Below are 65,651 nucleotides of genomic sequence, written 5' to 3' on the forward strand. Positions count from 1 at the left end.
AAATTATGGTCACAAGGACAGCAGATGTAGGACTAATTAAGGGGGTAGCTCCAGTACAAGTGATTCCTCGATTCGATAATAGACCATACCAAAAGCAATATACTATGTAACCAGAAGCAATAAAAGGGATACTACCTACATTTGAGCATTTACTTAAGGGAGAGGTGATAATTCCTGGAGATGAGTACAATGAAACTCTCCAATATTTCCTGTTAGAAAGGAGGCACCTAGCGCCGACTGGAGGATGGTCATGGACTTACAGTTAGTTTAATAGAAATATCATTCCCAGAGTTCAATGTGTACAGATCCACATACAATGCTGAACCAATTGAAACCAGAGAACTCCTATTTTACAGTGATAGATTTAGCTTAATGTTTTCTTTAGTATCCAAGTTCATCCGGATAGTCAGGGGTGGTTTGGCTTTACTTTTCAGGGAAGGAAATGGACTTAGGCTAGGATACCTCAAGGCTACTCAGAAAGTCTTACAATCTTAGACCAGGCTATAACTAAGACTTTGGGAAAGTTTGAACCTAGGGAAGGAAGCAAATGTTAGTTTGTAGATGATATTCTATTGGCTAATCCACTCAGGAGGGATGTAAGGAGGGATACAATCCAATTGTTAACCTTCCTGGCAGAACTGGGACACAAAGTGAGCAAAAAGAAACTTCAACTTTGGTAGAGCGAGGTCATTTACCTAGGACACACTATAACACAGGAGGGCGAATGTTAAATTCATCCAGGAAAACTGCTATATTTAAATGCTAAAACCGTTAAAACAAAAAACAAATGATGAGCTTTTTTGTTAATGATAAAGTGCTGTATAGTTTAATAACTCCATTATCTACTGCATACGGGTAAATTAAGTGATCTTATCTATGAGAAGGCAATGGTAGCCCATGGTAAAGTAATTTGGAACTCTAAGGAGGCATACATACATCAGGGGATGTTATCCAAATGGTAGAGAGTAACGAGGGATATGACATTGGTAGTGATTTAAAGATGAAGTTTTTTGGTGGGCTATTAGATATAACTGGGTTAATCATAAACATAAAGATTTTTATTCTTTGTTGCTAGACAGAAGACTTAGGTGACTTAAAAAATAGACTTGTCATGTCCAACAATTAGTCTTCAGGTCAAGCCCGGGAGAGCCTGGGTAGAACAGAGTTTGAACTAAACATGAGTGTTTTTACAAGATAAGAGATTGAATGATTGGATTACTAATTGATTCTGAACTGGATGAAAGTTGAATTTAGATGCCATAAAAGACAAAGGAAGTGGGAGGAGCAATAAGGAAGCAAAAGATAATCTAAAAATGATAGGCATGGCAATGGGATGATAAATTATATAGGGAATGGTTTAGAAAGGTGGTAATATTGACACATGGGCAAATCATGTGTCAAAGAGGGGGAGTGATAGGATTAAATAATATTGATAGGATTAAATAAAAATACTTAAAAAGAAAAAAACAACAATAGAAATTGAGAGCTCAACATGTATGTGTGAAGATAGTTTATTAACCACACCCGTATGTCGAGAGGTTTTGTGCCCCATAGGTGAACTAAAGGGAGAAGGTGACCCACTCTATCTAACCAGGAGACTGAATCAGGCCTGGCGGGAAGGGGCCACACCAAGTACTGCCTTTGCCAGCAGAATAGCTGAGAGATCCATCTGGGTGCATGTCACACACTGTAAAAGGTAAACCCAGCTACACCTGACGAACAAACACAGAGTTAGGAGAAAGATCCGATCACCACAAGGGGTTCGGGGTTGGCTCCTTAACGAAGATCTCCACCCTGTCTGATCATCCTGTGTGAGTTCGATAGAAGGTGAAGCAATGGGTTGGCCTCTGGCATCTGACATGTTCTCAGGGCAAGGGTGGGGATTCACAGGTCTCCTGACGGTAGGTAGCTGTCTGATTGTGGGGGCCGTATTCCTAACACACTCAAACCCTTCTGATCAGCCGAAAGTAGTAGTAAACCTAAAAACAAGTTGATAAAATAATACCTGAGCACAGTATACGAAGGCATAGGAGACAGCTAGACGTAGGGGAAAGGGAAGATTAGGGACTTTAGGGGAGGACATCACTGTATGTGTGTCGCCATGTACATCCTGGGACTATGTAGTTGCTTATGTCGAGAGCGTGGGGGATGTGTAGGTCTCTGTGCACAGTTTAGGGATAGGTGAAGTATTGTGAAAATAGGGGAATTACCAGAAATGGCAGTAGCGACCCATAGAAGGGTAGGTACTGTCTAGGAAAGTCTGAAGTACGCAAAAACAGGTTTATCCCCATGCAAGCCACCTGGGAATGTGGTGAAAGAGTCTTGGTAACTTGAACTATCAGTATCCCCGATAACAAAGTCATTCCGACCTAGGTTGCCTACGTTTGAAGTCTCAGGGGATTCTAATTATTTTTCTAGGACTAGTAAGATAGGATACAGAGTAGGGCATCTTAGCTCTGCTCCTACACAGAGAATATCACAACTGAGAGAGAACATGACTAATCTCTCCTTTGTTGCAGCCAGAGGATTGTAGGAACTAAACCAGGCCCGTGCTGACATCTGATGGTTGTGTGGTGATAACTGATTGTGAACTCAACTACATATGTAAACAAACAAACGTGTCAGAGACTGGTGAGTTGTCACGTAGAAAGTAGGGACCTCCTCCGGGATCCTTTGATGAAAGGATCCTTTGATGGGATAGGAGTACCTCGAGAGGTTCCAGAACAATTCAAAGCTAGGAATCAGATCGCAGCTGAGTCTGAATCAAGTATTTTTGGTGATCAACAATTAATAAAAACATAGGTTGGATAAATTATATTTACTATAGCCAGCAAAGATTTATAAACCACACTTGTGATGCAATAAAGGGATTAGATGAGCAAACAGTGGCAACTATCTTAATGACAAGGCAGAATATAATAGCTTTAGATATGCTTTTGGCTGAGAGGGGCGGAGTTTGTGTTCTGTTTGGATCTATGTGCTGTACTTTCATCTCCAACAATATAGCACCGGACGGGTCAGTGACAAAAGAGCTACAGGGAGTAACTACACTGACTAACAAACTGGCTGAGAACTCTGGTATTGATAGCTCCATAAACGGTTGGTTTGATAACATATTTGATAAATGGAAAACTATTGTTGTGACTATTCTGGGTGAAGTTATAGCTTCTATGGGTATACTTGTTCTTTGTGGATGTTGTCTTATTTCCTGTGTCTGAGGTTTGGTGAGAAAGGAGATGGAGAAGGTGATTTCCCACAGATGGTGAGATAGGGCCCAATCCTGGACTCAACCAAGGAATTGAGGATATGATCTACCAGGCTTGGTGGAATGACACTAGAGGGTGTCTAAAGGGGGCCAAAGTATACTTCTCTGTTTGGGTTTTATGTTTTAATAGTCTTATGTTTTGTGTTTTATTAATCCTGTGTTTTATGGTTTGAAGTTCTTTGATGACTGGTAATAATTTACAAGTGGGGTGTAGATGAACTGAGTGGGTTTGAAATGTTTTTGTATCATTATAGCCTATTAATAAAAGTGTAATTTTTTGTTTGTATTGTATTATAATGAATGACAATCTGTGTTTTCTTATTTTTTTGAATCACACCTTATGAGGTGTGAAAAGGGGACTATTAGGGGATTTATTATTCTCTTAGATTGATGGGATGACTAACTTAGAAGGAGTGCATTCTTGACTGGGCTAATGTAGGTTGTGACACCTGGGGAGGCTGTGATTGATGTGAAGGTCTGTTTTAGTGTGTAAGGTAGGATAAGGATTGTGTCTTCAAATGCTAGACTATAATGGTTCTTTGTGAGCTGTAAGTCTTCCTTTGACATGGGAGTGATGTCTAGGGGAGCTGGCTCTTCTCACTATGATGGGTTGTTGTGATAATCTTGTGCCTGGCTGTAGTGTGCAACAAATGGCGCCGAGGAGATGAGACCAACCCCATGAACCTAGGATTGGCTGAGAAACTTTAAACCACGCTCAAGTCTTTACTCTAATTGGCCAGCAGAGAAGTGGGAAACTTTCTGTCAGGGTATTTGGGTATTGTTTGAAAACAATGTGTTAGTTCTCTGAGAATGCACTGCGTGGTATTACAGTGGACCCGTATATACGAAACATCATATTTACCATTGAAGGTTTTTGCATTAATTAAAATAACTAGTATACCTTAGAAGTCGTCTTGACCTCTTTTGTTCCTAATGCCAGATTTGAATTGACGCAACTTTGACATAAGATAACCCCATCTGTTTTGCCTCATAAATTAGTTGCGCACATGTCAGTTTGGTTGCTAAACAACCAACCCCTCTATTAACTAGATCACACATTAAACACCTCCAAACACTCCACACTCGGTCCATGAGGTAGCAACCTTGGGTGTATTCACTAGGAACCAAACAGAACCAAACGGAACCAAACTGGGAGGGACCTACCTGAATTTGTTGAATAGAAACTCTTATTTTTGTTGTAAAAAGTTTTACGTTTGAGGAAACGGTTTCCGTTGGAAAACGTTTTGGACTAATGATTACACCCCTTGATTAGAAGCATGTGAATCTAATTAAGGTGTGCTGGGGAAAGAAAGTCCCACCCTGATTTCCAGACTGGTGGAGACTGATGGGTGAAGTGAATTCTGTGAGGATTACGAGAACTGGTTTAATGTACTTCTGAGGAACAGAAGAAAGATGTGTTAGGGTCTCACCCGATTCGAGAAGGTTGCTGTGTCATGCGTTGCTCTTCAGAGCAGGGTACGTCTTAAGGGGTAGTATCTGGCGTGTTGTGGGGAAATCGTTGTAGAAGAAAGTTCAACGTATCCTGGGAGTGATTGATGCTCGGTGGATGAATCGTGTTGTGAATGGAGAAAAAGTGAAGAATCTGTCTGTACTTTAGTTATTTTAAATGGACTCCTTACTTATACAGGTGAAATGTGTTTATATGAATTTCCGTGTTAGAGGGTTTATCCAAAGACCGATGCAGTGTGATAACTAACGCGTTTGGAAATGTGGAAAGTGTTTGCAGAATGAAAAAGCTGAGATATCCGTGTTGTGGAGGTGATCATTTCATGTGTTGTAGAAGTGAGGAGAATGTGGAGTGTTGCAATTGCGGGTGGTAACCATTAAGCAACGGCTTTGGAGTGCCCGACGAGGGTGAAGGTGGAATAGGTGGCTAGAGTCAGGACCAGTCAGAGCATCTCATATGCAGCAGCAGTGCGAAGGGGTTGAGGGATTGAGTGGTCCTGAAGAGTTCATAGTGGTGGATAGGATTTCTCTGCAGGCGGCAGGGATTGCCTCTCACCAGAAGGATCCAGAAATGTTACATGTCAAGAAGGTGGACTTTCTGGCATTAATAGCTATCATGGTTAAGGGTATTGCCAAAGTGGAGAGGACGTCCAGGGAAATAGACATCATTGTGTATGCGGCAGAAAGGACTGAAGGACTTCTCGGCAGAGGAGTGACATGGAGTATTGTCACGTGCTGTACCACCCTTTCAGGCCCCAGAGCATGAGAAGGGATATTTGAAGGAAGGAAGAAGTGGGAGTTACTAGTTTTAGTTGTGTGGATTAAGTTAGTTTTTCCCATCACATGTGGATTATTATTTATTAATTTTTTCAACCCTGTCCAGTTGGTGGCGGTAATGTACCTTTTGGTTGCCAACTGCCATTTAAAACCACAGAAGAAGAAGAAGAAGAAGAAGAAGAAGAAGAAGAAGAAGCTAACTGCAGAAGAAGTACAACAGCTGGGGGTTGCATCAAGAGTGCACAGTGTAGCAGCAGTGCAGGAGAGAAAAAAAGGGGGCACCATGGAGTGTTACCAATGTGGAAAACAGGGTCATCACCCATCTGAATGCTGGGCCAAAGAGTTGACATGTCGACATTGAGAAATATTTAAGATGACTGAAGTTTATATTTAATTTAGAGTGATACATTTTTAGCATATTTGGAGTTTCTGTTATACATGAGATTTCCAGTGTTCTGTTTGTAACACTCTGGTTGATTGGCACTAGACTAGAGGCTGTATGTTATGGATTAAACTCATAACTGCTGATATGGTTGACGCCAGACTGGAGGTACAAGGACAGAGGATACACTGATTATTATTGTATTGTGTGAAACAATGTTATTCTGTAGCAGCTGACAAAGTCACTGGCTTCTGTTTTGACTTCCTACAAGCCTCTCGGGCTGGTGTTTACGGAACAGTTGTACGCTGAATAGGATATAAGGGCGTTCTCAGAGAAGGCCAGTTAGACATTATCTCTGCTTCTGGGATGGAGGTTTCTCCCTGTTGCAACTTGTAATAAACTAAATAGATTTTTGAATGACTATCTGCAACTGCTCTTCTCTTTTGTTCACCTGGAAATTCCTATTACATCACCCCTCCCTCCTTTCAGCGAGCCTGGATCTCTGTGAGAGAGGAAGGCCGTCCTGTCTGTATCCCCAGGCTGAGCACTCACACACAGAGGGACGATGAGGCTAGGCTGGGTCCGAGGGCTGGCCCCTTTGCTGGCCATGGCTGCTGGAATACTCTACATCACATCCATTAAGCAGGAGGTTCATTCTCATGGGGAGAGACTGCAGAGGGCCCATCAGAATGACTCAGTCAGGGGCCAGGACATGCTCAAGAGGCTGGAGAAGATGGAGGCTCACATCGAGATGCTGGGTGAGTCTCAATCTCCTTCATTTAACTGTGACTTACCTGGAAGAGAAATGCCAGTAGCTCTGTCCACACACTGTACCTGGACTACAGTGTGCCACTGTTCTAGATGGTAGGGCAGATATAGAGGGGAGGTTTTGAGAACACATTAGAATCTAGCCTGAGCCTACATGTAGAGTTGATCCCAGGAAGTTATTTCAAACTAAACAGTGATGATTGTAAAAGGGAATTTGTTCTCAATTAAATAAACTAATAAAATATTAAATTAAATAAAATATGCCCATAATCATTTTAGATTGTTATTTAATCCTGTACACTGTTGCTTATTGCACAACATTTGATTCACCAACTTCTGTGTGCCAAAGTTTGCCACATTGTTTACTATTACAAAAAACTATTCTCCAAGGTAGATCAAACATTATTCATCAACTTTTTTTTTTTGAAACACACATGCAAACAGTTACTGAAGCTATGTAAATAAGGTCATGCTCCGTTTGTATGAAAAGGGGTGACTCATGTTGATTCTGGCAGCCTTAACACACCTATTACAGTGAAGTCAATCAACAACGGATCAGTCTGAAAGAGGGGCAGGCTGTGAAGGCTCCCCGAGGTCAAGAAGGAGAGGGAAGGTGGTGAAGAAGTTGTACCCCCAACTCAGCTCTGTTTACAAGCTGGGGTGACGAGAGCTCTCAGAGGGAGGAGCAGAAAGAGGCAGAGGGCTGTTTCAGACGTATGGATACAACGCCTTCCTGAGTGACAGACTACCCCTGAACAGGGAAATCCCCCGATACTGCGATCCTAAGTAAATCATTTTCCCTCATCTCTCCTCCACCTCTACACAATAAATGATGTATAACTCAAGACTTCTGAATTCTAGCCACAGTCTGTTGCATCCGGAGGTCAATTCCATCTCCAGCACTTTTAATGCAGTTTGATGAATAACATTGAAATTGACAATAACTTTAAGAGTGAAACCGCAGCTTTGGTGAAGTGAATTAATGATATGAGCAAGACCAAATGTTTTTGTTGTGCCTGTTAGGTGTGCTAATCACCAGTATCCCCATGACCTGCCCACCATCAGCGTGGTGTTGATCTACTTGGACGAGGCCCTGTCCATCATCAAGAGAGCCGTCCGCAGCATCATAGACAAGACCCCCCAACGCCTGCTCAAAGACATCATACTGGTGGATGACCACAGCGCCAATGGTTCGCCTAATTGGTCTTTTCTCTACGCATAGAAACATTTGAAAGTATATTTGTTAACATTTAGATTGAACCTTGATTGAAAGGTGTGGCTTTCAACTTTTGTTGTGTTTCACTGATTTGCAAGTTTCTGCTTTCACAGAGGATCTAAAGGGAGAAGTTGGACGTCTACATCAGCTTCATCCAAGAAGAGCGTCCGGGCCTGGTGAAGAGAGTGAGACACTCAGAGCAGCTCGGTCTCACACAGGCCCGCCTCTCAGGGTGGAGGGAAGCTGAAGGGAGATGTGGTGGCCATCTTGGATGCCCACATAGAGGTCCATGTGGAATGGTAGTCTAAATGTTTTTTGTTATAAAATATGCTTTTGAATCCCTCCTCCCAACATGGTATTTTCAGTCTGTGTTTGTGTGAACAGGGCGGAGCCTCTGTTAGCTCGGATAAAGGAGGACCGCACGTTGGTGTTGACACCAGTGTTTGACAAAGTCAATTTCGATGACTTGACAGTCACACGTTATGGACCTGCTGCAGACACCTTTGACTGGGCCCTGTGGTGTAAGTGTACGAGCCCTTCAGACCTGAGTGGTACGCCTTGAAAGACGAGTCACAGCCAGGAAAGTGAGTTTCATGATTTCATCATAGGATGATAGTCCAGTTTCACAAGTCTGTTTGAATAGGCGATAAGGAAAGCACAGCATTGGGTCGTAAATCTCACCTAATATTTACACCTGGATTATTATTTTGCGTTATCTATTCATTAAAATGAATGTCACTTCTCCCAGTGTAGAAATGACCATGATTTGTACTGTATGTTTGTCAGAGCCCCTCCATTATGGGCATACTAGTGGTTGATCGCCTGTTCTTTGGGGAAATTGGTGTCTCGACGGTGGTATGAAGATCTATGGCAATCTCTTAAAGGTATGCAAAGATCTTTATCAAATCGGTATGAAAATGTTGAACTGGGCATCCGAGGGTAAGCCCCTCTGCTACAGTTTCTAAATGAATGTTTGAAATCAAAGCGGACTTGTTTTTGCAGAATTACTTTCTGTTCTTGGGTCATTCAGTTTGCACAAACCAATCTACATCCAGACACTTCAGTCCATATCTATAAACTCTTCCTTCTCTCTTGGTGTGTGGTTTTTCTAGGTGTGGCTGTGTGGTGGAAGTGTTGAGGTCATACCTTGTTCTAAAATAGCCCACATCGAGAGGGGCCCATAAACCCTATCTCCCCGACCTGAGCATTACAATGAAGAGGAATGCTCTGAGAGTGGCTGAGGTCTGGATGGATGAATACAAACAGAATGTCAACATCGCCTGGAACCTCCCACTGAAGGTACACTCTTAGAAAAAAAGGGTTCCAAAAGGGTTCTTCGGCTTACCCCATAGGAGAACCCTTTTTGGTTGCAGGTAGAACTATTTTGGGTTCCATGTAGAACCCTCTGTGAAAAGGGTTCTACATGTAACCAAAATGGGTTCTTCAGGGTTCTATGAGGACAGCCAAAGAACCCTTTTATGTTCCAGATAGCACCTTTTTTTTCTAAGAGTGTACTGTACAGAACAAACAATTCAAAAAGTAGGCTTTGTTCAGGTGCTCCCTATAGAATAACAATCATCACTGTTATTGCAGCTTGAAAGAAGACTAGACAGTCAGAATTAGCACTGTGTGAAAAATGTATATGATTCAATGCCACAATAAGGATATTGAAGTATGATTTATGTAAATATCTGGAGGTAAAAACAAAAGTGGAAAATAGGTGGATTGTTCACATGGCCTGTGTTTATGATTTAGAAATCTTCCTCTTTCTCACCACAGGACCATGGCATAGACATTGGGGATGTTTCAGGAGAGAGGAAGAAGTTGAGAAAGAGGCTGAACTGCAAGCCCTTCCAGTGGTATCTGGACAACGTGTATCCCATGTTAGACCCCCTGGGTGACTTGCTTGGTTATGGAGCTGTGAGTGATGCTGAAACATTTATCATTGTTCTGCACACACACACACACAGTCTGCTGTTCTATTATGTACTATTCATTCATTCATTCAACTACGCGACCAAGACACTACCACTTTATATCTATAAATACATTCATACTTGACATAACACATTCATTATCTATACTGTATGTATATACACTGTACCAGGATAATAATCACACTTTATAACCGTTTAATCTCTGTCTATAAAATCAACAGCTGGTCAATGATCTGAAGACGGATCTCTGTATAGATCAAGGCCCATTTCCAGGGAACACACCTATTTTATATGGATGCCATTATTATGGTCCACAGGTTTGTAGAATCATTGCTTAGTATTTTTTTTATTTAACTACATGTATAATATGGTCCATCCCATGGCAGACCTGGGATTCAACCCATACCACAATGCAAAATATTGTCAATACCACAGACTCAGAAAAGCGAAAATATCTATCCTCTCTGTCCAGAACTGTTATTATCGAGCCAGCGGGGAGATCTACGTTGGAGGCATCAGGTCCCATAAGTACGACAGTAATCGTTGTCTGGTGGACACTGGCACTCGAACCCCAGGACTGTATGAGTGCAAGGTGGCCAAGCAAAGGGATTCCACATGCTCTGGGACTTCCAACAGGTGAGGATTACAACACTCTGTAAAATAGGAAAATGTATACTAATAAGCATATTGAAACAGGAATTTCAAGGTAACATGCCCAAAACCATGGCTAAAAGAACTGTAATTTACTTTTTTAGTGGTTTTTATTGTGGTATGTTGTACAGTAGACTGTTTTTACATTTTACAGGGAAAAGCCATCCAGAACAGACAGACAAAGAAATGTCTGGAGATTGCCCCAGGGACCGACACCTACTACCAGCTCATCATTCAGGAGTGCAGTGGGCAGCACTGGAAAATACAGAATCTGATAAAAGACTTCTAAAACACTGAGATAGTTAGGCCTAGCAGAGACAATACAGCAGGACTATATGAGTTATCATGCTTTGAAAAGCCAATCGGTGGTCAGCAGTGAGATGACTGTGTGATCTTAGTGAGCTGTTGATTGGGGACAGAATGTGGCATGCTATTGAGCTGTGTTTTCCCTTGGTCCTGAATGTAAATGCAAAGAAATAATAAATATCATTCTTGTATTTACTGCTCATTTGTGGTTTGTTATTGATTCACTGTAGATTTTCACCAAAGAGGGTCATATAATATTTGTCTGCATTGACATCATATAGAGATGAGTTGACATCAGTGTGGTTTTGAAGAAGTCCCGTCCTCGAGTTCTCAGGGATTTCTATATGAGTTCTCAGGGGAGATGAACTTATCCCACGTCCTCTGCCACATGGCCAGCCCCCTCTCCTTCAGCTGGGATGGCAGTGAGCTATATCTATGGTAGAGGACATATAACTACAACTTTCTCAAACACATACTTTTCACGACTACAAATTAAGCAGTTGGTAATCTCCGAACTCAATCACCCATATGCTAGCTAGCTATGTTAATTATGTCATTAGAGATTAAACAGTTAGTATCCAGAGCAAACAGAGGTAATACCATAGAGATACATGAAATACTATTTCATTTTAATTCTCCAAACAACTCTTGACCTCACCTTATGGAGTTGATGGCCAGCTCCTTGAGAGTGCCCAGGTTAGGCCTCGCCACCGATGCCCACAAACACCTCATAGAAGTCATAGGAGAGCCCAGTGGTCCCAAACAGGGACGGGTCATCAGAGCTGACCACTATTGGGTGGCCCTCAGACATCAGCACAGCTGCAGGGTGGTTCCTTAGGTCAGACACCAGCTTCAGCACCTGGTCATAGACACACAGGGGATTCAGGGACATCAGCACTGGTTTAACTCAGTGGACTAAAGACAACTGAACCAGAGATATTTAGAGTTTCAGTTCAGATTAACTTTATTGTCCCCAAACTGAAATACCCTACAGTACTGCTTTTATTTAACCAATGGGAATATTATGATGAGTACTGACAGACAATGTGGCATTTACCTGGTTTGAGATGGGGGCATACTTCCCACGGCCACATTTCCCTTCCTGGAGAGCTCCTTTGCCAGTGGGTGGTGTGCCAAGGTGTACCCATGCCCAATACGTGTGGTGTTGAACATTAGGGCATCTAGAATGTTTTCATCCACTTCAGTGCCCATCTGGTCTGCGCAAGTGATGAAGTGCGACACACACACGTTATACTGTAAGTGCATCACAATAATGTGTATATACCGTAGATTTGTTTTTGTTAATTACACAATTGTTTTAATCAATCATCCTATACTTGCCAGTCTCTCCTGCATGAAAGAAGTATTGCAGCATGACTCCAAGCTCTGCAGGTAGAGATAAGGCCTCCCCTGAAGAACCAGAGAGGTCTTCCCTGTCCTCCCTGCCAACCTAAAACCACAAAAAGAACAGTTGATTTGTACAATGTCTGTCAAATAGATGCAATGTAATAAATAATTACGTAAACATTGTAATAAATCATGAAATGGTTTATTTGTGTATTGATTTTCAGTAATGAGAGGTCATATGATTGGTTCTACCCCTTAAAGAGAATTCTCACCAGGTCGAATCCTGCAACTAACTCTGGGGAAATCCTTCTGCATCTGAATGGCCTCTTTTACAGCTGCTTTGACATCAGACACACTCAGAACCTAAAGGTGCACACAAGGGCAGAGCCAATCATCAGAAATCATAATTCTATTGTTTTCATTGCAACAGGCAAGCTCAATCAAGCACAGCTAGAGTGTCCGAAATGATTATAAATAGTATTTGAACCCATGTCTGTACTGTACCTATGGACGGAAATGATTAGTCGAGCTCCCAGAAAGCCAGGGTGTTCAGCCACAAACTGTTGAGTGACTTCCTGATAAGTCCTCAGGGACCAGGCTTTATCATGGATGCTTCCATCCAGCTCATATGTCTGCAGGATGTGCAGAATAAAAACAGTTTAAAACATCACCAAAAACCCTTGAAAAAGAAATGTCCTAGGGTATCTCATATAGCGCCTAGGTAACATGTAATTCCAGCCCACTACATTGCCCGTTATACTTCCGATTAAGGCCCACAGTACTAACCCTTGATAGTCCAGTTCTTAGTTCCAGATACATGATGTTGTCATCAAACAGCTGTTCTAAGCTCCTTGTAGAGAAAGTCTTTAAACACAGGAGCGTAGGTGACCAGCCCAGCTATGGCCACAAATGCCATCTCAAACCTCTCCCACACTGCGTCCCTGGCTCGGGTAGGTAGTGTCTGGATATCAGTGAACAGTGCTGGGTTCTGCATCAAGCTGGAAACATCAAAAAGGCAATAAACTACCCTTCCTATGAATAAGAAAGTTGTTTTTTGCTACTTACATGTGTTCATTCATAGGCGCCATTTGTATGCTTGGCTCCTGATGATATAGGGACTACCTGTTGTCAAAGTCTGTAGGATCCACCATGTTGGCTCTCAAGTGTCTTCAACAGTTGCCAGTAGAGGCAGTCCCAGGTAGGGAGGGCGGAGACTAGAGAAGACGAACCGGACAGACCTGCCCCATGTGAAGCGAGATGTAACAATGGGGCTGTATGTGATGTTCTTCACTAGCCAATCAACACTCACCAGAGATGAGCTGTGGATGTGGAGGGCTGCCCCTGTGACCCAGATAGAGAATATACTAACCGTGAGTTAAATTCGGCGATGGTAAACATATTTGTAAGGTGAGCCAAGGTGCTCCTCAGCTACTAAGGCAGTGGGACGTATTACTGTCTTACCTTTGGGCATCCTTTGCAGCAGGTTAAAGATGGGGCTCTTATGGATGAGGGGCCGTGCCTTGAAGAAGTGAATGGCAGGAGGGAACTGGGCGCAGCCATCTCTTGTTCTTTTAGCTTGTGAAGGTGTGCGTCGAGCCACTGCTCTGCCTCTGTCAGCTGCACACGGCCCCCTGTCTGCCTGGAGGTCTCCTGGCGCATCATCGTCTCCCTCTGACGGGGGTCAGGGGTCCCGCCACATACAGTCACACAGCACAGTACAACTACCAACTGGAGGGTGATGGTATAGCTCCCTCTAGAGGGGAAAACCATCTTGTCCTGCAGTGTCATTGGAGATTGAAGTGGCTGTGGGAAATCCTTCTTGAAGAGGCCACTCATTGAACTAAATGCTAGACTTAATTCAACAATGAACACAGAGTTTTTCAGAGATAGTAATTTAGAACACATTTTAATTTAGAACATAAGGTACTACCGTAAACCTATACGCTGATGCTGCTAGTTCCTTTCTAAGCCCTGAACAGGAACGTTCAGATAATCATACAATTTGAATCATACAATTGAATGCAACCAACATTTACATTAATAAAATAAAAGCATACTTACAAATGAGAAGCAACAGAAGTGAGGTATTCTTCCCTTCCCTTATTCACACTTTCCTTCTCAAGTGTGTAAACCTTTCTCAATAAACTACCCCTGTACTATGCTATTTAGTCTGAGTTGACGGGCTCACAATTACCATTGTGTTATGCCCACTTACTTAATTGGCTGTTGCTAGTCAGCAGAATGCAGCCCAAAAATGTAGCATGTCATGAGATTCTCTGGAGGACCATGGATGATTCAATTGAATAAATAACAAGAGACTAGTAGTGCAACTCCTTTGTCTGAAAAAAAATGCATTGTATTAGAATCTGATAGAGAAAAAATGTGTAGGTCAAAAGAGCTGGCAACTGATACTATCGATTTATACTTTAGAACATATTGTCACGATATAACCTCTTCAGATGGAAATCTTGACTCAAAATGAACAACATAAAGCAAAAAATAAACACATAACCATACGTATAATTTAATATGCATTTCAATCTCCTTATACATACAGAGCACCTTATGGAATGACAACATCCCCTTCCTTCTGTTTCATGATACAACAGCAAAGACATAACATCAATACATTAATTGGATTCAATAAGGACATAGTTGGTCTTCAATGTTTTTCCCGCATCACTTCATTTTAATTGTGATAGATGGGAGCAAATAGCTATGGGTGAGTCAATGCTCCATGCAATTTATATTTTCATGAGAGGAAGATGTTATTAGATTAAATAAGGAACTGTACAAGATGCATCAGTTACAATGAGAGCCCCACAGTAGAGGTGTCATTAATACCCATAAAACCTAGCAGTCAAACAGTGAAATGGTTCCAATCATTTTTGACCATCAATTTTTCCCTGTAGGGAATTTTAGAAATGACTTTCAATAAGGGCTGTGTTTTGTGTAGGCTTACCCTGGGGTGATGTTTTGATAACCATGTAAATCTCTCTCGGACAAGGTGACTTTTATCAGCTATATTCAGCTCCATGTACTCTCAGATCTGAAAATGCTAGAGATTCTTACCATAGTTGCCTCAGATTCGACAGTGTTCGTCCAGATCATCATGGCATTTGTAGAAGTTTCTATTATATTAGCTATATTTTATTTTGGGGGGTAAATACATTGATGAAAGTTAGACCTTGTCCTAGAGATATTTTTACTACGGTTATCAAACGTCCAACACCAGGAGAGCTCACACGTAAAACACAGCCCTTATTTTAAGTGTTTCTTAAAATCACCTATGGGCGGTAGAATGGTGGAAAAACTGATTGGAACCATTTCCCTGTTTGACCGCTCAGGTTTTATGGGTATTATGACTGTTTCCTCATGGGTACTCTATTTTCAGCTGTGCAGTCAGTGATCCAATCAGTCTGAAATGATTACTGTCCAACCAATCACAATAAAGATGACCGGTGTTGTAAACCACAGTCCCAGAGGCAGATCCATTATCACTGTGCAAAAGTACCTCCTCCTACTCACATCTGCAGCCAAGTTCCAACTTTATACTGTCCCAAGATGCACAGAAATACAACAATACGACAAACGGTTTCTTTTCGATTTTTAACAGCATTTTTTGAATTCTTCTCACAGAAGCTGGAATGGTAACTTTCACACAACAAAAATAAATAACTCACTGTAGGCAGTGGATGGCTGACACTCAGTGGGAAACTTGCAGTTCTGGTTTACCTGACCAAAAAGAGCCACTCGAACCTCAGGCATCCATCTGGTAGAAAACAGACACTGGAGTTTGCGTGTCAAGCTGAACCTCATGAAAAACCACAGAGTAAGGCGCCACTATAGTTCCTGTGAGAATGTCCTGATAAACATACTTTTTGAGCCATGAGGTCCAGTCTGCTCTCTAGGGTGTTGGACACCTTGATCTTCCCATTAGCGTTGTAGATCTCAATACCTCCAGGGCAGAAGGAGACACACAAACATCTTTGAATTAACTCACCCAGAACCCTTGACTGACACCTTAGTCAATATGTTTTTTCAATGACGTGTGTTAATCAATCAATACTAATTCAAAGTAAGCCTATCTGAAATGAATGGGTTCACATTGAGACAAGGGATTGTCCTCTTACATCTCTGGGGACAGGAAGTTGTCTGGTCGATGCGAACCTCAATATTATTCTTCACTGCTGCTTTATAGATGGAATGGTCTTCTGAATAGCCGCCTGAATAGAATTCAACATAAACATCATATGAATCATGCATCAACCCAGCATACAAAGAAATACCTTGAACAACATTTAACTGTTAGGATAGAGGGAGTGAAAGTTAATTCACAGCCTGAACCACCTGCAAGTCCTGACTACGACAGCGGATGGTCACTTTGGCCTCAAGAAGCTGATAGAAACCCTGATATTCAACAACCAGAGCAACAGACACATGAAAAACATTTGCTTTAAATAAAAAAACACCTTACAACGCCTTTGACCTAAATAACTTGTAGGCCCCTATGTATATACGTGTAACTGATGAGACGCTACTGAATGTAAGTATAATTTATGAATGTAGTCCACTATAGTAATAGTCTCCTGTTTCTCTCAGCGTTGTAGTTCTCCTTGAGCTGTTCTTGTCTATTAATGTTCTGTATAAAACACTAAACCCGTGTCAGTGACAAGTATTTTATTATTTCCATTTTAATAGCGATTATAGTGAATAACCCCAACTTTATTGTACACAATGGTAGAAAGAAAAAGGCCCACCTGCAGAACCCAGCCCATCCATCAGTGCTGGGTGCCTGGCTGGGTCCTTGGCTATGTTGGCCAACCGTTGACGCGCCTCGCTCAACATTTCCTGAGTGCACACATTGAGAGGGTTAGCCTATTATTTACATAGAATGCGTTGCTGTGAAGTAGAACATCATGCCTTACTGGGAAATCATGTCGTCATGAGCCTTCAACACCTTAAGACAAGCCTGGTTCATCAGGTTAGACATTTGACTGTAAGGAGGAGAGGCAAGTTAACAGAGCCTGTGGCACAGGACCACATTACAAGTCCAAGCAGGTGTAAGCTATAGCTAATGTAACATATACTGTACTTCTTTATTGGAGGAGCTGTTGGATGTGACTTCAAATTTCAAATATAAAAGATTTAAAAAGGAAGTTGCGCGTCAGACAAAGTCCTCTTTAGAGAAAAGAAAAAGAGATTGAGCAAGTCTCTGAGGCAGCTGAGAGACTAGCAGCAACACTTCCTGAGCTGCAAAGGAAAAGAGTGACTTACATTTTCTTCTGCTGCTCGATCTGCTCTCTTTCTTCTCATAGTCCTCCATGATCAACCTCTGGGTCTGCACCAGACAGCCCTTCTCAATGTTGAACTCCTCTTCCCGCCTGCAGGGAGACACTTGTCACTCAGAGTAAAATAATAATATAATAATAATAATAATAATAATAATAATAATAAGCCATTGCTTGAGACGCTTTTATCCAAAGCGACTTGATCATGTGTGCATACATTTTTACGTATGGGTGGTCCCGAGATCGAACCCACTACCCTGGCGTTAGCGCCATACTCTGCAATTGAGCTACAGAGGACCAGTATACAGTAGAGGCCCTGTCTTTTTATGATGGTAGGAGTAATTTCCTCACTACTGAGGATACATTTTTAAGAAAATTGAACCAGTAGAGAGATTGTTAAGGGACAACTAAAATGCTTGCTTTCATTTAGTCAATTCTCACTTGAGTGTCTTCAGAGAATTGATTATGCTATCTAATTTCAGTTGAATGTGCTGCATCTTTGCAAATCTTTTGAGGTTGTGTGTGCTGAAAACACACACTAGATTTCAATATGTACTGAACTATGACAGTCACTTGTGAATGAGCACTGTACCTTGGCATCAATTTCCTCTGCCTTCTCATTGGCCTCCTGCTCAATGAAGGCCATCATGTGTTTGATCTATACAGGGGGATAGAACAGTGTAGCAGAATTTGAAAGGAGTTGACAGTAAAAAGACTCACCACACATTAGGCATGCTTTCCAAGTCATGTTTTATACTGAAAGAAAGTCAAGAAGCAGACTTAGGAAGCTTCATTTGCCTGTACATTGTTAACTTGTGTCTTTTGGTTCCACCATGTGGTGTAGAATGTCTGCCTGGTGTTTAGCTTACATTTCTGTTTCATAATTGTCCCTGTAATGTTCATCTAACAAAACAAAACCATAAACCACAGAGGGAACTGTAATTTATGAAGCCTCTATCAATTATACTTCATATACAGTGCATGAAGAGGATTGGTGAGACAAGACACCCAGACATGAGGATCACTCAAGTTCCTCAGCTGACCATGGGTTTCCCATCATGTGACCATATATTGCATCTCTCCCTCACAAATACAACACTGAGTAAATGTGTTTGCAATTAGATCAACTAAATTCAATTTATCAACAATTAAACGTCTAATCATACTAGACATTGTAATTGTATTTTTAGTAGTAGTATTTTAGGTTTTCAATGGCAACGTTGGCATGATACAATCACAATTCTGCTCCTTACAAATATACTGTTGCAATCATTTATAATTGGACATTTAAATTGAAGGTTAAAGGCTGTAATTGCAATGTACCTGCTTCTGAACGTCAGCATCGCTGAGCGCCATAGTTGCAGCAGTCTAGGATATTCTGTTTCCTTGAAGAAAGATAAACACCGTGATTTCAATACAATAAATGCAACCTGCTTTACAATATTGTAAATCCTTTAGTGCGATGTATCAATCAATTAATGAAATACCAGTGACTCTGGCTAGGAATGTATGAATTAACCGTTGTAGTCGTGACTAAAGATGTCTACGCTAAGATCAGCTGATTTTCCACGTCACATGATGTTTACTTCCGGTCTCACCCACCAATAAGATGTGTGATGAGCAGACCCCACTGGTACTGTATATCATGCCTGCTACGTTAGGTTAGGGGTATATATTAACAGAAACGAGTGAGTGCAGTGGATACATTTGTAAAATATATAATAAAGAGTGGTGGAAAAAAACCTTGAAATTGTCATGCCAGGTAGGGGGGGGGGGGGGGGGGGGGGGGGAAGTAAAGATGCCTTAATAGAAATAGCTCAAGTAAATGTGAAAGTCAACCAGCAAAATACTACTTGAGTAAACGTCTAAAAGTATTTGGTTTTAAATATGCTTAAGTATTAAAGTAAGTATTCAGCCCCTTTGTTATGATAAGTCTAAATAAGTTCAGGAGTAAACATTTGCCCAACAAGTCCACATATAATTGTATGTGTGGGATATGAAGAGAGATAGTCATTCACAGTGAATTTCAAACACAGATTCCACAAAAGACCAGGGAAGTTTTCCAATGCTCGCACGAAGCACCTATTGTGGAGCAGGTCAAAATTTTTAAAAGCTGACATTGAATATCCCTTTGAGCAAGGTGATGCTACAAAGATAGGCGTCCTTCCTAACTCCAGTTGCGGAGAGGAAGGGCCGCTGAGATTCACCACGGGGCAATTGGCAAAATCAAAAAACCTGCACCTCCAATCGTGGTAGGAGTCTGCCAATTACGCACGGCTGAAACGGGCGTAATTTCATCTCCACCCTTGACGCGGACAAACCATGGCCCAGGAAGGAAATGGACTCCTGGAAAAAACAGCCATTTCTCAGCCTTCACAATACAAGTCATGCTCCAGCAGCCTACCCAACACTGACGAAGCCACATGCTCGGCCTGCAGCAGAGTATACTAGAATTAATATACACCACTACACTCTGCCCATGCAACCTCGGAAAATCTCGTAAAATGATTGGGGTGAAGGAGATTCATTAACCCGTATGGCATGAGAGATATCATAGTGACCCGAGGTAGCACGTTTCATTCATCTTCCTCCCTAATGCGCACCAGGTTGTAAGCGCTCCTGAGATCCAATTTTGTGAAGAAGGCAGCCCATGTAATGACTCAGCCATACTCAGCAATCAGGAGGGAGAGGATAACTGTATTTAACAGTGATCTGATTGAGACTACGGTAATCAATACACGTGGCGCAAACCTCCCATCCTTCTTCTTCACAAAAAGAACCTGAGGACGAGGAGAAGGGAGGGTAGATGTATCCCTGTCCCAGAGATTCGGTGCAATGTGAAGGCCCCCCATAGCCGCTGCCTCCTCTTGAGACAGAGGATACACATGACTACGCGAAGTGCAGCACCTGCTCAGAGGTCTACTTCACAACTTCTGTCTATGAGGTGGTAATTGTGTCGGCCTCTTTTCAGCTGAAGACGAGTGCCAAATCATTATACTCAGGAGGAATGTGCAGTGCGGGCATTTGGTTGACTTTCCACCGTGGTCGCCTACGGAAACACCTATACACCGCCCGACACACTGATCAGACCACTCCCTGAGAGTCCTCTGTTGCGCCAATGAAATGTTGGGGTATGATATTAACCAAGGAAGCCCCCAGCACCACGGGAAACGCAGGAGAGTGATCAGATACAACTGCATGATTTCCCATGACCCTCATGCCTTCATCTTTAGTGGCGCCGTGACCTCCCCTAATCAATCCTGACAGGAGGCTGTTAGGATGGATAGGAAAGCACATCTACGGTAGGAGGGGAATTCCTAATATCACAGAAATTACGATCAATAAAATCCCAGCTGCGCCTGAATCGAATCAGCGCCTTATGCTGGGAATGAGATGAAAGCTGGGGAAATTCAACTTGAATACACAAGTGGACAACAGAGAGCTCTGGGTGAGTTGGGCGCCTACTCACCTTGAAAATGACTCATCAGTGCGTGACCGTTGCCTCCGATCTCAGGAGAACCTCCCGCACCGTAACCGCATGCCCTCTACGGCCACAGCTGGGCAGGGGAGGCCCCTCTCCGGCCCCCCCCTCCTCTAGCACCAGCACCCCGAGCTCCATAGTGCTCGGAGGTGCTGGGGGGATAGAAGAGGCCTAACTCGAGCCCGGGTAGCCAGCAGGGGTATCCAGGACGATCGACATGTCCACCAAACGATCGAAGCTCAGGTTGGGTGTCCCTGCGTACAATTCGCAGCGAACGCCTCTCCGTGAGGCTGCACACCGATAGTGGTGATGAGGGCCTCTCATTCCACTCCCGCACGGCTGCCAGAGTCCGGAAACTAGGGCTAACTCTGCGCGCTTTTCCCTGTCGGAGGTGGAACAGACGCTTCCCCGCCGCTTTCCTGGGGATGATCGAAAACCGCCCTGAAGCAGCAGGAGAACTCCACATAACTGATGGTGGCGGGCGTTTATTTCCTCTTCCTTATCTCGGCATTGGCCTACCCAATGCCTTGCCGGATAGACAGGAGATGAGGGCGGAAACGCTCCGAGAGGGCGTATGAATGCTGCCAGGTAGAGTTCTACTTGGAAGTAGGAAAGCCTGACACCCGGCTGCGGTGCTATCACATGCCCTCGAGCGACGAATCCACTGGACTCGAGATGATGGGTTGGCCGATGGTGGTGGTATTGTAAGAGGAGGTGTGGGCAAACCTCCTCCTTTCCCATCGGCTCAAAGTGTCATCACATCTGCATGGCGGCAAGCGAGTCTGATATGGCGTCCCTGCTGCTGACGCGCTCCTCTAGAGACTCAAGCAAAACACCTGGTCCTGCTGACTCCATGGTGGGTGTGTTATTCTGTCAAATGGGTGATGTGTACGCGCAAGTGAATAGACGCAGACACAGAGAATCAGGATGACTACATTATTGAATGCAAACGCACAAACAAAAGTTCCAAAACACTGGAGGGGAAAAACACCCCGTGCGTAATGAGGCGAATAGTATGCCGACCATCAACTAGACAATATACACAATAACAAACAAACGAAAACAAGGAACTTATATGCTACACAATCAACACTAATAAAGCAACAGGTGTATAAACTAGACAACACAAGACAAACACCGAAAAACAGCAGTAGCTAGTATCGGTAAGAACGCCGGGCTGCCCAACAAGGAGGAGGAGCAGCCTGGCAGAATCCGTGACAAACTGACTATGTCGTCAATGGTGCAGACCATGGTGCTGCAGACCATGTATGGGCCCCTGCTGTAGATGATGCTAGAGGGTTAGAGGGTTAGAGGAATTCCATAAAAAATAGCACAGAGTTTCATTCTGTTTCTGGACTCAGTCTGCATTCTTTCCTTCTACAGCACAGTGAATGACTGTCTGCCATCTGGAAGTGTGTGTCAGAAAACTTTGGCCAACTGCCTGTGTACAACACTGACCCTCTGCCTCCTCTGTACTGTTTATTATTATGTCAGTCAGAGGTTTTTCACAGACTTACAGCTAGTTATGTCTGCCCAGTGCAAGGCAATAGGCATAATGGATAGCAGAGCTAATTTTCCCAAGCTGGCACAATGATGAATAGTGGGCATTCAATCACTTTGCATGCTGTAATTATACAGCAGCCTCTTACAAATAGAATATATTTATTTTCCTCCATAAAACATGCATGTGGCCACATTGTAGCCAACTGTTACGTCATAGTTCACAATGGACAGGATGGAGAAAGAGAGAGGAAGAGTGAGATAGAGAGGGAGAGAGATAGAGAAAAAGAGATAGGGAGGGGGTGCTCCTGTGTGGCCGTGGCAGCAGCTGGTAGTCATTGCTAACTACAGCGTGTGTGTACCCTCTCTATCGCTGTGTCCTGTGAGCCCTGACTTCCTGTCGAGTGCACGTTTTATCATTTACATCGGCGCCTCGACTTTCAACACTTTACAGAGAGGAGCCAGGTGAACTTTCGCCGCCTAATTAATGGAATGCACCGCATCACAGGATATCTGTTGTAGGTAGGCAACCCTGTTCTTGAAAGCTAGCATTCTGTAGGTTTTATTCCAACCCTAATCGAGCGCACCTGGACTCCATTAATTAGCTGGTTGATACGATGAATCAAATTAGTTACAACTGGGGTTGGAGCAAAAATCTACAGGAAGGTAATCTCCAGGAACAGGGTTGGAGAGCCCTGTTTTAGGGAATTGTGTGTGTGGGTGCATAGTACTGTAGCAGTATTAGTAGTACATAACAGTACACACAAGCAGTAGTAATATATGTAGGCTGAGGTGACAGGGCCTGTAAAAGCTTGCTTTGTTAAACCAATATGGAAGGGGTCTATATCAGCCACCATGGAGCTCTTGATGTTATGAAGGGACAACTGCCAACATAAACAGGTGTTTTGGGGTGGTGGTTGTCATTATTAGTTACTAATTGTAAATCAACAGGGACAGGATTATGTCCGAAGTCTTGTGTCCAGCTAATTTGTCATTGGCATCGGAAAATACTAGCCTTATGTGCGACTTTTCTAGTGTGTGTGTTGTGTCGCACGTCCCTGTGTGTATGTTTGTGTGTGCACGCGCATGTGTGTTTGTTGTCATGTGTCTGTTTCTAGAATCCAATAGGATAAGATCATCAGATGGTTCACGAGGGCTGAGAATGTGTGGTTTCCTCTGGTCTGATATTCAGACTGACCTTTGTATCTTCTGGGGCCTGATATCAAGACCATGAGTCTCTGACATCACTACCAAGGGGGTATCTGATACTTCATGGGGAAGAGAGCAGACCTGGGTTCAAATACTATTCGAAATCATTTCAAATACTTTATCTGGGCTTGATTGAACTTGCCTACCAATGGAAAAAATAGGATAGTCGCAAAGTGAAACCCCATCCATCTGGCACTGCAGACAGACTACACTAAACACTAAATGTATCTGAAAGAATCAAATAGTAATTGAACCCAGGTTGGGAAAGGAGTGGCACTCCACATTATAGGACGTGTTTTAATTAAACTCTGTGGGGGTTAAAAGCATTGTCAGGGGGTGGATCATTGGGAATCCTATAACGCAAAGAGGGTAATAAGTGAATGAGGCTTATTGGACAGAGTAAGCAATTGATATGCTTTTAGAACAGGCAATAATACCTTCCACATAAAACAAGTTTGTGGATATCTGCCTATAGGCCTACTCTATGCACTGCAGGAGAGCGTGATCACCATGTCACTGGTTCCTCTTGTGCCAAATGTTAGTAACATAATGATGTTAGAGAGGGCAGCTTTCTGGGCATGGTGCACTGGTCACATGACAGCTAACTTGCATTTGTCACATGCTGAAGGCTATGTGACTTCTATTCCATGGCTCACTCTTCCAAGCTAAACACTGGGAATTGAGGGAAACGGGAAGAAAATGAGTGGTATACGTGAATTTGGGCTGTTGAGAATTTGTTTTGCCTGTAATGACAGTGACATGAGTTCCAGCTGTGGGGGCTGGTGCCAGCAGTGATGATTAGCATAAAATGACTAAACTATTACATAGTGTTTGTGTGCACTGCAACACTAGGTCCAATTTCTAGATATTCTAGGTATTTCTAAAACGATTCCCTGTCCCAAACAGCTTCTTGCACTAAGCTTTAGCCGACGGATATTTAATCCACGGTTTCTGCTGATGTGCCTCTCAGAGACAGTCATCTCAAATCAAATCAAATCAAATCAAATTTTATTGGCCACATGCGCCGAATACAACAGGTGCAGACATTACAGTGAAATGCTTACTTACAGCCCTTCAACTAACAGTGCATTTGGTTTTTAACAAAAAATAAAAATAAACAACAACAAAAAAGTGTTGAGAAAAAGAGAGAAGTAAAATAAAATAACAGTAGGGAGGCTATATATACAGGTGGGCACCGTGAGAGTAATGTGGGGTACCAAGAAGTTGAGGTAGTTGAAGTAATATGTAATGTGGGCAGAGTTAAAGTGACTATGCATAAATAATTGTAATGAGAAAGAAAAGAAAAAGGATGTGGGGTGGGGGGGCAGTGCTAATAGGTAGGTAGCATGATTAGCTGTTAGGAGTCTTATATGGCTTGGGTAGAAGCTGTTGAGAAGTCTGTACCTAGACTTGGCAATTCGGTACCACTTGTCGTAAGGGTGTAGCAGAGAGAACAGTCTATGACTAGGGTGGCTGGAGTCTTTGGACAATTTAGGGTTTCCTCTGACACCCGGTATAGAGGTCCTGGATGGCAGGAAGCTTGGCCCCAGTGATGTATGGTCCTTCAGACAGACTAACCTCTGTAGTGCCTCTGTGGAGGCCAAGCAGTTGCCATACCAGGCGGTGATGCAACCAGTCAGGATGCTCTCGATGGTGCAGCTGTATACATTTGAGGATCTGAGGACCCATGCCAAATCTTTTCAGTCTCCTGAGGGGAATAGGCTTTGTCGTGCTTTACGACTGTCTGGTGTGTTTGACATGATAGTGTGGTGATGAGGACACCAAGGAATCCTGAAGACTCAACCTGTTCCACTACAGACCCTGCCGATGAGAATGGGGACGTGCCTGCCCTCTTTCTTTTTTTTTTCCTGTAGTCCACAATCATCTCCTTTGTCTTGGTCACGTTGAGGGAGAGGTTAAGGTTGGACCACACGGCCAGGTTTGACCTCCTCCCTATAGGCTTATGTTGTCGGTGATCAGGCCTACCACTGTTGTGCTCGCTGCAAACTTAATGATGGTGTTGGAGCGTGGCCTGGCCATGCAGTCATGGGTGAACAGGGAGTACAGGAGGGGATTGGAGTACGCACTCCCTGAGGGGGCCCCGGATTGAGTGATCAGTGTGGCAGATGAGTTGTACAATTACCACTTGGGAGGCGTTTAGGAAGTAGGATCAGTTGCAGAGGGAGGTGTTTAGTCCAGGATCCTTAGCTTAGTGATGAGCTTTTGAGGGACTATGGTGTTGAATGCTGAGCGAGTAATGAATAGCATTCTCACGTAGGTGTTCCTCTTGTCCAGGTGGGAAAGGACAAACACTCAGAAAATACACAACGCGTTCTATGACTGTGCAGAGGAACACAAGTAGAATGGTGCAAGTGGGATGAGCTGTTTGATCCTTCAATGTTGATCAAACCAGGAAATATTTATTGTGACACATGGATAAAGGTGACAGATATAAATGTCCTCTGTCACTGTGGTTCTATGCTTTTTCATTATGAAATAAACGGCTGACTCTGACTCTCAGAGTTTTGACTCTGTGCCTGGCATAGGACAATGTGATAAAAGGCACGTGATGATAATGATTAATCAGGGTACTCTCAATGATGGAAGATGTATTTATCTCAACATACAAGAATGAACAAATAAATAGAGTGGAATTTGAATGGAAAGGATGGATGAAAGACAAGGGGACAATGAGAGGATAAAGAGTGCTGAGACACAGTGCCTTGTGTAGGGGAAGGGTTGGACAAATTGTCACTGGAAATGGGGGGGTGGGGTTGATAAGTATTTTCTGCATGCAGGCCTGAGACATGGTGCAAGGGGTGAGGGGTGCAAAAGCATTTATGTGGGATTTTGGAGATGTGTGTTTGGGGTGAATATTTCTCTACTCTAACTTTGTTAAGTGCAATGGTTGTGTCCTCTGTTTTAGTAAGTGTGTGTGAGACGTTTAAATTTGACAACTTCCACACGTCGGTTTCTAACATCACTCTCCTCTATATACCCCCTCTCGATACGCATCGGATCAGTGTGAAACCTCTGAAAATGGCTTCCGCTCCGGCTGACATGGAGATAAATAAGAGGATAGTAGATATGTGAGAGCCAGGTATGATAGAAAAAAATGAACAACAAGAGATTTTTAAAGAACGATAGTTACGTACTGAAGGAATCTTCTAATATATTGGTTAACATTTTCCAGGGACAACAGCTGTGAGATATCTAGTCCAGATCGGTTTGTGCTCTTGCCAACTCCATTGCTGCCATTTTAAGCCAAATAATTCCATAAGTAGTTGGTAAGAGAGCAGAAAACAGACTGGCACTCCAGGCTAGCTACGTGATTCTGTGGTCATAAAAACACACAATCAATCTAACAACATGAAGTAGTTATAAGGGATTTATATTCAACTCAATATAGTTGATTTATTTATTGTTGATTTTAGGAATTTACTTTATTTGTTGAACCATATTATCCTATAGTGTTTTCATGTTAATAGTTGGTTGTCTGTTGTTTCTCTCCAGTGGCCAGTCTTCAGTCTGGAGGGTAAGGTCCCAGCAGTGTCCAGAGGGGAGGACAGTGGAGGTCAGTTCCCTGTCTGGAGAGCAGATGCCTGATTGGCTGGGCCCCGCCACGCCGGTGCAGCTGGGAGCCAGGGAGACAGTGGTGGGTCTGGCCCCTGGCAGACAGAGAGCAGTCTGGCAGAGTCCTGGTCCACAGTGGGAGACATGATGGACCCCGAGGACACGAAGAGCGTTGACAGCTGTGACGGAGTGGTCCACCTAGCTGAGGAGCGCAGCGAGAACCACTCCTCTATCTCGACATGGTCCACCTAGAGCGGGAGGAAGAGGAGGAGATGCTGGTGGAAGAGGGAGGAGGACGGGAGCCTGGGGGGAAGAGGAGGAGCTACAAGCTAGTGCGATGAGTGTGCTGGGGAGAGAAGGAGAGCTGGCTGAGGAGCTGGGCACCCAGGAATTAATACCCATCTGAGGTGTCAGCTGACCACCAAGAGACTATGGATTTAATTATGTCTGTGGCTGAGGAGCTATTTGTCCAGGAGGGAGCCTGCTGAAGTATCCACGCCACCACCGCCTCTATGCCCATGCCAGTTTGGAAGCTAGAGCCTCCCCTCTGCTCTCTACTCCTGTCCCCTCAATACCTACACTAGCTGAGTTACATTCAGAGCTCCAATACTCTATGCAGGAGCAGCTCCACCTCCCCGGTCCTAGGACCAGGAGCATCCACAGCCACCAGACGAGCCAACTAACAGCCAGCCAGAGTCGTCGGTCTCGCTCCCCGCTGCCCATGAGATACAGGAAATCCCACCAGTGACGGGAGGTTCCCGCCAGAGAAGACAGAGGCTGAGCCTGTTACATCGCTCCCTGCCACTGAGCTTACCTGTGCTGCTGTGTGTGGGGCGCTGCTATGGTGGCTATTGTGGGAGTGTTGGCTGTATGGGGTTGTGGCCTACTGCAGAAAGTAGCAAACCCTATCCTGTCCCAGCAGCCTACATAACCAAGGTCTTTTCAAATCTACTAAACTATTCCACCAAGTACATACTGGATTTTACACAATGTGTTTCTTTGCATCTATGTAGTATTATGAAGGTTGGTTGCATTTTCTATCTATTTCCTGTGCTACCTCAGTTCACGTAAGAGCTCAGGAGATTTGGAAGAGCAAGAATTTTTGTTTCTCTGTATATTCACAGGGGAAATTACACTTTTAAAGTATTTTAAAAATCAGATCTTTGTTTGTTGTTAATTTTTTGTCCCTGTCAATGCACTATAAAACAACACACACACACACACACACACACACACACACACACACACATTAGATTATGACTATAGTTGAGCCACTTCAAGGGGTATTGTATAATGGCTTGTTCTGTGTCACGGGGCAAACTCACAAAGTGACGTTTGTTTTTGATCAAATGTATTAGTGATATTAATCTGTATAGTGACTCAGCTGCAAATCAGCAAAGGGCCAAAGCTTATGTAGCAGGTGTGGATTTCTGGGGTTACAGTAACCACCCTGCACTGCCCCCTGTTGCTCAGTTTGCTGTAATACAGAACAGACAGCTGCCATTGTCCACATACCTTAGAGAAGGAATTCCTGTTCAAAATGGCAAATCAATATAGGTCTACTGCAAGCCCTAGAGGAATTGAATGCACTTAGATTGTGCTCGTGTGCTCCAATATTTTCCTCCATTGGCCAGTGTGGGGGAAATAGATTTGATAAGCAAATGCCCCTTTGCCATTTTTATTCCTTGTGAAACACACAATGGTTACTCAGCAAACATTCCCAACCTTAATTCTCGGCTCTGTTATAAAAATTATAAATGTTAACACTTTCTATGAAGTACATATGTATACCGCTTTTTCTTGAATTGAAGGGTTGACTAAATTAGATGTATTATTATAATTTCCCCACACAAGGTATGATGTCAGTCTTTACCACTTCCTAGTGGCCGTGGGAACAACGTTTTTCCTATTGTGGATATAATTATAAGTGACTCATATTCACATTTCCTAACTGTCCATGGATCCACTAGCTAAAACTTCAAATGGAAAAAGTATAAATTAAGTTATTAATTTCATTTGAAATTATATCTAAAACAATCTCATAGATGTACATAATTATTTTTTCTATAGAGTACCTGTGATTAAATTGTCTCTCTATGCTTATTGAACCACAAGCCAAAGTTGATCTAAACTGTTAAACATTGACTGTTCTCAATTTAACATTTGTTCACTTCATTCCGTTAATTGAAACCAGTGGAATGCACAGTTACTTTGATATACACAAGCTCACAGAACGTGACCACCGGAGTCCTGTAGCGCACAGCGTGTGAAAAATAGTCTGTCCTCAGTTGCAACACTCACTACTGAGTTCCAAACTGCCTCTGGAAGCAACGTCAGCACAAAAACTGTTTGTCGGGAGCTTCATAAAATCGAGTTTCCATGGTCGAGCTGCTGCACAAGCCTAAGGCTGGAGGGGTGTAAAGCTCGCCGCCATTGACTCTGGAGCTGTGGAAACGCCGTTCTCTGGAGTTGAATCAAGCTTCACCATCTGGCAGTCCGGACGGACGGAATCTGGGTTTGCGGATGCCAGGAGAACGCTACCTGCCCCAATGCATAGGTGCCAACTGTAAAGTTTGGTGGAGGGAATAATGGTCTGGGGCTGTTTTTCATGGTTTGGCTAGGGCCCCTTAGTTTCAGTGAAGGGAAGGCCCTTTCCTGTTTCAGCATGACAATGCCCCCGTGCACATGTCGAGATTGGTGTGGAAGAACTTGACTGGCCTGCACAGGGCCCGACCTCAACTCCATCGAACACCTTTGGGATGAATTGGAACGCCGACTGCGATCCAGGCCTATCGTCCAACATCAGTGCCCGCCTCACTAATGCTCTTGTGGCTGAATGGAAGCAAATCCCCGCAGCAAGTTTTCAACATCTAGTGGAAAACCTTCCCAGAAGAGTGGAGGCTGTTATAGCAGCAAAGGGGGACCAACTCCATATTAATGCCCATGATTTTGGGAATGAGATATTCAACAAGCAGGTGTCCACATACTTTTGGTCATGTAGTGTATATGCCCTGACCACGTGGCCTCACAAACTTTATTCCACTGATCTAATCTGTGTCAGTGGCTTTGGTACTTCTTGATTTTCATTGAGTGCCAGTAAATAAAAAGAAGTTGAATAGGTGTCGACTGTGTTGCGGTTACACTGCCCTTCCATCATTGGTGTTGATATAAATAGACCTTTTGAATAGGGCCTGCAGAGAAGGGGAAGGAGAATGCTTCTTTGTTTGAAGAGATAAAGTGCACTTATGGCTGTTTTATGATTAAATGTAAACACCTTGGCACCGATACACTCGTATGCACCCACGCATGCACAGACCACTCTCAGGCAACTATTTCAACATCATTCTTCCTGCTGTGGGTTAATTGTTAGAACTATAGCTGTGATGTTGTAATCAAAACATGTACTTGATCACAATTGTATTTATTGAACTGCATTGTTGGTTAAGGGCTTGAACACTAAGCATTTCACGGTAAGGTCTACACCTGTTGTATTCGGCGCATGTGACAAATACAATTGGATTTGATTTGAATCTACAAATACATTTAGGAAAACGTGGGAGTCAAGGGAGTCTGTATTATTGGTTGCATGGTTGTTGTTGTTGATTTATAGTTTACATTTGACAGAAGTTTGACCATGTAAATGTTTACAATGGAAGGAAAGCTAGAGGGGGAGAACGTTTAGGTACTGTGGTTTCTAGCCTTCGAGCAATCCTAGTCACAGAGAGGAAACATCACACAAGCACACACACGCGTGACACACACCCACACATCCACATCTATACGCACACATGCACCCACCACACACACAGTATGCAGTAAGTTAAAAACGTATTTTCAATACAAAAACTGGCTAGTTATATAAATTCATGGTCTAATTCAGTGAGTGTAGACAGCGGTTTTACAGTATATACCATTGGATAGGGATAGATATAATCTGTGCATCTTTATTGCATTGTGTCCATAATCTTTTAATCTACCCATTTAGGCAAGATCACCGCTGTATTCACACTCAGCGAACCTGAAAGGGGAACTTCAGGAGTCAGTCAGTTGATATTTAAAACGTATGTTGGCAGCATGTAATAAATGAACTTCTCAAAAATCCCTTGTTTATTTGGAGAGGGAGGAGTTGGGATTTGCGGACAAGACAAATACTTAAACTTGAACTATTAATCATCAACGATAGCTTTTATGACTCAGGTCAGAAGTCTGAGCCATAATGCACAGACCAGTTCCACAGTTCCAGTCAAGCAACACATATATCTATGTATTAAAATTAGTGATAGCTGTACAACATACGGTTGTAACATTGACCATATGGTATGGCCCACATTGAGTTACTGAAATATGTATTAATTACATTAATCATCTCAAAAGGTTCAATATATGTAATCAACTCACAGCAAGTTATAGTTACAGTACTTATGTATTGTATTTTTTTGTAAATCATCACCTAGTTTGTTTAATGCTTTGAAGTTTTGAGGGTGAAAATTAAATCAACAATTGCTGTTAAAAATATAGTGACTGTGGTGAGTAAATTAGCAATCCCCTAGTGGTTCAGAGGGTGCAATCATGTTACACAAGGTTTTTCATAGGTGCAGACGATTCCATCATAAGAATTAGGGAAGTATGGTTTTTAATCATCTACTTTTAAATCTCCTACTGAAATCAACACTCACCATGTACACCTTACTGTGTTTGTCTTGGGCATACAGTATTATCCATTACATTGCTACAGACCCCCTCAGCCCTCAGCTGTGCCCTGGACACCATATGTGAATTGATGCCCCCATCTATCCTCAGAGTTCGTACTGCTTGGTGACCTAAACTGGGATATACTTAACACCCCGTCCATCCTACAATCCAAACTAAATGCCCTCAATCTCACACAAATTATCAAGGAACCTACCAGGTACAACCCTAAATCCGTAAACATGGGCACCCTCATAGATATCATCCTGACTAACTTACCCTCTAAATACACCTCCGCTATCTTCAACCAGGATCTCAGCGATCATTGCCTTATTGCCTGCGTCCGTAACGGGTCTGTGGTCAAACGACCACCCCTCATCACTGTCAAACGCTCTCTAAAACTCTTTAGTGAGCAGGCCTTCCTAATTGACCTGGCCCAGGTATCCTGGATGGATATCGATCTCATTCTGTCAGTAGAGGATGCCTGGTTGTTCTTTAAAAGTGCTTTCCTCTCAATCTTAAATAAGCATGCCCCATTCAAAAACTTGACTGCCCTTGACCAGCACAAAAAACATCCTGGGGGCGTACTGTATTAGCATCGAATAGCCCCCGCGATATGCAACTTTTCAGGGAAGTTAGGAACCAATATACACAAGCAGTTAGGAAAGCAAGGCTAGCTTTTTCAAACAGAAATTTGCATCCTGTAACACTAACTCCAAAAAATTTGGGACACTGTAAAGTCCATGGAGAATAAGAGCACCTTCTCCCAGCTGCCCACTGCACTGAGGCTAGGAAAGACTATCACCACCGATAAATCTACAATAATCGAGAATTTCAACAAGCATTTTGCTACGGCTGGCCATGCTTTCCACCTGGCTACCACTACCCCGGCCACCAGCTCTGCACCCTCCGCTGTAACTTGCCCATGCCCCCCGCTTCTCTTCACACAAATTCAGACAGCTGATGTTCTGAAAGAGCTGCAAAATCTGGACCCCTACAAATCATCTGGGCTAGACAATCTGGACCCTTTCTTTCCTAAAATTAGCAGCCGAAATTGTCGCAACCCCTATTACTAGCCTGTTCAACCTCTCTTTCGTAACGTCTGAGATCCCCAGAGATTGGAAAGCTGCAGCGGTCATCCCCCCTCTTCAAAGGGGGTGACACTCTAGATCCAAACTGTTACAGACCTATATCCATCCTGCCCTGCCTTTCGAAAGTTTTTTGAAAGTCAAGTTAACAAACAGATCACTGACCATTTCGAATCCCACCGTACCTTCTCTGCTATGCAATCCGGTTTCCGAGCTGGTCATGGGTGCACCTCAGCCACGCTCAAGGTCCAAACGATATTATAACCGCGATTGATAATAGACAGTACTGTGCAGCCGTCTTCATCGACCTGGCCAAGGCTTTCGACTCTGTCAACCACCGCATTCTTATTGGCAGACTAAATAGCCTTGGTTTCTCAAATGACTGCCTCGCCTGGTTCACCAACTACTTCTCAGATAGAGTTCAATGTGTCAAATCGGAGGGCCTGTTGTCTGGACCTATGGCAGTCTCTATGGGGGTGCCACAGGGTTCAATTCGACTCTTTTCTCTGTGTATATCAATGATGTCGCTCTTGCTGCTGGTGACTCTCAGATCCACTTCTACGCAGACGACACCATTTTGTATACATCTGGCCCTTATTGGACACTGTGTTAACAAACCTCCAAACGAGCTTCAATGCCATACAACACTCCTTCCGTAGCCTCCAACTGCTCTTAAACACTAGTAAAACTAAATGCATGCTCTTCAATCGAACGCTGCTGGCACCCGCCCACCCGACTAGAATCACTACTCTCGGCGGGTCTGACCTAGAGTATGTGGACAACTACAAATACCTAGGTGTCTGGTTAGACTGTAAACTATCCTTCCAGACTCACAGTAAGCATCTCCAATCCAAAGTTAAATCTAGAATTGGCTTCCTATTTCGCAAGAAAGCCTCCTTCACTCATGCTGCCAAACATGCCCTCGTTAAACTGACTATCCTACCGATCCTTGACTTCGGCGATATCATTTACAAAATATTCTCCAACACTCTACTCAGCAAATTGGGTGTAGTCTATCACAGTGCCATCCGTTTTGTCACCAAAGCCCCATATACAGTGGGGGAAAAAAGTATTTAGTCAGCCACCAATTGTGCAAGTTCTCCCACTTAAAAAGATGAGAGAGGCCTGTAATTTTCATCATAGGTACACGTCCAACTATGACAGACAAAATGAGAAAACAAAAGTTTCTCAATACTTTTGTTATATACCCTTTGTTGGCAATGACACAGGTCAAACGTTTTCTGTAAGTCTTCACAAGGTTTTCACACACTGTTGCTGGTATTTTGGCCCATTCCTCCATGCAGATCTCCTCTAGAGCAGTGATGTTTTGGGGCTGTCGCTGGGCAACACGGACTTTCAACTCCCCTCCAAAGATTTTCTATGGGGTTGAGATCTGGAGACTGGCTAGGCCACTCCAGGACCTTGAAATGCTTCTTACGAAGCCAATCCTTTGTTGCCCGGGTGGTGTGTTTGGGATCATTGTCATGCTGAAAGACCCAGCCACGTTTCATCTTCAATGCCCTTGCTGATGGAAGGAGGTTTTCACTCAAAATATCACGATACATGGCCCCATTCATTCTTCCTTTACACGGATCAGTCATCCTGGTCCCTTTGCAGAAAAAACAGCCCCAAAGCATGATGTTTCCACCCCCATGCTTCACAGTAGGTATGGTGTTCTTTGGATGCAACTCAGCATTCTTTGTCCTCCAAACACGACAAGTTTAGTTTTTACCAAAAAGTTTTATTTTGGTTTCATCTGACCATATGACATTCTCCCCAATCCTCTTCTGGATCATCCAAATGCACTCTAGCAAACTTCAGACAGGCCTGGACATGTACTGGCTTAAGCAGGGGGACACGTCTGGCACTGCAGGATTTGAGTCCCTGGCGGCGTAGTGTGTTACTGATGGTAGGCTTTGTTACTTTGGTCCCAGCTCTCTGCAGGTCATTCACTAGGTCCCCCCCGTGTGGTTCTGGGATTTTTGCTCACCGTTCTTGTGATCATTTTGACCCCACGGGGTGAGAACTTGCGTGGAGCCCCAGATCGAGGGAGATTATCAGTGGTCTTGTATGTCTTCCATTTCCTAATAATTGCTCCCACAGTTGATTTCTTCAAACCAAGCTGCTTACCTATTGCAGATTCAGTCTTCCCAGCCTGGTGCAGGTCTACAATTTTGTTTCTGGTGTCCTTTGACAGCTCTTTGGTCTTGGCCATAGTGGAGTTTGGAGTGTGACTGTTTGAGGTTGTGGACAGGTGTCTTTTATACTGATAACAAGTTCAAACAGGTGCCATTAATACAGGTAACGAGTGGAGGACAGAGGAGCCTCTTAAAGAAGAAGTTACAGGTCTGTGAGAGCCAGAAATCTTGCTTGTTTGTAGGTGACCAAATACTTATTTTCCACCATAATTTGAAAATAAATTCATTAAAAAATCCTACAATGTGATTTTCAGGATTTTTTTTCTCAATTTGTCTGTCATGTCATAGTTGACGTGTACCTATGATGAAAATTACAGGCCTCTGTCATCTTTTTAAGTGGGAGAACTTGCACAATTGGTGGCTGACTAAATACTTTTTCCCCCACTGTACTACCCACCACTGTGACCTGTACGCTCTTGTTGGCTGGTCCTCACTACATATTCGTCGCCAAACCCACTGGCTCCAGGTCATCTATAAATCACTGCTAGGCAAATCCCCGCCTTATCTTAGCTCATTGGTCACCATAGCAACACCCACCCATAGTATGCGCTCCAGCAGGTATATCTCACTGGTCATCCCCAAAGCCAACACCTCCTTTGGCACGCCATTCCTTCCAGTTCTCTGCTGCCAATGACTGGAACGAACTGCAAAAATCTCTGAAGCTGGAGACTCTTATCTCCCTCACTAACTTTAAGCATCAGTTGTCAGAGCACCTTACCGATCACTGCACCTGTACACAGCCCATCTGAAATTAGCCCACCCAACTACCTCATCCCCATATTGTTATTTATTTTGCTAATTTGCACCCCAGTATCTCTATTTGCACATCATCTCTTGCACATCTATCATTCCAGTGTTAATACTAAATTGTAATTTTTTTGCACTATGGCCTATTTATTGCCTTACCTCCATAACTTGCTACATTTGCACACACTGTATATATATTTTCTGTTGTATTTTTGACTTTATGTTTTGTTTTACCCCATATGTAACTCTGTGTTGTTGTTTTTATCGCACTGCTTTGCTTTATCTTGGCCAGGTCGCAGTTGTAAATGAGAACTTGTTCTCAACTGGCTTACCTGGTTAAATAAAGGTGAAATAAAAATAAATAAAATAAACAAGTCAGGATAAATCAGTAACATTGTATCAATTCTAAGACCAACACATTGCTAATCTACTGAAATACAGAGAAACTATTTACCAGACACGATGCAACACTTTTCATTACTTTTGATAGGTCAGGAGCCATCCCCAGTGTGTCCATAATAACTTACTATGGAAAAAGGCTAAATGGGCTAAAGGCTATATGGAGTTTATACTCAGGCTTTAGAATGGAAAACAAATTAGTTTTTTTAATCATTTGATGTCAATGACGGCAGTATGGTTACAGATACAGTGCCTATAGAAAATATACACACCCCTTGGATTTTCTTCACATTTTATTATGTTACAAAGTGGGATTAAAATTGATTTAGTTGTAATTTTTTGTCAACAATCTACACAAAATACTCTGTAATGTCAAAGTGGAAGAAAAATGTGAATATTCTTTACAGGTGAATGAAAAATAAAACACCAATATACCTTTATTAGATAAGTATTCACCCCCCTGAGTCAATACATGTTAGAAACACCTCTGGCAGCGATTACAGCTTTGAATCTTTCTGGGTAAGTCTCATAAGAGCTTTGCACACCTTTACTGTGCAATATTCTGCCATTATTCTTTAAAAAATTTCCCCAAACATAAGGCTTTGCATTTAGGCCAAAAGTGTATTCCTTTGCTGTGTTTTTTTTGCAGTATTACTTTAGTGCCTTGTTGCATACAGGATGCATATTCTGTATATTTCTATTATTATTTTCACTTTGTCGTTTAGGTAAGTATTGTGGAGTCACTACAATGTTGTTTCTCACAGCCATTGAACTCTGTAGCTGTTTTAAAATCATCAATGGCCTCATGGTGACATCCCTAAGCAGTTTCCTTCCTGTCCTGCAGCTCAGTTCAGAAGGACGACTGCATCTTTGAAGTGTCTGGGTGGTGTAATACATCATCCACAGCTTAATTATTAACTTGACCATGCTTAAAGATATATTCAATGTCTGATTTGTTATTGTTACCCATCTACTAATCACTGCCCTTCTTTATGAGGCTTTTCGAAAGGCTCCCTGGTCTTTGTAGTTGAATCTGTGCTTGAAATTCAATTATTGACTAAGGGACAGATGTAGTATGTATGGGGGACAGAGGAACGGGTAGTCATTCAAAAATCATATCAACACCTATTATTTCACATATAGTGAGCCCATGTAACTTATTCTGTGATTTGTTAAACCAAATGTTACGTCTGAATTCATTTAGGTTTGCCGAAACAAAGGGGGTGAAAACTTAGGCAACGACTATATTTTAGTTATTAAATTTGTATTAATTTGAAAAGAATTGTACATTTTCTTTTCACTTTGACATTATGGAGTATTTTGCAATTAAATCTATTTCAATCCCACTTTGTAACGCAACAAAAAAGTTAAAAAAAAGTTAAAGGGGGGTGTAGACTTTCTATAGGCTCTGTAAGTGTTAGCCATATCAGACAATAGACTTAAAACACTGAAGATATAATGCAAATTATATAGAAAGAAAATCCTACATGGAAATTTCCCCCAGCAGTTCAAAGCTCAGATTTCAATTTACAGCAAAGTCTATATTTATTGAAAAGCATTTATGATAAGATAATATGTATGTTGATAAATATCAAGCCAGAAATGCACATTAGAATGCTATTGAAAGATATTCCAGGATAAATGAAGTCATAAGAGAGGTTATTGTTGTTCATGTGATCTGATCTAGTGATTGTGGGAGGTGTATCTGATCTGCTCTTCCAAAAAGAGAAGTATTGTCAACCACGAGTTGACGTTGACACATTTAAATCAACCAATCTCTTTATCTGACACCAAAAGGTGAATATTGGGGGCTTACACCACTATATATTTACCTGCACAAGTATATCCATCTCACACAGACAGTGATCAGACACTACTCGCCTTGTCTGACGTTTACGCTCAAACATACAAAATGGTGAGTCGTGATGAATTGAAGATCAATTTTGTTTTATTTGAAATACATTTCATGTTGTTTTAGAATAAGCCATTTATTCCTATTCATTCTGTAGCTTAACTTTTCTCTGATTTTATGACATTGTAGTTGATTGCATGTTATTGATGTTTTCCTAGAGCTCCCTGGATAATGACATCAACCAGCACTTCCAGGATGCAATTGATGTGATTCAATGGCACTCTGACAATCCGTATTGTGATACAGGTATACTTACACTCCAACACTCATGCCAGAAAACTAGATTTAAATCTGAACGCTAACAATCACCATCATTATATTAGGCACAGACATTATTGTTAATACTTTTTTTGTATTGAGCATGTCAGGAAAATTATTCTATACATTTTAGTCTCCTTGGTTCTGGCAGTGAAGACTGGATTGAATGAATATCTTTTTCTCCCTCCACTTAGAGTACAAGTACTTTGAGCCTCCAATGCGACCGAGCATAATGTGCTCCTACCCCATCACACACCCGTCTGATGTGCCAGGCCCATATGACTGGAATGAGCAAACGGTGAGTGTTACAGAACAAGTGGTTCTATTTTACCAGTATAGTACTATTGACTGACTTCTTCAAGTTTGCACTACTGTGATGTGTGGTTACAGTACATGTATGTGTCATGTGGATGTGACTCACCTGGCCAGTCTCTCTCTCCTCGTCTTGCCAGTCATGGCCTCATGTTGTTCCTGACGACTCACTGGGTCCATCTGGAACCGTGGAGTACCCCCAGTTCTACTCCATCGCACCGCCACCGAGGAACGGCAAAGGTGAGCAGAGTTTGGCCATCAGTGATGAGCGATGACAATGTCTGTAAGAGGTGTGAGAGAGTACAACTACACATGCTAGAATTGAACATGTTTCTAATACGTTAGTATTCTATTACTTCAGATTTTTGATTGCCAAGTATCAAATTGACATCATTACAACTGAATTTCTGTCTGTTTAGAATTTTATTATATCTAAAGTCAACCTTTTAATATCATCAGGTCGCAAGAAGATGCGTCTTTATGAGTACCTGCATGAGTCTCTGGGCGATCCCAACATGGCTGACTCCATCCAGTGGACAGACCGTGGCAGCAGCACCTTCCACTTCATCTCCAAGAACAAAGAGAAGTTGGCCGAGTGCTGGGGCAAGCGCAAGGGCAACCGCAAGACAATGACCTATCAGAAGATGGCAAGGGGCGCTGCGCAACTACAGCCGAACGGGCGAGATCGTAAAGGTGCGCGCAAACTCACCTACCAGTTCAACCCGTTGATCATCCAGAGGCTTGGGGGCATCAGTCACGTCATTCCCCCGCCCGGGCACCCGGGGCTGGTCACCCTGGGCGGGAGGTGCTCCTCCACCAGCAGCATGCCCCAGCTGAACAGGTCTACTATGGCTGTGCTTCTGCACCTGACTGGCACAGCTGGTATGGACATTACTCCCTCCAGGGAGACTGTGATCTTGCCACAAGCTTCACTTCATCCACAGTCACCAAGATGTGAACTCCGGTAATGTCACTGTGGAAGATAACAGAGGTTAATAGCTGCTTTAGCTAGCTGTCAATTCATACTGCTACTCCTACATACTTTTGTGGGGGCCTACAACTTTGCAGACATTGTGTTATGTGTGTCAGGAAACGTAACAGTCATGGTAAAGAAAATGTAAAAATGTTTTTCCCTTCGTTAGTCAGCACCTTATGTAGTTTAAAATAAAATGTAATGACCAATGATCAGGTATTGTGATCATTGAATATGTAAATAATGAAAATATATTAACTTTTTTTATCTATGAGAACTGTCAACCAGTTATAAGCATTTGGTGTGAGTACTGTACATATAAAGGGAAAAAACTACAATGTTGGTTTCAAATATGAACATTTATTACTGCATGTCATTTTGTAAATAATGAATTGAAATCCTTTGTATCTCAGCGCACATTGATGTATTAAAAAAAATATTTGTTTTATAATTTGTGTTCGTACTGTGTATACTGTTTTATTTTAGGCAATTCATTATTCAACACTGCATCAACACTGACTTCATAACTGACTTCATCGAACTGACTTCAACACTGACTTCATAACTGACTTCATAACTGTGCCATTCTTGCTTACCTAACAATGGTGAAAGTGTCATGAGGTCCAACAAATGTCCCATCCTTGTTGTGTCCTAGGAAAAAAACTGGCAAAAAAATGAGAAAACCATTAACTTTGTTGAATGAGCCAAATATGTCTGCTTGTGCAACGGCAATAACAACACTGTCTACCCCTCACTCACAATTCCCCATCAATCCATACTCTTTAAGACATGAACACAAGGTGTATCGCTTTCCCAAAAAGCCAACCATGGTGATAAGTGGTGTTTTCCTGTCAAGAGAGCCCATGGCTGCTCTTATCTTGCACAGCGGAGAGGATGTGGTCAGTCCTGGGAGACAGTGCTGCTCTGGTGGTGGGCTTTGTGGGGTGGTGGTCATTGTTCCTGTGGTGAAGGTTTACTACGGTAGCCTAGTTGTGGTGGGTAGTGCAAGCCAGGCGATAAGCAAGGCAGCCCCAACTGGCTGTCATGTTGCAGAGGCATAATAAAAGGCTGGGTGTCACACAGTGCCTCCATGCATTTCATCTAACACACAACTCTGTGAAAAACCTGGGATCAGGACCTGTGACTGCAGCAATCTACGTGCATCCGACAATGATGGTAAATATGAGACCGTTATAAGCTTAAGGATAGACTGCACAGTGATGTATTTTGTCATCACACACACAAAAAACACGGGCGCATTGCTTTACAGAACGCTCCCAACAAACGGAACTGTATGTGTGAGTCTGCTGTACAATTTGAATCGGTTATCTTTGTCAGAATTCTTTCGAAGATAACCAGACAGATCTGGAGGTGATTTTGGACTTTCTGGAGGAACACTACAGACAGGGCACTGGAGGAGATGGTGAAGAAAAAGGTTATTCTCTATTAGTGTTACAGAATCATACAAATAAATTGACTATTGTATATTTTTAATGCCACCTCTTGTTTTACACTATTGCAGTGGGAGGTGTCTGTGCTTTGCCTACCCCAGTGACCATGGAAGGAAACTTTGGTGAAACTTGTTGTGATCACTGGTGCCATGAGGAAACGGTACGCATACAATGATATAAGCCTCCCCATGATGCGTAAGTCAGCCTGTCATAGACAGCACTTTGATCTGTGAAAGATACACAGTATAGGGCTATAGTTCATTGGGTGATGTTTTGCTTGTCTCAATCATACAACTCAGTAGTTAAACCAACTTGGTTTTAAAATGTGTTTTTCAGGCTATGCAATCACACGGTGGCTACCCAACAACACTACTGGACCAAAACACCACTACACCGCCTGAGAAAGGGACAGACCACACATTGTCACATACTATGCCAGCAAGGCCAGCGCCCACACACCACACTGGACCTGCTGAGAGGCAAGTTCCCTTTTTGTGGTTAGTAGATACTGCCACTGGAGCTCATGCTGCCCTGAGGGACCAATACCTAAAGAGACCTGCCTTTAACTGTAAAGGACAATGGTCCCATACACCGCTTATCTCTGTACGTTTTACATACATATCAAATTAGCTAAATGTTTACAACTCTACCACTGAGCTGCGCCAACACCATCACAGCTGGGCATCTCACAAAGGGATTTTTATTATCAATTATAAGGGGATATTGTTAACCGCTCCGCTCTATCTTATCATTGTTACTGTGGTTACAGGTAGAAAGGTGCGTCTGTTTCACTTCTTGTTTGAGATGCTGGAGAACCTTGGCATGGCCCACTCCGCGTTTCCTGGGTGCCAGCGGCAGCAGATGGAGTGTTCCGCTTCTCTTCCCGGAACAAGGAACAGGTAGCAGCACTCTCGGGGGGCAGAGGAAAGGCAACAGGAGGCCAATGACCTAACAGAAGATGTCCAGGGCGCTGAGGAACTACGCCCGGTCTGGAGAGATCTTCAAGGTGAAGAAGAAACTGACCTATCAGTTCAGCAGAGCCACCTTGAGTGCCTTGCGGAAGTGCCATCAGGGAAGACTGTAAAGGACACATTTTCACATGAAAAACTGTAATCCATTGTAAATATCAATCATCAATTCAATCATCATCAATTCAATCATCAATCATTTGAAGACTGACTTGATTTAGGCTATAGATTTTTATCAGTAGCTAGGCCTGTTGTGTGAGATTTTACACAGACAGAGGTATATGACTAGCATGTAATCTAGGCTTTTGCTATAGGATACTACACTGAGTGTACAAAACATTAAGGACACCTGCTCTATCCATGACACATTGACCAGGTGAATCCAGGTGAAAGCTATGATTCGTTATAGATGTCACTTGTTAAATGCAACTCAATATTCGGAAGGTGATCCTAATGTTTGGTATACTCAGTGTATATGTAATAAACATTTTAATACTACATGTGTCACACATATATGAGCATATAAGTATTATACATACATACTTATACATATATTATGCACATATACACTGAGTATACCAAACATTAGGAACACCTAAGGTGTTGAAAGTGTTCCACAGTAGTGTTAAATTGGCTGGATGTACTTTGGGTGGTGGACCATTCTTGAGACACATGGGAAACTGTTGATCATGAAAAACCCAGCAGTGTTGCAGTTCTTAACACAAACCACTGCGCCTGGCACCTACTACCATACCCCGTTCAAAGTCACTTAAATCTTTTGTCTTGCCCATTCACCCTCTGAATGGTACACATACACAATCCTTGTCTCCAATTGTCTCAAGGCTTAAAAATGATTATATAACCTGTCTCCTCCCCTTCATCTACACTGATTAAAATGGATTTAACAAGTAACATCAATAAGGGATCATAGCTTTCACCTGGATTCACCTGGTCAGTCTATGTCATGGAAAGAGCAGGTGTTCTTAATGCTTTGTATACTCAGTGTATATTTAGGCAATAAGGCCAGAGGGGTGTGGTATATGGCCAATATACCATGGCTAAGGGCTGTTCTTAAGCACGACGCAACCCGGAGTGCCTGGATACAGCCCCTAGCCGTGATATATTGGCCATATACCACAAACTGCAAGGTGCCTTATTGGGGTTATAAACTGGTTACCAACGTAATTAGAAGAGTAAAAATTAATGTTTTGTCATACCCGTGGGCTTTCAGACAATCAGCATTCAGGGCTCGAACCACCCCACTTTATAATATATATTTTATAATATTTATGTTTCATAATGTTTACTTATGTTTCTTTCTTGTTAAATGTTAATAAAGTCTAAGAAATCTCATGAAAAATTATGTAATTGAAACGCATACCCAGACCACCTAACCATGTCAGGTGACTAGTTTGGCATTGATACATTTTCAATTCATGAAATGACATAATCCATTCAGTTTTTCAACTAAATGTAACAATGTTTCTCGAGTGAAGTCTTCACGTTTGCATGATGAGAACTACATTCACGGCGGGAAAAATCTGAGGCAGCTATGGAGCACGTGCATAATTAATCATCTCACCTGCCCAGCTGTTGACACCACTGAGGGGTAATAAGAACGGTTGACACGATCGAGAGACGCCATGTTTCCACCTGATAAACGTTTCTTTGAAAAAGTATGTAGTAGGCCTATTCATTGCTTATACATTAAAAGGAGTTCAGACAACGCTGCAGAGTGCCAAGGTGATTTCGGGCTACTGCATTTTCTTTCATAGGCCTATATTTTGTTCAAGGGCATTTTCCGTTTGAAGTTGTTTGTGAAGAGTAGGCCTGGGGTCAGTGTATTCATTCCGCCAGTTGCAAAACGAAACAAGTTTCTATTGGACAAATTCAGGTATTTCCCGCCCCCGTTTCGTTCTGTTTGCTTCCGTTTAAGAAACGTTTTGCAACAGAATCGGCGGAATTAATACGCCCCCTACAGGAAGATTATAAAGTTATAGAGCCAACTGACTGAATCAAAATATTTAGATTGGCTGTTAGCCTAATTGCTACAGATGTGACTGATTGAAGTTCGTTTAGGCCTACAATGGTTGGCTGTTCCTAGGTGTCATTCTACTATGCTACCCATACAATGGCCCTAAACAGTGCCAAATACTGTTGGTTAAAGGGGCCCATATTGCAGGAAAATATTTCAAGGCTATACATAAATATTAGGATAGAATTTAGGCAATTAACCTATTATGTTACTACAGTAGGCCTAATAAAGCATTGTCTTTGTCATTCAAGCTCCACATTTCTTGGCACTGGACTGGAGAGCTGGAGGTTTGGATAATTTTTGCCAACCAGTCCAGAGAGGGTCATATGCCTCTGCTCTATGGAATGCCCCTGGGCTCAGTTTTTCAAAAGTTATCCATCTGTATTTCGCCTATCCGATAGGATTAAATGCATAAAAATAGAATGAATAGAATATATGAATCATTGACTTGAATGGGGACCCCCGTTCTATTCATTCTATTTCTTTCCTATCCGATAGCCGAAATCCAGATAGATAACCTTTAAAAAACTGGGCCCTGAAGTCAGAGAGACATTTGATCAGAGCATGGGGAGTTCCATCACCATAAGGAGGTAGGAGTGAGTCTATTTACAGTCTACTTTCCATGCTACCCTCAACATTTAAAATGGGCCATTCTCCTCTGGGAACAGAATTATGCAGTAATGAGCATCACTGTAATAGCAGTCTCTTGGGCAGTCTCTTGGCTGAGTGTGATCCTTTGCCTGGTCTGTGTGATTGTCATCTCTCATTTTGTGTGAGGTTAACAATTTGATGTAATCATTGACTAGAGTATGTCTACATACTATTGGTCTGCATGTGTACATGCCTGGGAGCATGTCATGGGTATGTGTTGGTGTTATTTTCATCATGTGTTCATGGGTAGAATGGTAAGAGCTGTTATGTCCTTGTGTTACCAACAGGGGTCAGTGTAGTTCCTCTGAGGGGCACTGTTGCCCCCTGGTTGTCCCTATCAGATCTCAAGGGTGACCTCATGGCTAAATCTCCCCTGTGATGCCAACTCCTGCCCAGACCAGGCAAATTCCAAATGGTTTTGTGTGCTCTTTGTTAGCAGACCACATGATACTGCCCTAAGCCTTGCATTTACCGCTGGAGCCCACTCTGAGTTATAAATGGGGTACAGAGCCTGTGTGTGTCTGTTACCAAGAAAGGCCACATACTTCAAAAATATCTGTGAAGGCAGTCACCTAACACTAGGCCTAAGTAAAGTCACGTTTTTTCTTCATGAAATCTGTCTGGTGTTAATCATTAAAGTCTTCCACGTCATTAGGAAACAATGTGCATAGTAGGTGTGCAGTATCATATGTAGAGATTCAACAAATTAGTTGTAGGTTTTCTTTATGAAGGGCTTTACTGTCCCATTTCAATAGGATAGCCTGAAAGGCTGCAGGCAGAGATGTCGTTTCAGATACAGTAAACACTCTTCTGTGTTCAATGGACAGGGGCAGCACTGCGCTGATATTGGACACACCTCGGTATGTTGTTGATACAGTGAATGATAGCGCAAGATGCAGTGGAACTGTTTTCAGGAACAACTAAAGTGTTGGTCCTCTGTAGCTCAGCTGGTAGAGCACGGCGCTTGTAACGCCAGGGTAGTGGGTTCGATCCCTGGGACCACCCATACACAAAAAAATGTATGCACGCATGACTGTAAGTCGCTTTGGATAAAAGTGTCTGCTAAATGGCATATTATATTATTGGTGAAATGGAATCCTACTGTTGAGTGGTTATGTTATGTTAAGTCTCAGCAGGAGCCTGGGACTGCCCACGATAAGAAGCCCTCATTGTTTGTGTTCTAAAAGCACCAAGATGACCTCTCCTTTTAAGTCCCAACAGCTTTAAGCCTTGTTGACCGAATCGTCACAGCCTCACTGGAGACCACTGCCTGATTTATCACTCACCCGACGTGCTAAAAGGTTAATTAGCCTCCTAGCAATCGCACCAATCTCAAAATTCTCTATCAAACCCTCTTTCCATGTCGGATATGTCAAATGTCAAGGTTCATGACAGCTTTCTAAGTATATGCCATATAACCACCGCCCAGGCAGCTCTCCAGTATTTATTGGCCCCGCAGGAAGGCCCTACTTACTTGGACAGCATCCACCGAGGATTACACAGATCTCTGACACTTGGCAAGTCTATATAAGCTAGTCTTCCCAATCTTTTTATGTGCAGCGAACCCACAAAGTGTCCACCTCATTCAGGGTTGATGACCTGGGCAATGGTGGCATCCATTTCACGGAACACTAAATAAACCCACAAAGTGTTGTACTCCCAAAGTGCTGTCTATTTTGATACTGTCTAAACAACGGACGGTCCAAGAGCCTCTGTCTGCCTTCTATATATTACATAAATTAATTAAGAAACAGTTGAAATGTTCAGTCCCATTTCAGTTTTTTTGAATGTGCATGTATTACTCCTAAAAGTGCATCTATTTCACAAACAATGTGTTATCTGTACCGGTTTTGATATGGTATTTTAGAGTTCCAGGATAGTAGTGTATGTACCCCTATCAGATTACATCACACCTGTACAGCAAGACATTTGACGCCACACAGCCCTTTCAGCAAATCAGAGGAAACCAATCATCCACCACTGTTTGGACGAGGAATTAGAGCCTTTAGAATAAGACCCCCCCCCCCCCAGCACCATACAGAAGCCCTGGGAGAGCAGGCTATAGAGCTGGCATAGAGGACAGTGAGGACAGTGATGCTGGGGGCAGGATGGACCTGTACTCTCAGCTAGAGAGAGGAGGGGCCTGCTGCCCTGCTATATAAAGACAGGAAGCCCGTCTCCTCTAGATGTGTCACTGTGCCGCCTCTCCCCCATTGAGATTCCCATACTGTCCCACACTGTGCCCTCCTCATCTCTTCCCATCACTCTGGTCTGAGGGTCCAAGAGAATTTTGCTGGTGGTAGCCCATCTTCATCTCTCTCCCTCTGGACTGAGGGCTCTCACGCCCCACCTGGCCTCCCATACAGTCACGCTGATCTGAAGGCACGTACCTACCTGCAGCTTTTCATTCATTGACGCTTTTCTTGGGACCCGGCTCAAGATGCCAGAGCCCACAAAGAAAGGTAGGAGTGCCCCTGTTCTCCTCACTGAGTGTACAGAAAGGATTTCAGCATAGTGTACTGTACAACCTGTCCTGAAGCAACGCTTTGTTCGAATTTCAGACTGCATCTAGGATCCTGCTTGTTTAATGTATTAACAACAGCTGATAACTGGTACTAATAATTGTAATGCATATATTCTTTTACTTTCATGTTGTAATTATTGGTTGGTTTTCTCTACTGGCATATAATATGTGGAAAAGTTCCATTAACCCTTAATTCCTTTTTCTTGTTGTGTAAATAAGGGCAAAATATTTATTTTGCAAGGTTTCTTTTGGTGTTTGTTTTGTTCGTTTGTCGGCATTATTGAGTAGTTATTTAGCATTAGACAAAATAAGTTCTCTAAACTATACTTTGAGAGTTCCCAGGAATTTGCTCACGGTAATTGAGAAAGTGACTTTGGCGACAACAGTACTGTATTTCTGCTTGGATGTTTCTACCTCATCTGTGGAGATAGAGATCCAGGTGGTTTATTTAAAAAAAACTGCTGTTGTTGCTGCTGTTGGCATGATGGACAGTGGTCTCATGGTGATTAGGAGCCCACTGGATGGAGACGTGATGAGCCCTGGTGGAGAAATGTTGATGAGCCCTGGTGCTTGGCGCTGGGCTGAGCTGGACACCAGCGAAGAAGACCCCCTGAATGGTGATACAATCTGGATGGACTGTCTTGGGATCGTGTTGGGATGAAGATGCTTTCCGGATGATGGATACATTCCGTCCCTCGGTCTTGCTGATGACTAATGAATGGATGGCAGGGTGGATGACATGTTATTTTGCAGCAGAAGCCAAACAAGATCCCTCAAACCCATCCAAAACTCCATATTCATCTCCTCCTTTCTATGGTAGAGCCCTCAATAGCATACCGCTGCTTGTCTGCATAGACCTAATCACTCTGTGTCCGTCTTGTCTGTAATTCTGCTATGCTAGTATTTCCTCCCTCTCCATTAGTTCAGATCTTTGGGGACTTTGCTCAATAGTAAGACATGCCCATGTACAGGAACAGTACAGTATATTCATCACTTGGACACCACCCCAACGGAGTGAATAACACGTTTTATTATAAACCGTTTATCTTCTGGTGGACCGTAGCTTTATCTGCAGCAGAATTCGCGCATCAGGAATGGCACGCACTCTCTTCTCTCCACACATACATCCAGGCCACTCTGCCGGTGCATTCTCTCCCTGTAGGACAATGGGGCTTATAGGCTGGAATGGGAGGGCTTTGCAATATTGCTTTCATGGAAGTTATTCAATAAATATTGTGGCAATAAATATGAGGACTAGACCAGGTATGCAGCAACCGGTCCAATCCACCTTTTGGCATCTTTAAACAGTCAGCTGTGAGCTCTAAAAACATTCCATTCACTTTACTGGCCTTATTCTGATTTCAGTACCAGTTTATTACTTGCCCGTGTTGCTTTGATAGGGCTCTCAATAAATGTCAACATCTCAATGTAGTGTAGCAGAGGCTGGGTGAGCTAGGAGAAGTTTAAAATCTATGACGTCGCTTCGGGGTGAGGCACCATGAGACTGTTGGACAGCTTAGCTTCCTCTTGTACATGTATAACACACAGCACTACTGTAAAGTGTGTTTTATTAGTACATGTGAGATGCCTCCAGAAAGTTCATCCACCATAATAAACATTCATGATCCCGTCGGAGTCAAACACACAGGGGAAAGGGAGGCAGTTGCATGCCAGTCCACCGCAACCACCTTCCATAAATAGCTGCTCTGTTGCAGAAGACTAGATAAATGACTGTGAAAAAAGTATTGTTCTTATAAAGGACTGAACAGCTGAAGAGGAGGAGGCTGCTGGAGGTGGTGTTGGTTTAGTCTGCAAGACTTTAAAAATCAGGATGAGAGATGATGGACTGATTGACTGGCTGGCTGGCTGAGTGGCCCTTGGAGCTCTTGGGACCTGGATTCCTTGGTCCCTGGAATAGTTCAGAATGAGCAGACTTTTAATCCCCATCCTTCATACTCTCTCTCTCTCTCGCTCTGTCACTCTCTCTCTCTTGCGCTCTCTCTCACTCACCACCCGCCATTGTCACACCATCATTTTAGATGATGATTCACTCAGGGAACTCAGGGGTCAGACGTACGGTCATTGAATATCTCATTCAGAGTCAAGAGGCCAGCATCCTCCACTACACCCACTGTGCCTGCTCTCAGCAAAAGTCTTGGGTTTCAGTGGGAAGAAAGCCCACATCCTCAGCTCTGTATATTTACAACCGCTCAGCCCCCATCACTCTCCCTGCTCTGTTACCTCAGACAGCATGGTCGTCGCTTTACGAATTCCACTCCATAAATCAAGCCTTTAGGTAAACAACACAGGGAGACCCTGTCAGCTGCTAATCGCCAAACCACAGCCCCACATCCACACTGAGGTTGTCAGCAGTTCCTTTCTGTGGCCTTTTCACTTCTAGCAGCACTCATTCTCAGAACTCCTAGGAACCAGGAGTCTGTCATTCTGCAACGAACGGACACACTCCCTTAAGTGGACTGCCGGTCCATCCGACACACAATATTCACAAAGAAGAGGTGTTGATAAATGGTGTACATTAAAAAGTTCTGGGGTCTATATTAAGAAGCAACGGTAGTTTGGCTCCGTTGAAGTCACCATGAGCCCATCTGTCTGCACAACAGCATGGGCGACAGCTGAACATACCTGCAGAGTGGTCAGATGCACTGGGAAGTTCGCAGAGGTGAAACAAAACCCTTCTCTGCGATTAGACAAAGAATGCCTCCCTGTAGTGCACATTGATGTGTGTGTGACCCTATAGGATCCTGATGTGATGAGCCAACGGCACGTTTTTGGTGAGGTGTGTCAATTAGTAAATCTGAACTGCAGTGTCCGGCGGGAATCACAAAAGAGTGGCTGGACAACAGGGTTTTGGCTGTGTTGCAGACTGGAGAATAGAGGGGTTGGGAGGTCATTATGGTTCCAATAATGATAATTGTGTATGGGCTTTGGATTACAGTATGTACATTATTACTGTAATTAGGCACACAGGGACTTAGGAATGAGAGATGGATGGGAGTTACTGTATATCAAAATGAGAGAGGAAATTGGCAAAGGCAATAGATGTGAAGAGAGAGGGGAGTGGACAGAGAAGGGCAGGGCAGACTGTCTTACAGGGAGAGGGTTACTTCATATGGTCCTAGGACTCTGGGACTTTGGACAGGAATGGCACAGTAATGCACAGTATTTCTCCGGATCATTAACAAAGGACCCGTCGTGCCTGGCACAGGGCAGGGTGGCAGCCTGTGAATCCCTGCAGAATTCGCAGGCTGCTGTGCCAGGCCCAGTGCTCATCGCTGAGTTCCACTCTCTGTGGAAATGGACAGGCTAGCAACAGAGCTGGGGGAGTACACTGTCATCACCCTCCAAAAATCCCCCCTACACCCCATCTCTTTTTCCTCTCGGCCCCTTACTCACTCACTCAGTCAGTGGCCGTGTCCAAAATCTGGCTTGCCTACTACTTTAACTGCATACTGTGTACTAATCGTACTATGTACTATTTAGCACACACTGTTTAGTAAAAAGTATGCAGTATGCCATGGCCGAAATGTACTACTTTTGGTCCGTTCAAGACAACTGGGAATACGGAAACAAAACGAGCTCAGACTGGGAAAAATTGGGACGTCGGTGATCTTCAAAACTATTTTTCCCAGTCGTAGCACGTTTTTTTCCTGAGTTCCCTGCTGTCTTGAATGCACCGTCAGTTGCGTCTTCATATGAACCAGAAAGGATCGTCTGTAGCCCCACCCAGTGACCTTTCCATGTTGTTGTTTTGGGTTTATGTTAGCTAAATAGCTAGCATTTGGAACTATGTATTTGGAGTAAACTTGAGTGTACCGTAGGCCTACGCATGTATTAATTGAAGAGTCACCTGAAGCTTGAGAGTAATGGGAGATGCAGTAGAGGAATGCAGTGCTGAGGCTACTACTCTGAACTGTGTGTGGTGAGCTTTCTGGCGCCCAGAGCTGCTGAGGCATCACCCAAGTGGGTGCTATACATTGTGAAGGAGAAGTCCAGTGGCTACAGGACTCGGGCTGTTTCCCAGAGCAGCCCACAACAAGATCGTCACCGGACTGCATCTTCATCAACCATCTCCCTGACCACATTCCTCTGATCAAGCCATGAACTGTCCCTCTCCATCTTTGGAGGATGCATGCACTCTATTGGTTGACCTAGCCAACTGTAGCTAGGCTACTCATGATGTGTTGCTTGTTTGTTTTTTACATTTGATGCACTTTGAGATTATGAAAAGTGCTATTGAAATGTAATCAATTATCATACCAAAGAACATTTAGTTTAGTAGAGCAGAAAGCTCTAACGAAGGCCGAGAGCAGTGTGCAGGTTTCTTTTTTCATCCTAAACAACAGTGATACTAGCCAGAGCAGTGTGCAGGTTTCTTTTTCACCATAAACAACAGTGATACTAGCCAATTGTTACCATGCGCCTGCAACAAGCACAGGAGGTTGGTGGCACCTTAATTGGGGAGAACGGGCTCATGGTAATGACTGGAGTGGAATCAGTGGAATGGTATCAAATACATCAAACACATGGTTTCCAGGTGTTTGATGCCATTCCATTTGCTCCATCCGGCCATTATGAGCCGTTCTTCCCTCAGCAGCCTCCACTGGGCCAACAACATAGCTCAGATGTGCTAGTGCATTTTTGAATGTTGAAATCTTGAAAGTAAACACACCAACAGTAGATGTATTGGTGTCAACAATTTTTTATTTTTTTACAAACAAAGCTATTGTATAATGATAATACTGTAGTAATATTTTTTTGGGTTTTGATTGCATGTTTTCCAGCCTGTGTTTTATAATATAATATATTTTCTTGTACTATATGCAAATGTTAGTGGTGTAAGCGTGGTTATCAGGCTCAAGATAGAAATCTGTTGTTTTTGGTGCCAAAGTCCCTGTGGGCTGATATCAGTCTTGGTGTAAGTGCTCCTCTTGTAGCCTCTATCTGTCACTGTCTGCTGGCGTCTCCATGTCTGTGTTTGCCTGTTACTGTGTAATCCATCCTCAGTCTACCAGGCTAATGTGACGATTGGGTGGAATTCCCCTGTCCTCCAGTCTGCATATTGACACACGACATCAGAATGGAAGATTGTCAAACTTGCATTGACTTTCAATAGGAAGAGGAAAGAGGAAGAACCACTGTGTTGCGCAAGAGTGGAGATTTTCAATCTAACATTCTCGTAAGGACCAGACGAGAACTCACGTGACTCTGTTTCACTAACCCATTAATAACACACAAGGTAAATGTTTAAACCCGATAGGCTAGGGCGTACCAAGGGATGGATAGAGACTTTGATCCACTGATGGCTGTAAGTCCCTTAATAGGTTTAGATTGTAGTGTCCAAATATGTGCCATGATCAGTCCAGACAGTGCAGAGTAAAGAAATGCCCCCATTTTGAATTGTTCTCTTTTGTCTCTGTTTTGCAGATGAGACGCCCAATGGTGAAAAAAGGTCAGTGAAGGGGTGATGCCCAACAATGTTCTTTCACCTCACACAGCACTGGCTTTGAGCAGAGAACTTGGTATGAGAGAATTATTATGGGAAACTTTGGTTATGTCATGCAGGAGAGAATGTATCCCATATTATGTTGGCAGTCTTGGTCTATTAGATGGTGAAACCATGTTTTTGCAAATGTGAAAGCACATTAACGTACTACTGAGGCTGCATGTAATGTGGCTATTCCACCTCCGACTTCAGTGTGAATGTGTAAACACGGTCGCTGGTTTAAACACTGTAAATGTGGAGGGTCTACATGTCCTTGGCAATAGAACTGTTGTACTACTGTGGCTCAGTGTTCAGTGGTGACGACCGACTGGTCAGAATCTACACAATCCCCCAGCGGACCGGCTGATCCAGGCCTGTTGATTCAGCTGACGCTCCTGCCCCCCCATGTGACCAGGGCGCTGGCGTGTTATTGGCCGCCTGCCGACGCCAGGCTTTGACCTTAGGAGCAGCGGCAGCATCTTGGGCCTGTGGCTTCCCAGTACAGTGGGGGCATAGCTCTGCTCCTACACACAGGTTTAGGCTAAATTTATCCCTGGGCGGGCACTGCTATGATTTTATGTACTTCTCTGAAAGTATTCAATCGTAATTGTGCCCAAAAATACTGTAATTGTGCTTCAGAATGAGAATCGTCTCAGATTTTATAGTGTAGTTGTAAAGTCAAAAATAAGATTCAGTCAGAATTTGCACAAAGATGAAGTCTGAGTAAACCTGTCATACAGTAAGTAAATGACATATTTTAACCCTGTAATATATTTCATCCATCAACTAAATCCCCTCACGGTTAAGCACCAAAACAGTGAATCTGGTTCAGCCAAATGGTTGTAAAAGTCTTCTGAATTTTTCTCCCTATGTATCGTTGAAGGGAAATTTTGTTTTAGGTGATCATCTACACTCAGAAAATATCCCACTGTATTGATATTGTGCACGCATGTGTACGAACGAGTACAGTAAAATACACTGTACGTGTCCCAATCTGTGTGTAACTGAAGGGAAAATGGCGAGTGAGGTCGGGCATACAGTGAGTAAGTATGCCCATTTGTGAGAGAGTGAGTATGTTAGAGGCTAGATGTGGAGGCTTTGTGCTATAAAAAGCAGCTCTTCCATCCCTGTTATATTTGTCACATACTCAGAGAGTGTTGCCCCAGACAGTAGTGAGGCGCCCATGCCCACACCTGAGATATCCCTCAAGGTCTCGCCTCCACCCCCAGGTGGGTACCCATGCACTGGTGTCATACTCCTCCTTTCTCCCCTTCCTCCCCCTTTATTATGTTCCACCTTGCATACCCCTCCTTTCTCCCCTCCCACACTCTTCCCAGGTGATTCATTTTCACACCATACTAACAACACGCGTGTTTGTTGTTGTGTGTCCACTGTTCTTATTTCTCTTCATTTATAATGGGATTTCTCGACGGTTCCTCGATGACACACACATTCACACACAAACAATATGCATATAAGTCAAAATAGTCTACGTGCGATCCGAATAAGTCAACTTCCTGATAAGCAGCACATATGATGCACATAATTACGTAGTTGCACTGCTGCTAACACACTCCCGTGCTCGCGTTGCTGTGATGCTCTGTCCCAATACTGGCTTGTGCTTTCTCTACCAAGTATGTCACCATTGTGTGTGTGACTGTATGAGGTATTGGAATATGGAATTTTCCACAGGAAGTCCATTCAGTGTGAATGAGGAAGTATAAGTTTAATTGTTACATTCAGCAGGTAGCCATCAATACATTCCATTGTTATGTTGACATTTCTGGGAACTGTTATGATTGGCTATGTGAAATAATGAAAATTGATTTTTAGAGCTTTTGTTACATTGTAATGAAGTCTTGTACAAGCTTGCTGAATAAGTAAAACTTTACTTCCTTGAAGTTTCCAGGACTAGCTATAGATGTGCAATGACCAGATTGGTAACATCCCTACATTTTTACCTGGTAGTTGGCAATGAGATGGAAAACGTTTTATAATTTGTATCAATTTTTGAACGCCTGTCATGCATTCAGACATGACTGTCAATGGAAAGACCCAATCTGGTTGCTGGCTATCTATGCTCATCCATGCCCAGCCAGCACCTCATATATACTGCAGTGTTTTGAGAGGCTGTCAGTGCTTTTGCTCGAGGCTTGCTGCTCCAGCCTGGCGTTGTTATCTGCCGTAGAACAACCGGTAGAGACTGAGAGGGAAGGATCCACAGCCCATGGAGGTGCTTAAGCCTGTAGAGCCTCAGCCTGTGGTTGCTAAGGAGACAGAACCAGTAGAGAATGGGTCTAAAGAACCAGAACCAGAGGCGGTTGCGGTCAGGGCTAAAGAGCAAGTAGAGTCTGTGAACTCTGAAGTAAAGGAGGAGGCCCTGTCCCCTTGCTCACCCCCACCGCCTGGTAAGTAAAATTCACTCAGCCATTCACAGTAGAAGCGCATGCTATTTACTATAACTAAAGCTATAACTGAAGGCCCAGAGTTTTTCCTGATCAGGTCATGTGGTTAGGAAAAACTCCAAGCGCTTCCGTTCAATTGTCCCACTCTCAAACCATTGATTGAAGCAGTTTGACTCTAGTCTGTGCTAGAGTCAGATTCATAGTGTTGGTCTTTGCTAAGGCCCTTTATCTTCTCCCAATAGATCGTATGGGCCAAAGTTCCATTCAAATCAGGCAATGTATTGATTGAATCTGTATGAATCAGGGTTTTATTTGGATTGAAGCGCTGTTTATAATGACTTTGCTTTCTGCAGTGTCGACTAGTGCATTTTTATATACATTAAGTTCTAAGACTTCTAAGGCGAATGTGCCCCCAAAGTTGTGACTGATAGCTTTTTCATGGTAAAACGGCACATGTAGGCTACATGTAAATGCAGCATGCCTACTGTGTGCACAGTTCAGTGTGCACTTTATGGCACATACAGTTGGAGTTAGCAGTTTGCTTGTATTAGAAATTGATGACTGAAAGAAACTTAGTGCTGTGTGAGTGGAGGAGATAGACGGTAAATTTAATCTGTGAGAGCCTTGTCCCAATTCAGCAACCCCCTTGCCTACGGTGAAGGAGGAAGCAGAGCCAGTTGTTACGGAGGTTACCCAACCTCCAGAACCAGTTGTTACAGTGGTTACCCTACCACCACCCCCACCTCCAGAACCAGTTGTTATGGTGCAGGTTACCCTACCACCACCCCCACCTCCAGAACCAGTTGTTATGGTGCAGGTTACCCCACCACCACCCCCACCACCAGCAGGTCTGGAAGAGTGTGTGTCTGTGCAAATACACGAACATGTGTATGTGCATATGCAAGACCGTGTGTATATAGGTAGGCTACGTTTATGTGCGTATGCACAAACATGTGTTGGTGTGTGTGTGTATGTGTCTATGTTTGTGTGTGTGTGTGTTTTCTGTGTCTATTCTTCTCAGTACAGTTTACAGATTGTTTCTAGGTTTCATAGTGAGGTTATAATGTAGCAACAATCCCTTGAACACTTTCTCTATAAACGTCCTTATTTTAAAGAAATAGCGCCCCTTGTGTGCACTTCTAGTAATACCGTATACCCAGGTATGGTACAGAAACGGTATGAAAATCTGGATACCGGAGGGCGCTAGAGAGCGTGCTATGGAGTAGACGTGCATTGCTAGAGCTCCGCTCAATTTTGAAACAAATTAATATTTATCTTAACCTCTCACAACCTATAACTTCAAACAAATATGACAAAGGGAAAAGGCAACAAAAAGGGGTGCTAAACAAGATAATTGGAATGAGATAGACAACGAACCAATTTCAACGTCGCCGACCCACGAGGGAGCTAGCTGAAGAGGCTAGCTTCCAAGAGTTCCCCCACAGATCCTACTCAAAGTGACATACTGGCTGCCATAAACGCACTAAGCAAGAAGGTGGACACAAGGTTGGCTGATATCTCCAAAGAGTATTGGGACTTTGGCCGAAACTGTGAAGGCAACTAAGGGAAGGGTGCACGAGGTTGAGCAGACGACAATCGATCACGAGGCCAGGCTACAGGACATAGAGAAACAGTGCGCAACGTTCAAAAATGACAACAAAACCCTGAAGGCCCGACTGGAAATGCTCGAGTCGCATTCAAGACGCCAGAACATCCCGAATATGTGGGATCCAGGAGGACACGGAGAAAGGGAAACCCACTGAATTTGTCTCGGAGCTGATACCGGCATTGCTGGGGAGTGAACACTTCAAAACGGCCATCCTGATCGACCGCGCACACAGAGCACAGGCAACGAAGCCGGCAAGGCAGGGCCACCAAGGCCATTCATTGTAAGGCTGCACTATCCCCACACCAGGGATCTCATCCTCAAGCTGGCTAGTCAAAAGTTCCCCCTTAACTACAACGGAGCCAGGGTGTCTTTCTACCCAGATCTTACCTTGGAGGTGAGGAACCAACGGAAAGAGTATGATGAGGTACGCAACAAATGCAGGCGGCCAACATCCGATATGGATTCCTCTTCCCAGCCCGGTTTAAGGTGACAGTCGAGGATCAACACGACGTTTTGACAACGCAAAGAGGCAGATCTGTTCTTGACAAGCAAGCTCCCCGGCTGAGGATACAGAACGGCTGTGCCAGCAGGCTAAATGGCCAAATACAGGCCAGGAATGTGTGTGAATTGAATTTCCGCCTATGTCTTTTCGATCAGAAGATCAGAAATTGGGACTTATAGGATAGGTGAGATGTTGTGGCTAATATAGCATTGTTTGGCATGTCATGTTTTAGCGCCACTCACCCCCTAACATGAGAGTTAAGTTAAGTGTTATTTAATATTAGTTTATATGCGGAGCATCTATAGACGACGTAGTTAGTTCAAGCTTTATGTCTAGACACCCTAACGTTTGTGTGTTAGCCAAGGAGTGCTTCAGTTTGGGGGAAGTCACTCAGTAAAGGGACGGGAGGGGGGTTGGGGTCTGTGTTTTATGTTCACGTTTATTAGTACAGGTGGCATGACAAGCTCCTCACGGGCGGGACGTTTTCTTCTGGGTTTTGTATGACAGCAGCAATTTGCTTTAAAATAAGAAATGCCACATAGTGACCCGAGCACAGAGTAGACCAGGTGGAATAAAGATAGTCAGCTGGAACTGTAATGGATTAGGGCATGTCGTGAAACGAAGCTAAGGTTTTTTTCTCATCTTAAATCACTGGGTGCTGACATAGTGCTTCTTCAAGAAACTCATATTAAACGCCCCGCAGGCCAAGCTCACTAGTCGGCTGGATCGGTCAGATATACCAGTCTAACTTTGATGCAAAAGCGAGAGGGGTAGCAATCCTGATAAGGAAAAACATTCCTTTTGTTTACTCAACCTCGATTTCAGATCCTAATGGTCGGTATATTATTGTGGCTGGTACACTGAATTCAAAACCAATAACCTTGGTCAATTTATATGGACCCAACTCGATGATCCATTATTTTTTTCAAAGGGTATTTAAGGCCATACCAAATATCTCGGATACAAGTGTTATTGTTGGAGGTGACTTTAACTGTACGTTAGACCCTCTTTTAGATAAACAGCTATCAAGGTCACTTCAACAATCAAATGCCCGTGTCTGTCTAAATACATTGATGACAAACCTTAACATTGTCGATATTTGGAGACTGACGCACCCAACAGACAGGGATTATTCTTTCATAAATCATATTCCAGAATTGACTATTTTTGTTGGACTCCAAACTAATCTCAGCAGCTGAGTCGGTTACCTATCACCCCATTCCTAATTACGGACCACTCTCCCTCTGTCCATGGTGCTGAAACTCGACAATATGTCGACAGGTCGGGCGACAAGTGGCTTTGAGACGCATACCTGTTGAAAGGTGAGGCTTTTTGTCAGTATTTTTGGAGGAGCAGATTGCCTTTTTCCTCAGTACTATCACACGGGGGATGTTGACGACTCCACCCTTTGGGAATCTCTAAAGGCTGTGATTAGAGGTTACATTATTTCTTATACATCAGAGAGGGAAGAAACGTGCCAATACTAGGGCTGAGAGAAATTGAAAGAGAGTTAGGGGAACAGGAGAACGTTTTAGGAGCAAATTCCTCGTATACAGTCCTTAAGAAGATCACAGTTAAAGTATGAATACAATACCATCCTTTCGAAGACGGGTGGGCTCTTTACTTGCTAGAACGCAACAAAGTTATTTTGAACTGGGGGACAAACCACATAAATTATTAGCAAGACAGCTAAGGCATGTACAAGCATCTAGAGCTATTCACAAAATAAAAGAACAGAAGGGTAAATAGTAACAGATCCGCAGGACATTAATAAATGCTGCACAGTTTTACTCAGAGCTATACCAATCAAAATGCGATGCTACTGATCCACAAACTATGAGAACCTCGCTGATTGTGAACTTCTAAACTAGACAGGGGGCAGCTGCCGCACCGATGCAGTGGATAACCTTAGATGAAATTAACACAGCGATAGCACAATTTCCAAACAGCAAGGCCCCTGGGTCGATGGATATGTAATAGAATTCTATAAGAAGTACTGCGCTAGTCTATCTCCACTTATGCTGCGAATGTTTCAACAATCCAAAGAAAATGCCAAACTCCCGCAGAACACTGTATGAGGCTACAATAGCCCTGATCTTGAAAAAAGATAGAGATTCCATGGAGATGTCGTCGTATCGCCCGTGTCGTTACTCCCCATAGAAAACAAGGTGTTGACAAAGATATTGGCAAACCGATTGAAAAAATATATTTCCGACATCATACACCCTGACCAGACAGGTTTTATCCCGGGCCGACATATATACTACAATTTGAGACGCCTTTTCAACGTAATGTATCATGACCGTAAAGTTGAGGCAGTGGTAATAGCTCTTGATGCAGAGAAGGCGTTTGATCAGATTGATGGAAGTATATGATGTCGGTTCTGGAGCATTTTGGATTTGGAAAGGAATTTATTAATTGGATAAGAATTATTTATGCACACCCAATGGCGTCCGTGGTGACCAATCAGGAAATGTCGCAGTCATTCCGCCTGTTCAAGGGGTGCCGACAGAGGTGCCCCTATTTCGCCTGCTCTCTTCGCTATAGCCATGGAACCCCTTGCTACGCGCATTCGGGCATGTGCCGATATAGCTTCTGTTAAAATAAAAGACACACAGCACAAAATTTCCCTATATGCAGACGATGTTCTTTTGTTTTTGTCCAAGTCTAAAACGTCTATTCCACCATTACTTAACTTGATAAACACATTCGGCTCCTTCTCTGGCTACAAGATAAACTGGCAAAAAAGTGAGATGATGCCAATATCACGGCCTGTGGATATGCAATTTCTGCAATCTACCCGCTTAGAACAGTGAGGGACAAGTTCACAAGCCTTGGCATTGTAGTGACAAGAGACCTTGACCAGCTATTGAAAGTGAATTGGGACATGAAAATATATCAGCTTAAACAAAATATAGATTTCTGGAAAACTCTGCCTATTTCCTTGGTTGGTCGTATAGCGCTATTAAAATGGTTGTCCTACCCAGGTTTCTTTACACTCTTCCAATGTCTACCCAATTTCATACCACAAAGCTATTTTTTAAGAAACTGGATTCAATAGTAACTCCATTTTTATGGGATAACAAGGCAGCCAGAATTGCAAAGAAGCATTTATGCAAGTACAAGATAGAGGGGGCTTTGGCCTTCCTCACTCAAACTGTATTATTGGGCTGCTAATCTGAATATTGTGTCTTTCTGGAGGGAAAGTTTACCTGAGATGAGACGGAAGGATATGCCTTCATGGCTTTTGATTGAGCAGGCCTCCTGTCAACGTTCCTCACTCCCTGCACTTGTTAATAGCCCATCATATGTGAAAAAAGCCACTTATGACTCCAATCCAGTCATTTGTCATACTCTTAGGATCTGGAAACAGATTAGGGATTTTCTTAACATACCCACTGTGTACATAGACAGCCCGATTAGTCGGAATCATGCTTTCCACCCTGCAATGGATGATGTGGTGTTTTTCACAGTGGAGGGAGAAGGGGCTCACAACAATTGGTAATCTATACATAGATGGTCAGTTAGCTTCATTTCAACAACTACAGGCAAAGTTCAACATGCCAACAACACATTTTTCAGATACCTCCAAATCAGGAATTTCTTAAGGACACACATCCCACAGTATGGCATGAAGCCAAATAGTCCTACATTAGATAGCTTGATCCTTGTCAAACCCCATTCAAAAAGGGTCGGTCTCCAGACTGTATGATGTGCTACAGGCCCACATAGAGGTATCCACAGACACCATTAAAAGGGCTTGGGAACAAGAACTTGGTTCAGAAATCTCAAATGAGGACTGGATAGAAGCTCTCAGGAATATAAACCACAGTTCAGTGAATGCCAGACACAACCTTGTACAGTTTAAGGTGATACACAGGTTACACTACTCAAAAGTAAAACTGCATAAAATATTCCCGGACACCTCACCACTGTGTGAGAGGTGCAAGCAGGAGGAGGGGGACGTTGTCCCACTTATTCTGGACATGCCCTAAATTACAGGCTTACTGGGCTCTCATTTTTGATTACTTATCTAAGGCCCTTTGATAGAGTTCTAGCCCCCAGACCCATTGATCGCTCTGTTTGGTCAGTTGATGGGAATAACCAGGAGGGGAAAGCTGTCTCTCTTTGTACTCTATTAGCCAAAAGGCTCATATTGCAATTTTGGAAATTGGAGACTGTACCTACCTTTGAAATGTGGTTACGGGATTTAGGGAATGTAATCCATATGGAAAAGATTCGATACAACACCTCCAATAGAAGTCCATTGTTTTACAAAATATGGCAGCCGATACTGGATAAATGGTCTAGTCCCGCTTCATAACTGGGCTGACGATCTGCTGCTACTCGTGCTGTACTCCACTCAATATTTATTTTTGGCTGAACTACACTGCTTGTAATGACTATATGCTATCTTCTTATACACGTACCACCTAATAGGATTTTGTTTTATTTGTGTATGTGTGAGTTAACTTTGTTTTGTCCTCTAAACTGGCCATCCCATCCAACAGTACAATGAATGTCATTGTTTGTATTGCTGTCTCTTTTACTTTATTTTTATTGGAAAATAATAAACATATTATAAAAAAAAGAAAATCTGGATACCACCCAACACTACTCTCTAATGTCTCTGGAGGTGGAGCTGAGCTCAGTTACTCTTTTGATCGACACAGCAGAGGGTTTCTCAAGTAACAGGGCTTTTCTTGGATAGTTAGGTCTTAATCTTTCGTATCCCTTGTGGACATTCTTGTGTTCTTCTGGCTGCTGCTTGTCAACTTCAATCACTCTCTACCTCTCACAGTGCTTCTCACTTGTGCTTTCCAGCTTTCCTAAACCAAGTTTGTGGTGTTACGCATAATTACTTTATCCTGCACGTGCCGTGTGATCTCTCCACATCTCTCTACCGTCCACTCCCATCCCATAGACACTGGTGTGGTCTCTCACAGGACACGCCGATCTCATGATCAACACGTTTGTGGTCTCGTACACTTCATCTATCCATTTCAAAGACATGCATATGTGGTGGTGTTGTGTCGTGTCAGTCCCATGTTCTGTCTTGTCTTGCATGCTTTGTCTTGTGGCTTGTCTTGTTGGCCTTGCCGTGCCGGTGATGGACTTGGAGCTTTTGATAGGTGGGTCTGTGTCAATCACACCTTTATTGCAGATAAAGATGATGACGCTAAAACCAACACCCCATCACCACCGCCCCCACCAGGTTGGTAACCATGACAAACCATCCCCCTTTCCCACCTTTTCAAGTCAGTTACCATGGAGACTCACTATATGACAGTGCTTCCATCAACACCCCAAAACTCATTTTTGCTGGAGACAGTTACTGTGGGGAAGAGTCTAACTATAGAGAACACTATGGATAGATTGTGGATGGGTCTTTTAAACACCAGGTTTTTTCTCAGACCTTTGGAATATATATTCCTGATGTGCATTTAATACTTGCACATGGCATTTTGCTGGTTAGAATATTCAGGATCAGCTCTTAAACTATTGCAATATATGTTTGTGCATATCACATACATATGTTTTTACATTCATGCCAATTCAAAAATGCCAAAGCATAATTCCCTACAAGCACACAAACCTTTATTTATTATAATTCTCAAATAAAGATATGGATGTGAAGATCACATCTCATATATATATATATATATATATATATATATATATATATATATATATATATATATACACAATGCCTTCAGAAAGTATTCACACACCTTGACTTTTTCTACATTTTGTTGTCTTACAGCCTGAATTTAAAATTGATTAAATAGAGAATTTGTGTCACTGGCCTAACACAATGATGTCAAAGTAGAATTATGTTTTTGATTATTTTTTTTTACAAATTACTTAAAAATGAAAAGCTGAAATGTCTTGAGTCAATAAGTATTCAAACCCTTTGTTATGGCAAGCCCAAATAAGTTCAGGAGTAAAAAAATGTGCTAACAAGTCACATAATAAGTTGCATGGAGTCACTCTGCTTGTGCAATGATAGTGTTTAACATGATTTTTGAATGACTACCTCATCTCTGTACCCCACACAAACAATTATCTGTAAGGTCCCTCAGTCGAGCAATGAATTTCAAACACAGATTCAACCACAAAGACCACAGGGAGGTTTTCCAATACCTTGCAAAGAGGGCACCTATGTGGTAGATGGGTAAAAAAAAAAAAAAAAAGCAGACATTGAATATCCTTTTCAACATGGTGAAGTTATTAATTACCTTTGGATGGTGTATCAATACACCCAGTCACTACAAAAGATACAGGCGTCCTTCCTAACTCAGTTGCCGGAGAGGAAGGAAACCGCTCAGGGATTTCACCATGAGGCCAATGGTGACTTTAAAAACGGAGGATGGCTCAAAGACATTGTAGTTACTCCACAATACTAACATAAATGCCAGAGTGAAAAGAAGGAAGCCTGTATTTAATAAAAATATTCCAAAACATGCATCCTGTTTGCAGTAAGGCACTAAAGTAAAACTGCTAAAAATGTGGCAAAGAAATTAACTTTATGTCCTGAATACAAAGTGTTATGTTTGGGGCAAATCCAACACAACACATCACTGAGTACCACTCCTCATATTTTCAAGCATGGTTGTGGCTGCATCATGTTATGGGTATGCTTGTCATCGACAAGGACTAGGGAGTTTTTTAGTTTAAAAAGAAACGGAATAGAGCTAACACAGGCAAAATCCTAGAGGAAAATCTGGTTCAGTCTGTTTTTCCAACAGATACTGGGAGAGCAAATGCACCTTTCAGCAGGACAATAACCTAAAACACAAGGCCATACATACGCTGGAGTTGCTTACGAAGACGACATTGAATGTTTTCACTTTTTTCATTAAGGGGTATTGTGTGCAGATGGGTAAGAGAGGGAAAAAAACTATTTAATCCATTTTGAATGCAGGCTGTAACATGACAAGAATGTGGAATAAGTCAAGGTGTGAATACTTTCTGAAGGCACTGTATATACACACATACCACGTATGCTCATAATGTATACTGTATGTATATTATATGTTATGTATATATGATGATACAGTGGGGGAAAAAAAAGTATTTAGTCAGCCACCAATTGTGCAAGTTCTCCCACTTAAAAAGATGAGAGAGAGGCCTGTAATTTTCATCATAGGTACACGTCAACTATGACAGACAAATTGAGAAAAAGAAATCCAGAAAATCACATTGTGGATTTTTAATGATTTATTTGCAAGAAATTATGGTGGAAAATAAGTATTTGGTCACCTACAAACAAGCAAGATTTCTGGCTCTCACAGACCTGTAACTTCTTCTTTAAGAGGCTCCTCTTATCCTCCACTCGTTACCTGTATTAATGGCACCTGTTTGAACTTGTTATCAGTCATAAAAGACACCTGTCCACAACCTCAAACAGTCACACTCCAAACTCCACTATGGCCAAGACCAAAGAGCTGTCAAGGACACCAGAAACAAATTTGTAGACCTGCACCAGGCTGGGAAGACTGAATCTGCAATAGGTAAGCAGCCTTTGGTTTAAAGAAGAAATCAACTGTGGAGAAAATATTAGGAAATGGAAGACATACAAGACCACTGATAATCTCCCTTGATCTGGGGCTCCACGCAAGTTCTCACCCCGTGGGGTCGAAAATGATGCACAAGAACGGTGAGCAAAAATCCCAGAACCACACAGGGGGACCCTAGTGAATGACCTGGCAGAGAGCGTGGGACCAAGTAACAAAGCCTACCATCAGTAACACACTTGCGGCCGCTAGGGGACTCAAATCCTGCAGTGCCAGATGTGTCCCCCTGCTTCAAGGCATGTCAGGCCCGTCTCAAGTTTGCTAGAGTGCATTTGGATGATCCGAAGAGGATTGGGAGAATGTCTCATATGGTCAGATGAAACCAAAATATAACTTTTTGGTAAAAACTCAACTGTCGTGTTTGGAGGACAAGAATGCTGAGTTGCATCCAAAGAATCAGCCATGCGCCTACTGTGAAACATGGGGGGTGGAAACATCATGCTTTGGGGCTGTTTTTTCTGCAAAGGGACCAGGGACGACTGATCCGTGTAAAGGAAAGAATGAATGGGGCCATGTTGTGAGATTTTCGAGTGAAAACCTCCCTTCCATCAGCAAGGGCATTGAAGATGAAACGTGGCTGGGTCTTTCGCATAGACAATGATCCCACACCACCCGGGCAACGAAGGATTGGCTTCAGTAAGAAGCATTTCAAGGTCCTGGAGTGGCCTAGCCAGTCTCCA

At 43.0% G+C, this 65,651-nt stretch overlaps 4 pseudogenes; 2 read left to right on the forward strand and 2 right to left on the reverse strand.

Annotated features, from left to right (window-relative positions):
• Positions 1–6,642: 6,642 nt before the first annotated feature.
• On the forward strand, positions 6,643–10,452 carry LOC123487250 (annotated as a pseudogene).
• A 647-nt stretch (positions 10,453–11,099) lies between these two features.
• Positions 11,100–13,110, reverse strand: LOC123487251 (annotated as a pseudogene).
• Positions 13,111–13,275: 165 nt separating this feature from the next.
• LOC123487252 lies at positions 13,276–18,763 on the reverse strand (annotated as a pseudogene).
• Positions 18,764–38,162: 19,399 nt separating this feature from the next.
• On the forward strand, positions 38,163–39,835 carry LOC123487253 (annotated as a pseudogene).
• The last annotated feature ends 25,816 nt before the right edge of the window (positions 39,836–65,651 follow it).

The sequence above is a fragment of the Coregonus clupeaformis genome, unplaced genomic scaffold (genome assembly GCF_020615455.1).
Source record: "Coregonus clupeaformis isolate EN_2021a unplaced genomic scaffold, ASM2061545v1 scaf1571, whole genome shotgun sequence".
In the NCBI taxonomy this organism is placed as follows: Eukaryota; Metazoa; Chordata; class Actinopteri; order Salmoniformes; family Salmonidae; genus Coregonus; species Coregonus clupeaformis.